Raw genomic sequence first — 72,089 nt, forward strand, 5'->3', positions numbered from 1 at the left:
CAAGGGCACATTTCTCTCCTGTTAACACACATCTTAAAACACTAGCATCCAGACTCACTCCCATTACAAGGTTCAACAAATATTTCATGACAATGTCAAAACTGTTTGAATCAGAACTGACAAGAATAATTTCACCATTTTGGCCCTAAATAATGTAGAACAGTTGCTAGAATTAACATCTATATTTTGTACATTTTCTGAACAAAATGTGAGTGGTGCTTGACGGTGCAAAACTCACCTCACCATGGAGCCCAAATGATGTGGGTGGTTGCTACATGCTGTTCTCAAAGCAGTTACTTCTGTGGTCTACATCAGTGGTTTTCAATCGGGGGCCCTCAGCAAACTTACAAGAGAGCCTCAAGATGACTTAAAATGAATTAAAATTAGACAAATCGAGCAGTAAATAAGTCAAAACAATTTGAAAATCCAGGATTCCCAATAAAACACACACAAAACTGGAACAATCAAATTATTAAAATATAATTAAATTAATGCATTTAGCAGACACTTTTATCCAAAGTGACTTACAGTGCATTCAGGCTATCAATTTTTACCTATCATGTGTTCCCGGGGAATCGAACCCCCAACCTTCGCTTGATAAGGCAATGCTCTACCAATTGAGCTACAGGAACACTATAATATATATAACGAGTGTAGTTATGCCAAGCTATGCTTTGGTTTGAAGGAAAACAGCACATCAGTGCAGCGCAGCTGAAACAGAAGAGCATATGCCGCCTGTGTACAGCTCAGATTCGCCAAAATGGGGCCACGGTGATGTAAGAAGAGACAGAGGAGAGGAATTGTTGAATAAAGTCATTATGTTTGTTTTATCTGTGTACAAAAAGGGTTCTCGTCGCTTCATAGCATTATGGTTGAACAACTGATGGCAGATGGACTATTCTGACAATGCTTTTCAATACTTTTCTGGACCTTGACAGTGTAACTTACTTGGCAGTCTATGGGGCAGTCTCAATCCTCCCGGTTTTCATCCAAAATGTCTTAAATTGTGTTCCGAAGATGAACAAAGCTTTTAAGGGTTTGGAACGACATGGAGGTTAGTGATTAATGACTAAATATTCATTTTGGGGTGGAGTATCCCTTTAATTATTTGTAAATATTTAAAATAATAATGATAATAATAACTTCAATCATTAATCCATGTCCAGTATACACAAACTACTGGAAAAGTGATGGGCACTTTGAATATTGTTTTAGACGCTATTGGCCTACTTAGTTGCTGGAACATCCCAGATAGTTTGGTTGATTGGCTTAATCAAACCTCTCAGTTCCATAAGATTCAGCTAATAATTACTGAACTATCTCTAAATATTAGTTTTCGGATAGAAAAAAAAAAATAGCCTACAAAGAATTTTCTGTTGTTATTGATTAGTTGTTATTGACTTCACTTATAAAAAAAGAAAAAAAAAAAAAAAAAAAAAAATGGGGAGTCGTGGCCTAATGGTTAGAGAGTCGGACTCCCAATCGAAAGGTTGTGAGTTCGAATCCCGGGCCGGCAGGAATTGTGGGTGGGGGGAGTGCATGTACAGTTCTCTCTCCACCTTCAATACCACGACTTAGGTGCCCTTGAGCAAGGCATCGAACCCCCAACTGCTCCCCGGGCGCCGCAGCATAAAATGGCTGCCCACTGCTCCGGGTGTGTGCTCACAGTGTGTGTGTGTGTGTGTTCACTGCTCTGTGTGTGTGCATTTCGGATGGGTTAAATGCAGAGCACAAATTCTGAGTATGGGTCACCATACTTGGCTGAATGTCACTTCACTTCACTTCACTTAGTTCTCAAAAACAACCAAATGAGCACAATGTGCTAACATTAGGGGAACTTTTTCTGTTTCCTGGAATAGGACAAGATGATTACAAATGTATATCCTATGTAATACTGCAAGGCTTTGAAAAAAAGGATTTCTACATGATTAAAAAGACTAGTTTACCCAATATATGTTTGCATTTCTATGCTTTGTTTGACTTGACAATAGCTTAGCAAAATGCTAATGTCAGACACAAACAAATTTTGTGATCAGATGCCAAAAGCAAACAACATACAGTGTAAGTATTCACTTACTGTGTGCTGTTAGGCTACAAAAATAATGATGATCCCAACCTTTATCTCCTTACCGAATATCTCAATTGGCCAGACAGTGATTCATCTTTTATGAATCTGTAAAATATTGCAGTCTGCTTTTTAAACTATTATCTTAAATGTGTGCTATGTATCAATAGTGCTCATAAATGGCTGTTCCAACTTGAAATGGAATGGAGCCTTAGACCTGAAAACAGTAGGCCTATTTGTTAGTGCTATTTGAGTTTCTGTTAATAAAGAGCATTCCAGATCAGTCACTGTTCCATGATGGTTAGGAATCACTACACAGGCAAATGCGCTATCGCGAGAGTTTCCGTAGCGCGCGTTTCTTTCCAGCATTTGTAAAAAGTCGAGGACCGAGAGAGACGAGGAGTGAAGCTTCGCTTTTGTGCCTGGTTCAACTCGTGTTTGAGCACACAAACACATCTTTTCAGGTTAATTACGCTGCTTTTTCTCCTGTGTGGGCGTAATCAAGCCGCGCGCTTCAGTGAAACATAGAATCTGAATAGAGCGTTCAGTGCCAGAGTCACATTAGATATATAATGAAGGGAGACGTGAAAAACGAACATCGCGTTGTTTTCATATGGATTGCTTTATCACATAATATTTTCGTTTAGGAGTAGACATGTCAGGCTTTCTATAGGTATCTCTCTCATATCTCTTCGCTGAGTATTCATGGAGTTACAGTTCATTTTAGTGACGTGTTTGTAAATGAAGATCAGCGCAGACAAAGGCTGCAGACAGCACACCTTGTTTGTTATCTTTATTTTATAAGTGCACAACGTTTTGTTCCAGGTGAGACAGAAGCATTGTAGACTGTGGTGAGGCAGCAGACGGCAGTCTATTTACCATGTCATTATGAAGGCATTGCCGCAGAGAAAAACTGTGTCAATGGCTTGGTTTTACAACAATAAATCATGGGTTGCATGTCAGAGTGCCTATGAGCCAGTGACAGTTTGCTGCTGTCATTTGCACAATGGTCAATACAAGAAGGCACCAAAAGAACAATGACTCAGTATATGCTAATGAGGCAGTACTGCAGTTCAAGTCTTCATTTACTCTCCCTCAAGTTATTCCAAACCAGAATGGCTTACAAAATGTTTTGTCGTTGTTGTTGTCGTTGTTTGCATTTATATATCCATTATAATAGGGACTGGAGGTTTCGGGCGTCAGCATAAAAGTACCATTAACAGTAGTCCACTCAACTTGTCTACAGTACTATATTCCAAGTGTTCTGGCATAAACATAGAACAAAAAAGTGTTTATTCACTGACAATTTTCCTCTATATGGCCTGCGCAAGTCGCACTGTGAATGAATGCTGTGAATTAATCAATCTGAAAAGTTTTTAGGATTGGATCAGATGGTTCACTGAAATTATTTGAAAGAATGATTGGTTCATGATTTGTACATATAGCTAACAATGACTAAATTAGAGTCGGTTCCTTACACATAGCCATCACATGACTTCAGAAGACACATTTTTTTTATGTGTTTTGGTTAAATGCCTGAAATAAAGTCTAACAAAAGCTCACATTATTCTACAACATGTAATGCAATAGTAATACCCAATTTTTAGTGTTTTTTAACAAGTGGCTAATTGTTGGGGACATTGAAAGTCATACTAAACTCATCTACTGGCTATAGTCCACTTTAACATAGTCGTTTTGTTTACACTCGAGCTCTTGCAAACTCAAAAAAAAATACTAACCTGTAGATATTCTATTAAAATTAAAAGAATATTTGGAAACCTGGTGGTGGTGGTGATGGTGAACTCTTGAGACTGTTGTGCAGGTTGTTTATAGCCTACATTTAGCTTTTTAGTTCTGGCAATTGTATTTGGGGTTCAAACCCCATTAAAGTTGTGTTCATTTGTGAAGATTGTCTTGATGTACAAAACATGTGAGAAGCATAAACTTCTATTGGTCACAGAGCTTATTTTCTGCAATGATCCAAAAGCCAAAAAAAAAATCCTATTGGGTTTTAATCAAGAAAACTAGGGGGATACTAACATATGGGTTGGCCTACAAAAATACACCATCTCTGCAGCTCTCTATTAATTGCAAATGTACTGAAAAAAAGTACACACAGCAACATTTCTCCTTTTGTGTTTCACAGAGGAAAGTAAGTCCTACTGTTTTAGGAGGATATGAGGGGTGAGTAAATGATGACAGAATTTCCATTTTGGGTGAACTATTCCTTTAAGGGTGAAGTGGGTTTGAGAGGGAAAGTGTGTTTGGTAAGGCTGAGGTTGAATTGAAAGAGAACGCAAGGATGAGAATGTTTGTTGTAAGATGGGGAGAAGGGAAATGGAAAGAGAGCGAGAGATCGAGGTTGGTCTGGGAGAGTATGTGTGTTGGAATGCTGAGGTTGGAGTCTGCGCTCATGTTTCCCTCTGGCTTTGAAAATGAGGGAGCCCTGAGCCCATTAGAAGACAGACTCAGAGTTAAGCCAGGGCCTCCCAACCTTGCCAACCACCCTTCTTCTTTCACCCCCTCTCTTTTGTCTTCCTACTGAGGCACTCACTTCAAAATAACCTCTTATTTATGCTCTCTCTCTCACTCATCACTCGTTCGCAGGCACTCTATCATTTTCATTTCTTTGTCACATTGTTGGCTTCTCTTGTTATTCTTGTCTCTTTTCCCCCTCTTGCCCCCCTCCCTTTACTCTTCTTCTTTCTCTCCACTGTAACCCCGCAATTTGTCCCTAAGTCCAAAGTCCTTTTATCAGCACAGGTTCTTTTTATCAAAAGACGCATCCCATAAGATTATTTCCTGTGATGCAATGTAATAGGTACCGGGTCCTTCCCTTCGGCCTACACGGGGCCCGGCGCCCTTTCAATGACTGATGGACGTCCTCCTATGGCTGCACCAAGCATACGCGGCGGCCTACCTCGATGATGTCGTCATTCACTCTGAGACTTGGGAGGACCATCTGGAGTGCCTGCGGAGGGTGCTGTTGGAACTACGCCGAACTGGCCTGACCGCCAACCCCCGGAAGTGTCACCTGGCCCTCGCTGAAGCTAAGTACCTGGGGTACCAGGTGGGTCGCGGCCTCATAAGACTGCAAGAGAAAAAGGTAGCAGCTATCTTCTCTGCGCCGCGTCCTACCTCCAAAACTCAGGTATGGGCCTTTTTGGGATTGGCGGGGTACTACCGCTGCTTCATCACTAACTTCTCCTCCTTAGCTTCTCCCCTGACAGACCTGACCAGGAAGGGGCAGCTGGAGAAGATCCCGTGGACCCCCGAGACGGAGGCGGCGTTCCACCAGATAAAGTCAGCCCTTACGACAGAGCCGGTGCTCCGAGCCCCCGACTGCAACAGTCCCTTCCTGCTGCAGACGGACGCATCCAACACCGGGTTGGGAGCCATTCTATCGCAGGGCCACAACGGTGAGGAACACCCGGTGATCTACTTAAGTCGAAAGCTGACCTTCGCAGAGCAACGGTACGCCACGGTGGAGAGGGAAGCGTTGGCAATCAAGTTGGCAGTCCTGGAGCTCAGGTATTACCTCCTCGGCCGCCACTCAACCTCATAACCGACCACGCCCCCCTGCAGTGGATGGCCCGGGCCAAGGAGACGAATGCCAGGGTGACACGGTGGTTCCTCGCGCTCCAGGACTTCAGCTTCACCGTGCAAGACCGAGCAGGGACAGCCAATGCAAATGCCGATGGACTCTCCCGGATATGGGCAGCTTTCGCAGGTCTGTCAGGGTCCCACAGGAATAGGACGTCTAGTCAGCGTCACTCTGGAAACCGAGCAGTCACACCTGCACCTGCTCGTCATGGGCTGAGCGGCCACACCTGCGCCCCATCAAGCTCTGGTTACATAAACCCAGCAAACGAACGCAGAGGTGAAAGATGTCACCACAAGACTTGGCCAACCCTTGTTCTATTGTTTCTGCAGAGAGCAATGTGTGTCCGCCAGCCCCACCGCACATGGGAGAGCATGGACCCACATCGCACAAGCGCAGCAATCGAAGAGGAAGCCGAGCACCGAGCACCAAACCACCTCACACCAACACCCTTTCACCGCCATACCCTTAATAAAATCAACCCTTCGGGGAACTTACCTGCATCCTCGAGTCTGAATGAAAAACTACATAGTGTCCTTTTTTTTTTTTTTTACAGGAAGGAGCACAGTTGAGCAGACAAACCTTTTCTAAAATTTTAGAGAAACTGAAGATTTAAAATGGGTTTGTAATTTGCCAGTTCACTGGGATCTGTTTGTGGTGTCTTAATAAGAGGCTTAATAACCGCCAGCTTGAATGGTTTTTGGACGTGACCTAAAGATAACGACAAGTTAATAATATTTCTAAGCCGTTCTTCTGCTACAGGTAACAACTTTTTCAGTAATTTAGTGGGTACAGGATCTAATAAACATGTTGTTGGTTTAGATGCAGTGATAAGTTTATTTAGCTCTTCCTGTTTTATAGCTGTAAAGCACTACAGTTTATCTTATCTTAGACACTTAGTGTTATAATAGACACTGTAGAATCTACATTTGTTATATTTCTGATTTTATCAGTGAAGAAATTCAAAAAGTCATTACTATTAAACTGTGAAGTAATATTTAAATCGGGTGGCGTCTGGTTATTTGTTCATTTAGCCACTGTGCTAAATAAAAACCTTGGGTTGTTTTGGTTATTTTCTATGTGTTTGTGGATATGCTCAGCCCTGGCAGCTTTTAGAGTCTGTCTATAGCTGGACATGCAATTCTATGCAATTCTAAAAACTTACAAATTAGTTGTTCTCCATTTGCACTTGAAGGAGTGGATGCCGAGTTGCCATATCCTTCATACTGATATTAATTATATTATTACATGATTTCTTGTTTGACTATTAATCAAGTTATGGCAAGAGTGAAATGTGTAACCTTATGTGCGCTTATGAGATATTAAAGAATCCTGTTTTACCCTGTATTTCTTTTCCTCAAGATTAATGTCCACATATTATGTGTGTATATCCAACCGTAATGATAAGACACGCGCTGTGCTAGAAAGCCTTGAATTTTAGATAAGTTCTCTGTGTATGTGTGTTAGTATCTGTCTGTACAGGAAGAAGCTCAGACAGTCCCAGGACAAACGATCAACTGCCAGTGTCCAGCGTATTGGATATACGTCTTTGGAGAGTTTATCTAGGTTTTGGAACCAATCAGAATTTTGTTGACTTATGTATTGACGCAATTAGTATCCTCTGTCAGGGTTTAACTGGGGTTGATTTTGAGTTGTACGGGGACGGCCTACGAACTCCGTCGAGAGTATTGAAGCAGACTTCTGCTGATGAAATTGCAAACTATTTTCTTCAAGTAAAATTATTATTATTAATTGAACTCATCTCTGGCTCCTGGTCTTCATTGCGACATATCTGGTCCTTGGGTTTTAACTGTAAATTCCCCTACAGTTAATGGTGGAGGATGCGCGGGCAATCGTTCTTTGGTGACATCCCTCATCAATCATCAAACCAAGGTAGGAAAGATTTTATATTTAATATTATTGGTTAGGGACCGTCTGTAAGTGGAGGGGGTCGAGAGAAGGAGGAACGATAGACTCACTCAGACGTGAGGGGGTAGACGCCATCTCCGGGGTGGAGTAGGTAAATTGGTGTCACGGTACACCTGTAAATGAAGTAACCTTGTGAGTAAAAGAGGTAAAAGTGCACATCGGTAGGTCTTAGGATAAGATATATTTAAAGATGTGTACAGTTACAGGGGGTGCAAGTGCACACCTATAGGTCTTAGAGAGATACGTGAATTTTTTCACCGAGGGACAAGGGACACGTAGGGCCGTAAAAAGGCAGTGTTGGGTCAAGCACAGAGAGCCGAGGGCAGTGCATTTACGGCCGGGTAAGCCAAAGTAGGGGTATGGAAAATCCCGAGAAGAATGTAAGATGCTAGACGGGGGTTCTAGTCGTAACTCACTCTTCCAACTCTCGATCACCCACCATTACAGACGGGGGCGCCCCGAGCTTAGAAATAGGCCAGGTCAGTGGTTAGGGAACAGAGTATCCAAAATTAGTGTTTAAAAATAAATAAATTGTGATAATTCATATGTGCACCTATAAAAAATATAGGGATATATGCAAAGGGCAAGTATTGATTGATCTGGGATGCATCAGGAACAACCCCGGAAGATCTTAAATTTAGTTTTCATGACCCTGATTGGATTGGACCAGTATATGGAAATTCTGGAATATACTTTGCAGTTTCATCACGCAGAAGTCAAGTGCTGTTGGTAAGATCGCCGCCTCAAGTGATACGATAGAACTATGACTGACCAATTAGGTAACTTGCTCAGCCCTGATAGAAATAATGAAACAGAAGAGAGCAAATGCTGTAAACAGTTTGGCTCTGAAGCTCTGACTTTAAAAATATTCTCTGAATTCATTGAAAGAATGGTCAGTCTGAGCTTTGATTCTGATTGTAATTTTAAAACAAAAACTTGATTGGCTTTAAACTTACAAAGAACCAGAGAGATACATTTTTTAAATTAAATTTTTTTTTTTTTTTAATGTGTGCTGATATGTTAAAAATTATCTCAGAAGTAATTGAGTGATGATTTAATCTGATTCTTTGTGCATAGGTTTAAATGACAAAGAATGATACCATAAGATCTGTTCTAGTTCCATAATTGTTGAACGAAAAACTGTATAGGCACACAAATTGGCAGTAGCATTTTGGAAAAACTTAGAAGCTTATGTTTTGCTTTAAAAGATAAGATTGCTTTGACTGCAATGAAGCAGTTGTTTTTATCTCATGCTGGCCCCCACCATGACTCTGGCTTAAGCAGTAAAAATACCAGAGACATGTTCTGAGTGGAAAAAATTGTAATTCCTATATTTACTAATGTTTAGCCAAAAGAGTAATTTTATTGTTGGATTACAAAATTGTAGCCACACAGCTAAAGAAAATTATTGTTTGCTTATGAGATGATAAAGTTGTAAACAAGTAACATAAACGGGGGTTTCAAAGTAACTTTGAAGACAGCATGCTAGCAAGACCCGAAGTAATATACCTGGGTCAGATAACCTCTGACAGATTTAAAACCAATGTTGAAATTCCGAAGCCATGGCCAGAATTAAGTGAATGAATAAATACAAGTTGATGTAAAAGTAATGACAATGACTGCAAAGAACTTTGAGAAACATTTGAGTTGCGAAAATAAAGTAAAAATACAAATATAAAGATGTTTATTTTTAAAATGCATATAATTTCTGACAAGTTTTAAATTGGGCTAGAGTAAAATGATAGTATGATGAAATTATGTTAAAAATGAATGAAAATGCATTGTTACGAGTCCTGAATCCCTCAGAGTTCTCTCTCTCATTCAAAAAATGCCATTATCTGAGCCTGTGTTTAAGTGATAAGCTATTTATAGTACAGCACAGTGTTTCAGTCAAATCATAGGCACTGAGATGCTAAAGGACATGATAAAAAGAGTTCAGATTTAATGCATTAAGAGGGCAATTGGTAGTTAAATGTTCAACTGACCAATGCATTTAAGAAATAAGAGATTGTAAAAATAATGAATAACAATTTAGGAGCAATTGTTGAAGAGACATGAGGTCTTTAAAATCATAATACAGACCCTGAGCTATAGATGTAATAATTTTGAATAGTTAAACAGTTTTATTGCTATTTGTTCTATGACCAGTGACTTATCTGTCTTATTTTTAGTCTCCACCATCATACAGGGCTTGATGGCTGCAGCTACAGAAGCAACAGAAAATTACAATGAATGGACGGGTGTGAAAAATAAATTCACTGAGTAATCTCAGCATGATAGTTTGGAGGTATCCAATTGATTTCAGCGATTAAATATTAGTTTGATTAACCATTTTCAATGTTTTAACACTAGTAGGTGCTGTCAATGGCTCTCATGGTTCTTGAGTGCACCTTTCCTAAGCTGCAGAAAATACTGGATTCTGGAAGAAGACTGTCGAGGATGTTGCAACGGGAAAGAGTGGTTACCAGTGTGCATGAGGTGATTTCTCAATGACGGGTAAGATCCTCTTCTGGCCAATAGGGGACAACCTAAGGCAGGGGGTCACCGCCACTGGGCACCTGCCCAGAAGGAAGGTGTTATATGTGAGATGGTAGTGGAGTTGAGTGGATGCTTGATAGGCCTAGAGCATCATTAAGAGGGGAACTGTAGGAAGTACAGCAATCTGCCTAAAAATGTGAGCTCCTCCAGACCTGATCACCAGCAACCGCATTCCTTGATTGCTTGTGGTGACAAGCGTCCACAACTTGATGCAACTATGCCAGGGGATCAGACCCTGAGGAAAAGAGGCTTATTTATAAAGAGTTAATGGCATTGGGCTGTCAAGAACCATCTGAGACCATGTGATGACAGCCATTATTTTGAGACAAAATTTCTTATGTGGCTAAAATGATATTGAACTAATATGTCTATATCATAGTCTTTACTCATGCAGGTCATTAGGCATGGCATAAGATGATTACAAGATATGGTGGTGGCTTAAAATGAAGACTGCTTTTGCTGAATCAAGAAATGGTTTAGATAACAAAGGTTAAGGGAATTAAGCATGTAAGGTAAAAATTATTTTAAAGAAATGTTCCTAGCATTATGTATTTTAAACAGTCTTAACTGAGATTTGAGATATAGAAACTTTGACATTTTTAACCTATTTGAATGATTAAGGTTTATATGTTGTAATGAATTTGATATTATAGTCTAAGTTTAAGTTTGGTGAAAACTGTCAAATAAATAAATAACTTATATTTTGCACAGTAAGAGAGAGAGAGAGTGCTTGAGTGGAGGCAGGGATGGTGCTCTGCTTCTCTTATCGGCCTGCTGAGTAAGAGGAACCAAAACAGAGCAATGATTTTAAAACCAAAACAACCCAGCTGATTTTTCTCTAAATAAAAAGCATTAATGAACAGGCAAACCTTGATACTAGATAAGAGACTTGGAACAAACTAGGTAAAACGTACAGAATTTTTATTTTTTTTAAGTTTAAATCCTTCAGATTTAACACCAAAAGCAAACCTTGAATATGAGATTTTAAATGTTTATGTTAAGTATGTGCACGCATGAGGATGACTACTGTATATTTTGGAGGACAATTCTGTTTCTGCTTTGTGTATATTGAGTCACTAACCTCTGGAATGAGTATTTTATCATTACAGATGTGTTAAGTGAAATTACTTTACAGAAGTCGATAATTCTGAGTGAAACTAATGAAAAGACAATGCCGAACATGGGACGAGCTGTAAGTGGATTGGTTATCCAGCTCTGTCTGCTACTGATAATAATGACTTGTTTTGTCTTTTATAATGCTGATTTAAATCACTCTCTGGATTAATATGTTTAAGAGTGTTTATATGATTGGATTTGTGAAATTTAAGAATGCCGTCCAAAATGGGTTTAAAATCCATGCCTAAATTTAAATGAGGGTCTAAATTTTAACAAGTTAACACTTGGTTGTTTCAATGGTAAAGGTAAATATTTTAGACTTGACGGCAGAAAAACAGTGACAGATTGGCTAAGTCACTAACCAAATTATCCAGAGAGCACCCTCACATAAAGAAGCCTGGTGGGAAAACAAAGGAGTGAATCCTGTTTATGTAATATAGTGCAAAAGCAGCCATAAGGCTTTGTGGGTCCTCAAGGTCTGAATGACGCAATAGTTTGGTTTATGTAGAGCAAAGATAAGTTGAACAAAAACGTGTGGATCTCCTGGGATAGCCCCTTAATGGAGGAATACCATAACAAGAGGTTTGAATTAATTGAAAGAGCACAGCAAAAAAATTATGTTTAAACAACACAATTGTAATAGGCTCTATGGAGCTGCTTATGAACACCTGTCAAGTCAAATCAAATTAATATTGTGAACACTGACAGGGCTTTTTGATAATGTATACTGTTTCAATACAGATTTACAGAAACTGAAGATGTCTCTTTAATAAATATTTGGCTGTTTAGAACTTAGTAATGGTATTGTTCATTTAGTAATAGTATTGGGAAATCTGTCTGCTCTTTTTCAGTTTATAATAATTTAGAGTAAATAAATATCACTGCCAAATGACAAACATGAACGAAGGGTTTTTAAGACATTGATCAGGTAGCTGACCTGTAAGCATTTCTCACTGACAAAACAGTGAGAACTAAATTGACTTTATACGAGGTATTGAAGATTTGCTTCTGAATGTGTCGTTAATATAGTCTGAGTACAGTAATATGGTATGATAATTGACAAGATTTGCATAAAAAAATAAAATAAAATAAGTAATAATAATAATAAGGCAATGAGTATGATTAACAGTAATGTCATGGTATAAAAATACATGCATGACAATTAGTGGACAGGTTAGTTGTATTTTTGAAGTTAGACACTTCGATACTTAAAATGTAATTTTGACCAAATGTTGTTAACAATGACAAGTTTAGGTTTATGGTTCATGTATGTTTAAACAGCATGTGAACTATGATGACTGCAAATGGATTCGTGGTGAAAGTAAAACTTAATAAAAGGGCTATTAAGTAATAAACTAGGAACTGCTATAGGTTTTCGAGGAAATGATTATGATTATTTTTATTTTTAAAGATGGCTCAATATTGATCTTACTTATTTTTGGTTTGTTTATTTTTGTGTTTTTAACACCAAGTTTGGAGTGAAAGGGTAAAATGGATATTCAATCCCTCTAAATGCACCATTGATTGGGAAAATGATAGATTTTCATAAAATAAGGGTATCTTTACTGGGATTTAGGTTATAAGCAATGTCTGTATTTGGTATCTGTGAGGTGACTGAGGGTCTGACATATGTCAGGAATGCTATAACAGTGGTTATTCATTTAGCCCGGCTTCCAGAGAATAATATATATACGTTTATTGTAATGAGTTTATTTTACGATATGACCAAATTAACTAAAATTCATCATAGTTGTATAAGACATGTTAAAAGAAAACAAATAAGCCAAATATCCTTCTAAAGGGTCAAAAAAAATTATTGTTAAAAGTTTATTGTTTATGCGGTTTTCTTTAATGATTTGTTAAATCTGGTTAATGAATATGCAAATTTAGTCTTAAGGCTGTTGGATAAATGTTTTGTTTTAGAGGGTAAGTGTGAAGTAGCTGTAGTAGGAAGAGAGGTATTTACAAAGGTATGTGGATGAAAGTATATATGGATGGAGGACACTTTTCCAGGTAGAGGGACACACAGAATGATTCACTGGAAAAGACATTACTTTTTATGTGAAGAAAGACTAGTGCTAGTGCAGATATTGTGGGATTAAGTAAGTAGATGAATGTATATGGGAAGTAAGAATGTATATGGGAAGTATTTTGTACAAAATGATGTGTTTATTACTAGAAATGTCAGACAGTACCGGAGATGTTAAGTATATGCACCTGCTTAAGTTGAACAACAGCCTACATTATTAGCATGCATCACAACTACACCTGACCTCATTTATTAGACCAGATGTGGGGTATTGGACCCCACATTGATCTAAAACGGGGGACTGAAGGAGTGGATGCCGAGTTGCCATACCCTTCATACTGATATTAATTATATTATTACATTATTTCTTGTTTGACTATTAATCAAGTTATGGCAAGAGTGAAATGTGTAACCTTATGTGCGCTTATGAGATATTAAAGAATCCTGTTCTACCCTGTATTTCTTTTCCTCAAGATTAATGTCCACATATTATGTGTGTATATCCAACCGTAATGATAAGACACTCGCCTGTGCTAGAAAGCCTTGAATTTTAGATAAGTTCTCTGTGTATGTGTGTTAGTATCTGTCTGTACAGGGAGAAGCTCAGACAGTCCCAGGACAAACGATCAACTGCCAGTGTCCAGCGTATCAGATATACGTCTTTGGAGAGTTTATCTAGGTTTTGGAACCAATCAGAATTTTGTTGACTTATGTATTGACGCAATTAGTATCCTCTGTCAGGGTTTAACTGTGGTTGATTTCGAGTTGTACGGGGACGGCCTACGAACTCCGTCGAGAGTATTGCAGCAGACTTCTGCTGATGAAATTGCAAACTATTTTCTTCAAGTAAAATTATTATTATTAATTGAACTCATCTCTGACTCCTGGTCTTCATTGCGACATATCTGGTCCTTGGGTTTTAACTGTAAATTCCCCTACTGTCACGATCGGTGTTACAGAGAACACAGGAGAGAGAACCAAGTGCGGGTATGATATTTATTCAAAGGGTAATCCAGAGGGGTAAACAGTCCAGGCAGGGTCAAATCCAGAATATCCAAACATACAAGGCAAGGCAAGGCAAGGCAAGATGACGGACATGAAATAACCTCAACATTAAACAAGGACTCCGTGACTAAGACTCAGACAGACCAGGTATAAATACACAAAAGGATGATGGGAAAACAGGAGACAGGTGGGGAACAATCAATTAACTAAACAAGGAGGAAGGTGACCAAATAAGGAGACAGGAAGTGATAAATGATAAACACTGTGGGAACTGAGGACACCTAGTGGAAACCCAGGGAACACAACCCAGACACTGTGACAGTACCCCCTTTCTAAGGAGCGGCTCCCAGACGCTCCAAGACAGACACAAAACAGAGACCAGGAGGGAGGCGGACAGGTGGAGGCTCAGGGGGAGGGACGGAGGGCCAGACTACCAGAAAGGAACAGGGACCGACATTAACACAAAAACAAAAGGAAAAAAAAACAACATGAAGCCCCCCAGGGCGGAGCAGAAGACCACCACACCCTTGTGGTCAAGGCCAGAGTCCCCCAGGGCGGAGCAGAAGACCACCACGTCCGTGTGGTCAGAGCGGAAGCCCCCCAGGGCGGAGCAGAAGACCACCACACCCTTGTGGTCAAGGCCAGAGTCCTCCAGGGTGGAGCAGATGACCACCACGCCCCTGTGGTCGATGCCGGAGTCCAACAGGGCGGAGCAGCAGACCACCCAGTGACTTGACTTGACTCTGAAAGTTCAACGGTGACTGACCCTGACTCCGGAAGGTCATCGGTGACTGGCCCTGACTCCGGAAGGTCATCGGTGACTGGCCCTGACTCCGGAGGACCAGCGATGACTGGCCCTGACTCCGGAGGACCAGCGATGACTGGCCCTGACTCCGGAGAGGTCACTGGCACCTGACTCGACTCTGGAGAGTTCACTGGCCCCTGACTCGCCTCTGGAGGGTCAACTGGAACCTGACTCGACTCTGGACTGCCTGTGGAGACTTGAGACGCCTCGGCTTTGGGCACCGCCTCTGGAACGGACTCGGGCACTGCCTCGGTCACGGCCTCGGGCACTGCCTCGGTCACGGCCTCGGGCACTGCCTCGGTCACTGCCTCGGTCACGGCCTCGGTCACGGCCTCGGTCACGGCCTCGGTCACTGCCTCGGGCACGGCCTCGGGCACTGCCTCGGGCACGGCCTCGGGAGCAGTCTCGGGCACCGCATCGGGAGCAGCCTCGGGCACCGCATCGGGAATGGCCTCCACCTCGGCATCGGGCACCGCCTCGGCCTCCGGAACAGCATCGGGCACCGCCTCGGCCTCCGGAACAGCATCGGGCACCGCCTCGGCCTCCGGAACAGCATCGGGCACCGCCTCGGCATCGGGCACCGCCTCGGCCTCCGGAACAGCATCGGGCCCCGCCTCGGCCTCCGGAACAGCATCGGGCCCCGCCTCCGGAACAGCATCGGGCACCGCCTCGGCATCGGGCACCGCCTCGGCCTCCGGAACAGCATCGGGCACCGCCTCGGCCTCCGGAACAGCATCGGGCACCGCCTCGGCATCAGGCACCGCCTCGGCCTCCGGCACAGCATCGGGCACCGCCTCGGCCTCCGGCACAGCATCGGGCACCGCCTCGGCCTCCGGAACAGCATCGGGCCCCGCCTCGGCCTCCGGAACAGCATCGGGCCCCGCCTCGGCCTCCGGAACAGCATCGGGCCCCGCCTCGGCATCAGGCACCGCCTCGGCCTCCGGAACAGCATCGGGCACCGCCTCGGCATCGTGCACTGGAACGTCCTCTGGGCTTTGAGGATCGGTAGACGCCTGTCTCGACTCAGGCGTTGAGTCAGCCATCTTGTGCTGTGGTTGCAAGCTGGCGGCCATCTTGTGCTGTGGCGCTGGGCTGGCGGCCATCTTGTGCTGTGGCGCTGGGCTGGCGGCCATCTTGTGCTGTGGCGCTGGGCTGGCGGCCATCTTGTGCTGTGGCGCTGGGCTGGCGGCCATCTTGTGCTGTGGCGCTGGGCTGGCGGCCATCTTGTGCTGTGGCGCTGGGCTGGCGGCCATCTTGTGCTGTGGCTCTGGGCTGGCGGCCATCTTGTGCTGTGGCGCTGGCTCAGCAGCCATGACATCAACCGTCTTGGGAATCTCTAGGATCTTGGACAGCGTAGCGAAATAGTCCAAGAATGAATCAGCGGCCCTCTTGGGCGTTGGCGCTGAGCTGGTGGCCATCTTGCACCGTGGCGCTGGACTCGTGATCGCCTTGGGTTGTGGTGCTGTGTTGGCGTCCATCCTGCCTCGTGGCGCTGGACTAGCGGCCATCATGGGCAGTGACGCCACTGTGGCGGACGTGCGCTTCCTCTCTCCTCTCCGTCCGCCATGGTGAGACGGTGGCTCTAATCCATCCCACACGAGCCCCGGGTCGAAGGGCGGCCCTGGTTGAGAGCGGTGCTGAGTATCCTCTCGACCCCTCCCTCCTCGGCGACCTCCTCTGGTTCCCCGGAAAACCACCAGGCGAGTTCCTTCAAATCCACTCCTCTCCCGCACTGTGGCTGGGGAGGAGACATAAGCCGACATACCGCTGGCTCTTGCAGTGACGGAGTCCTTCTGTCACGATCGGTGTTACAGAGAACACAGGAGAGAGAACCAAGTGCGGGTATGATATTTATTCAAAGGGTAATCCAGAGGGGTAAACAGTCCAGGCAGGGTCAAAACCAGAATATCCAAACATACAAGGCAAGGCAAGGCAAGGCAAGGCAAGGCAAGGCAAGGCAAGGCAAGGCAAGGCAAGGCAAGGCAAGGCAAGGCAAGGCAAGGCAAGGCAAGGCAAGGCAAGGCAAGATGACGGACATGAAATAACCTCAACATTAAACAAGGACTCCGTGACTAAGACTCAGACAGACCAGGTATAAATACACAAAAGGATGATGGGAAAACAGGAGACAGGTGGGGAACAATCAATTAACTAAACAAGGAGGAAGGTGACCAAATAAGGAGACAGGAAGTGATAAATGATAAACACTGTGGGAACTGAGGACACCTAGTGGAAACCCAGGGAACACAACCCAGACACTGTGACACCTACACACTTAAGCCTATGAGTTTCTTTCTTTTGAGAATGGGTATTACTGTGGTACCATGGCACAGTACATTTTTCTCTAACCTTTTTCAATTTGAGTCAGAGATTTCTGTCCCTCCTCTGTAAATCCATTCCACCAAAACAGATGCTTCAAAAAGTAAAAAGACATCATAAATGCAATGTATATGAATCAAGAGGTTTAATCAAAGTCTTATGAAGAGACACTTTGTGTGATAAACAGATTTAATTTAGACTTTTTTAACATTAATCAATGCACAGACATACAGCATAAATGGTAAATAGAAGCTCAAATGTGCTTGCTTGATACATGGCGTTAGTTCTCTCATGTCAAACAAGCACGTTTGACCTTTTACAAGAACTAATGACGCTTACTCTTGTGTGTCAAGTACAGCTGACCTTTTGTCTACAGTTTTTAGTGTGCTAAATGTACTATATGCATGTTGATCAATGTAAATTAAAGCCAAAATTTTCTTAAAACCGATTTGTCATACTGTAAAGTGATCACATCAGAACAGCTTGACTGATTTGGATTACTTTTGCTTATTACTTTTATTTATGGACATTTTGAAACGTCAAGGATTTGGTTGTGTGGATTTTCAGTGGAGAGACAGAGATCTCTCAGGTTTCATTGAAAATATCTTAATTTGTGTTTTGAAGATGAACAAAAGACTAATGGGTTTGGAACAAAATGAAGGTGAAATGATGTCAGAATTAAATTTTTTGGATGAATTACCCTTCAGGCTGTCCGACATGAAGTCATGGATTCTACCATGTGTAACATACAGAGTGGGCGTGAAATTGATTCCTCATCTAGTTATACACAGACTGATCTATATGAAAGATCCTTGAAATGTGAACATGGTTGTAAAATGAACTATTTTTCCTCTGAATCATGACATGTCGCTCTCTCTCCTTTCCCTCGGCCCTCTTTTTCCACAGGCCAGTCAGCAGCTCCCCCTCCTTATTGACTTCTCTCCACTACATGTTCTCATCGTCCGAGCATTCCCTCCACCACGCCGAAAAGCTGTCTCTAATTTCCCCACTGCGCTCTGGTCTGCACTGGGGGCTGTAAGGGGGGCCGGGGGAGCAGACCCCAAACGATGTGGCAGAATATGTGTGTGTGTGTGTGAGTGTGAGTGTGTGTGGGTGTCTCTGTGCAGACTAGCATAACCACATACCCTATGAGGACAGTCAAATGAATACGAAGGGATTCGTTCAAACACATTTCCCATAAATGATTTCTGTCCACTACAGTCTCTGGAATGAATTACCAGCACTGGCAGTAATTCATCAACAGTTACATCAGTTCGGAGAGGAATTTCACTGATACCAACCATGCAATTTCAATAACCATCGGCGAGGTTACGGAGGGATACACTTACAGACAGACATGGAAGGAATGGGAAGTAAGGCACACGGGATAGGGTTGAACGAATATGATGGTGATTTTGTTTGCTTGTATGTTTGTGTGCATCGGAAACATTGAGCACTACAAGAAAATGGAGTCTCAGGGAATATTGGCAAGGAGGAAGTACTTCCCTCAAACACACATACATTTACCCACACACACACATTTCGACAATCGCACACACACTCCCTCCACACACATACTGTACACTCCCTGGCCCCCTGCAGACTGTGTGGGGGGTGGTCAGTAGAGCTGATTTTGGCAGCGGACTGTAGGAATCATACAGCAGAGAAATACATTATCTAGGTTTTAAAAAAACTCACTAGACTTTGGAAAACAAATTAAACAACTAAATAGTGGATGGCAAAACCTCAATGAAACCCTGAAGTAAATATGAAAAGAAATAAGGCATCCAAGGTTAAACTTGTCAGTTTTAAGGTAAAGGTACTGAACTGAGGCACTGAGCTGTATTGATATAGGAGAGTTGTTGATTTATGAAAGTGATTCACATTAAAGAAACTGTTGAACTGAATATAGAGTTTGTTCAGATCAGAATCACATTTCGTTTGAACGTGTTTCCTCTTTCACGAAATGTTACGTCATAATACACACCCTGCCAAGTGCAATCGGTTACCCATAATGCCTCACAATGAGTTCATGCTGTTTGTATTTCTGAACACTGATGGTAAAATAGATAAGTGTCATCCTAGGGGGTATCGAGCTTCAGAAACAAATGCAAACCGCATCCTAGATTACAATAGCAACCCTTGACGTGCATGTTTGGGACCTTGAGCTACGTTTCAACAAATCAGCACACATCCTATTCAGGCCATTTCTTCATCTGTCTCTAACATAACATACTCACAAAAGACAGAAAGATCGAATGTCATATTTTAAACCAGTGTTGTTATTGTTAACTAAAACAAAATCTATTCAAATTCAAATTAATTAAAACAATATACCGTTAGATAAATAAGAAATAAATAAGCTTAAGTTGAAGTACTACAGTTTCTAAAACCAAAACTTTGTTGTTGCTTTGATTGTCTGTTTTATTTATTCATTAACTGATTTTCCATTTCTAAGCTTTGCCAGCTGTAACCTAATTGCTACTCTAGTTTAAAAAAAATCTATTTATTTGATTACCATTAGCATTTTTAATGATCACTTGGTCCTGTATGTTTTAGTGGCCATAGTCGACTGCACTTTCTTTCTCACAGCATGGTCCAGTGTACTTGACTGAAGATTTCAGGGGCCCTTCAGCTGAAACAATATAAATGTTTGTTTAGATTAGTGTTTTGTTTGTGTGTGTGTGTGTGTGTGTGTGTGTGTGTGTGTGTGTGTGTGTGTGTGTGTGTGTGTGTGTGTGTGTGTGTGTGTGTGTGTGTGTGTGTGTGTGCGTGGATATGTTAGCTGACAAGGTTCATTCCATGCCAGCTACTCAGTCATCCTTTGTAGGTCTGAGGTATGTACTTGCACAGTTATAATCTAGTGAATACAGGGATTTAGTGTATTTGAGCTACATCTTTCATGTGTCTGTCCAAGTATACATAACACAATATGTAATCAAATGCTTGTATGATTAAATACACATCAAATTACACTTTTGTCTCTTGGAACAAGCACAGAATGTCATTTTAATCTAATTCATTTTAAACTGAATGAATCCAAGATACAATCACATTATATAGATCTGTCATCGACTGCAAAAATCAAACAATGAGATTTTATAAAAGATAAATTATTGTTTCATTCTGACTTAAACTTTTAAAGTGCATGTAAATCAAAGGTTCCAAATTGGGGTTTTCGCTGTGATGCTATAGAAAAACCATTTTTGGTTCTCCATTTTAATGAACAGTTCCTGAAAGAACCAATTTTCTTAAGATTTTATTAACCTAAAGGACCTTTTCCACTGTAAAGAAGCTTTGTGCAATGGGAAGGTTCCATGGATGTTATGGGTTCTTCATGAAACCATGGATAAAGAGCCAGAGTTACTGTCTTTGTATAAAGAGCACATATGTAGATACTGATTGAGACAGATTAGACTCTCCTTCAGTGTCTAGTTTCTCCATTTTAATTATCTTTCTTAAAACATCTACGGTATCCTGAAGTATACACATCTTAGCTAGGCTGTTATAAGGCATTTTCTTATTTATAAGAGTCATGTATATGGGTTGAAGGCAGGTGTTAAGTCAGTCAGGCATACATTTGCCCTGGGCTTCACATTAGCGTCATGCTCCACTGGCTTTTTTAGCAACCTGGCTAGCAGTTCACATACACGGTGACTGCCAACCGCTCTAAAGCTATTTTAGATTATATCTCAATCTTAAAAAGTTTGTAATAATATAGCAAATAATAATTTCAAACAATTCAAGTTGATTGCCACCACTTCAATGAATTAACACTAAGACAAGCAGGCAAATGTATGTTTATAAGCCATCATGCTAGCAGAAGCTCAGTAATCCAAGACAATAATTCAATTTATTCTCCCCACTTTTTCATTTCTCTCTACAGAGTTCAGCAAACTCAAACCCTTGGATATCCATTTTAAGCGCTGAAAAAGACCAAGCCAAAGTCAACAGTCCAATCATCTCTCTTGATGCAGTTTGACTTATGTAAAATTAACATTTCGACGCCTGCACCAACAGCAGATAAAGTCCTGTCAATCCAGCCACCTTTCAGAAATACAAAAACAACATTTCTGTCAGACTGTGTGATGGATAACCGTCCCGTCTGCTGAGACCCCTAAACATCCATGTAAAACTTGTGTTTTCTTTTCAAGCTGCAATAGCACCGTAGCAGCTAAACAGATGGCTAATGCAGTTTGACAGTTTCCACAGCCTTTGTCCACAGTTCACAGGAATTCTTTACCTGTAAGCAACAAATTCCTAATTACACTCAACTTCCTGTTCACTTTAGCCAACCAAATAGTTCAAATGGAAGGGGTGTTTTTAACAGCTTTGAGATACAGTATTGCAGTGAGCGGGGGTGGAAAGAGAGAGAAAGCTAGGTCCTCCACCTCTTCTCACACCTCCACAAAAGCACTGGACTGACACAAGGTGGGAGAGCAGGTCGCTATGGCAACTGACGACTGGCCTCCAAGGAGAGTCACACACATCCCCCAGACTTCCTCAATTAGCTGTACACACACACACACACACACACACACACACATATGCTAGGGAGGGCTAGTGCATGCTCTGGATGGACATTTTGGTTGCTCATTAAATCAGGGTGAAAACAATTAATTTCTAGATTGTTTAAAACATAAATTAGCCTACTTCATTCAACATACAATTTATCAATGTTACACACTGTATCCACTTGGAAATGGTGACCACCATTTCTGTGGGTAGGTCATTGTTACAGTACCTCTGGCCCAGTGGTGGTTTACTGTGGTGGATCATTTTTGCCATGTAAGCAGCAGAGATTGAGGACTAAGCTATTATACTCCTAGCTAGACAACATGGTGTGTTCACTTCCATCCTGGCATTTCTTCATCTCTATGATGCTTTTAGATCTTCTATCAATAGTTTGATAGAAGATCTGAATCAACAGTTTGAAGGGGGTGTGAATCAGGTGTGGAATGAGTTTTGTGTTGCAAGTTTTCAGAATCCCTGTAATGAACTGGGCATCCTCGGTGTTTCTCTACCCATGGTCCGAGATGTTAGGCTCCAGCATCCCCACAACTAAATATATCAATTGATGGAAGTTTAAAAATGTGTTTTCGGTGGTAGGTATCTACGTAAAAACTGTTATGTTCATTAGTGATTAGCGTTAAGTTTGTTATGACTCAAAATTCAGTAGTGAATCGGTTTCGATTTTGAAAACACAGCAGACCTACTGTGATACTGAACCTTTATTTAAAAAATAAAATCTAATTAAATTAAATAATAAACTTTAAATGAATAATAAACAAAGTGTAATGTAAACAATGTTTTACAGTGGCTTTTAGTTTTTTTTAAAGAAATAAACTTAACTAAACTTTAATTTAAATAAATAAATAGTGTACTCTAAACATAGTTTTGATGTTTTCGAAGTATGTATTATTAATTGACTATGTAAATAGTAATAAAGAACAATCAAATAAACCTAACTGGCCTTTGATAAATAAGCAAACAAATAAACAAGCATACACACATAAATAATGTAAGTATATCTGTTGAAATTTTGTAATGTAAACTTAGTTTAGTTTCAAAGTATTTATTATTTATTTACTATGTAAATAATAATAAAGAACAATGACATAAACTGAACTGACTTTAAGTTTTAAAAATCTAATAAATAAATAAATAGTAATGTCACCTTTGATAAACAGACAAACAAACAAACAAATTAATTAACAAACACATACACACTGTAATGTAAACATATTTCCAATATTTTGCTCAGAGGTTGCTCTTTCATTGCTCAGGAGACTTCGTGGAGATCTTCAGTTCATGTCATTTAAGTTTCAGCTTTGTCGCAGGTGTTTCTCTTATAAGTACTTTTATTATTTTAAGGAGCCATTTTGCCCATACAGCTAAAAAATATAGGCCATAAATATACTTTTGTATTGCCTGGCCAAGATTTTAAATATATGTTGTAAATAGTAAAGCACAATAAAATATTAAATGGAATACATGGCGGGAAAATATAGTTTTAAATGCTTTGAAAATATGAGATATACATTTTCAGTGAACAGTTCTTAAAAATAACTATTTTTCATAGTGTGAAGAACATTTAAATAATCAGAAGAAGTTTTTATCCAGAATAAAGAACTTTCTGTGTAATAGCAAGATTCTGTGGATGTTAAAAGTTCTTCATTAAACCATAGATGAAAAACCTTTCTAAAACATATTTTAAAGACATAAATATACTGTTGATATATATACTATATGCTATCATTATTATTATTTATTTATTTATTTATTTATTTATTTTAATTTTCAATTTTGAGAATAATTTGAGATTGCTGGGTCTACGTTTCCACCCCCCAAAAAAGTTGAAATAAACCATCTCTACTGATATATAAACACCCACAACATTTTCACAGTCTGGCACCTTCTCGCTCATGCACACACACACACACACACACACACACACACACACACTTGTCCTCGCGCCTGGCAGCCCAAAGGTCCACCCCCTCTCTTCATTCAGCCTGGTCATGTGACCCGAGCTCTGTGAGTAGAACAGCACCGTGTGAGCTATCCATTCATTTCCTCCTGAGAAACAGACGGCGGCGGAGGAGAGACAGAGATAGAGAAGGGGGTCACATCAGAAAGTGCGACAGAGGAAAACAAGACAGAAAAAAGGGAGACAGAGGGAAGCTTTAAGGATAGTGGTTCTCGCTGTAAATTACTGAGGTTAATAAACAAGGTCAGTAATGTCTAATGTTATTTTACTTTTCAGTTTAACACTACTTAGAATGCTAGTTTGTGAAACTATGGGCCTGTCAGCTGTCATTTAAAAGCCAATTAAAATTGTAAATAAGAGCTCCTTAAGGTCTTTATTTTATGAATAAAAAATAAATGTTATAACTATTTGGAGTTTTAAGTGTTACCCAATTTGTACATTTAATATGTAAAATTTAAGAGCTCAAAATTAATAGCATAAGAGTTCTTATTAGTGTGACAAAAGTACTATATTGTTTGGTAGTTCTTTATAACTTTTATTGCTGTTGACTTATTTGTATTATTTATTGTACTAAAGCACAGTATTGCGGTCTTTGTTGCATGTTTTCTCTTCCTATTTGTTTCATGTCATATAAGTGCTGATTTCATATATAAATAGTTCTATGCACAGTTAAGAATGTTACATTAATGCTATATAATGGGATTGTTTTTCTTATGGTTACTTATGAAAGACGCCAGGATTGCATTTACTTCCTTTTTCTTGCTCTCTCTTTCTGTTTGTTTTATACTTTTGTAAGAACTGCTTCAAAATTCGTTGATACAGCAATACATGATAAACGTAAATGCAAGAATTGCACAGAAGAACAGTAGCTTTGTTGTAGACCAGTAAGGAACTAGAGCTTGGTTGCATCTGTTGGTCTGATTTGGCATGGATGATTTTCTCTCCATCTGCCAGTGGTTTCTCTCTCAAGTATGTGACATGGGATTCCAAGCCAAGTCAATCAGACCTTCAAAGTTCTGAAAAATAATTAGACATCATCCGAAGAAACCACAGTATCATTAGAGTTAAATATGATTTAAGTAGCTATAAATATACAGGATCCTCTGCACCGCAGAACAGAAACCGCACCTGAGAGTTCCTCCAGAGTGTTGATCAGTGTCTGGTGTCTGTCAAGTCTGCACCGGATGAGCTTTGTGCTGCAGTTGCATGGTGAGGAAGTTTGGGGGTCTCTGTGTTTCGTCAATAAAATAACATTCTTCTTGCTGTGGCGCTTGAATGACCCAGTGAGGCAGCTGTAGCTCTGCAAAGTTAACCGCTGGGTGGTTGTTGTTGTAGATGGTCTTTAGGAACACAAAGTGGGCGAGAAAGAGAGCTGTTTAAGGGTGAATGTGTGGGCTTTGTCAAACAAGATCTGAATCAACAGTTTGAAGGGGGTGTGAATCAGGTGTGGAATGAGTTTTGTGTTGCAAGTTTTTAGAATCCCTGTAATGAACTGGAAACCCATCCTGGTTGTTTCTCTACCCATGGCCCGAGATGTTAGGCTCCAGCATCCCCACAACTAAATATATCAATTGATGGAAGTTTAAAAATGTGTTTTCGGTGGTAGGTATCTACGTAAAAACTGTTATGTTCATTAGCGATTAGCGTTAAGTTTGTTATGACTCAAAATTCAGTAGTGAATCGGTTTCGATTTTGAAAACACAGCAGACCTACTGTGATACTGAACCTTTATTTAAAAAATAAAATCTAATTAAATTAAATAATAAACTTTAAATGAATAATAAACAAAGTGTAATGTAAACAATGTTTTGCAGTGGCTTTTAGTTTTTTTTTTTAAGAAATAAACTTAACTAAACTTTCATTTAAATAAATAAATAGTGTACTCTAAACATAGTTTTGATGTTTTCGAAGTATGTATTATTAATTGACTATGTAAATAGTAATAAAGAACAATCAAATAAACCTAACTGGCCTTTGATAAATAAGCAAACAAATAAACAAGCATACACACATAAATAATGTAAGTATATCTGTTGAAATTTTGTAATGTAAACTTAGTTTAGTTTCAAAGTATTTATTATTTATTTACTATGTAAATAATAATAAAGAACAATGAAATAAACTGAACTGGCTTTAAGTTTAAAAAAATAGAATAAAAAAATAAAAATAAAAATAAATAAATAGTAATGTCACCTTTGATAAACTGACAAAACAAACAAACAAATAAATTAACAAACACATACACACTGTAATGTAAACATATTTCCAAACCTATTCTGAAAGGTTCAACTATTTACTCCTAAAGATTACATATTAATACAATAAATGTAGGTATTATTATTAAAAGTTTGTTTGGCTAGTGCATACTATACAGTGGAAGGTCAGTGGAAGTACACTAAGACCCTGCAAGGTGTGCGAATATAACATTTCAAAACATATTCCAGTCTTGTATCACCAGCCACTATCTGTGTAAACATTTATAACTCAAACCAAATAAGGCAAGCTGTTAAACCAACATGTACATTTGTTAATTCACACATGCAGCTGCATTCACAGAGATAACAATCGAATTGGTATCGCATTGAGTACTCTGATACAAATACCAATACTACAGAAATACTCATATTGTTAAATGTTTACTTTTAGATGGTTATCCCTAATCATTACTGTACATATTAAAAGCTAGTCTAGTCTTGGAAGCCAAAATTGTTAATGGAAATTTAGAAGTACTCAAAGATAAGCTCAATCTCTTGCTTCGAAACTGACCTGACAGGGGGAACTGCATCTCTTCTTGGCATAGAAACCCAGATGCTTGCACGCAGCCATGCACTTCCACACACCTACACAAATGTGCATGCAGAACAGAAATCAGAGGAACTAAATCTCCTTTATGAGTCACCAACCTACAAAGAGTGAAGTGGCAGGGAGGTTTCTGTACAGTACGGGAAACAGCAGATCCCCCTAGTGAGTGCCTGGCCCATTAAACTGAGCTCTGCAGAAGGGCTACAACCAGAGCCTGTATAGCGGATGCACTTCCTGAGAACACTTTGACTGAACTTTGACCTCTGAACCCAGGGCCTCTCCTGGTGAGGTCAGGCCCTCCAAATGCAAGAGGAAGAGGGAGTGAGTTTCATGTGGAATCTGTTCCAGGTTAGGGATCTGTCAAAGCCAGACAGTCGTCTTCAGCCCCACTGCTGCTGTCAGGACGAATTACTTTGGAAGAGCTAAAAGCTGTACTTTTTCTCAACCTCTTTGTGTCTCTCTTACTTCTTTCGGTCTCTTCTTTGGTTTTCACCTGCAGTTGCACGCTCTTGTTCGCTTTCTCCACTTTTCCCCAGTCTTTAGTTGCAGCTGTGTGTTTTCCAGCCTCGCCGAGGGCAGAGAAGGAAAAACAATTCTTACCCAGCCCTGCATGAGCATGCACTGCTGGAAAACAAACACAGCTGCCTTGCTCATTACGAGCAGGGGCATCATAACACTCAGGGAAGATGGCTAATATCGTTCAAGGGGTAAAAACGCATGTCTTTTGAGTATGTGAAAAGAAAAATGAGTGCTTGGTAGTCATTATCTGTTTTGGAAGTTTTGGAAGGGCTGCGTAATCTCTAGTGATCACATCCTTCCCTGTCCTCCTTTCCTTCTACTTCCCTTCTCTCTTTGCTTCTTTTCTGTAAGTTTACTCTTTGTATGATGTACGGGCTCTGAGTGGCTAGTGGTCACGCTAGTTAGCATGCTTGGTTACTGGCATTCAATCTGTGCTTTAGGGGCTGATTCTTTTCTGGCACTGCTCTACAAGAGGCTCAGGCTTTCCCACAATGCTCGGGACAGCTGGGGAGGGCTATCGCTGCCCCCAGAGTCTGCACAGCCTAATGGGAATGCGGGCAGATCTCTTCCAGCTGTTAAACAGGCAAGACTTTCAAACACCTTGGTGGGTGGCTATTTGTACTGAGTATTGTATATTGAATATGACATATTGAATATTAATATTATATATGCAATGCTTTTCTGGTCAAGTAAAATGAATCAATATTGTAAATATTGTGATTTTGATGTGTTTCATTTGGCTATAAGTTTGCTAAAAGTGTGGCTTGACGGAAATTTTGCAGCCTTTCCTCGTCTCACAACTTAAATAGTGTGTTTAATTGGTTCAGTCTTTTTGCTTTTTTATGTCAATATTCAAAAAAGTACACACATGGAATTCTTTTTAGCAAAATATTTGATTTAAAATGTTTTTAAATGTTACATATTTTTTGTATTAAAACAGCCCCATTCTCCCTTTACTTCTCTGTTGATTTTCTGATTAAACAAAGCCTGATAAAATAAACTATAAACAATACCATAAAACAAAACTACAGAATCTAAAACTTATATTTTTATATAAATAAATAAAATGTATCTATTAAAAATACATTTCTTCAAATATGAAATATTAATTTTGAAAAAGTTAATTTTGAGTGAAAGTAGTTTGGAGAACATGCTTATAATTTCTTTAAGTAGTTGCTTTGAACATTGCATTTTAATGAGCAAATCTAATTTAGTTTCAGAGCAAATATATATAGTGCCATCTGAAATTTTGGATTAGGATCAAGCTCCTATGCTTAGGTTGAGTCATTTTACTTCAATGGCAATGTGCAGGTCCTTTTCCAGGCTATTAAAGTGAAACAACTGAACATAAATATAGGAGCCTGATATAAAACCTATTTTTAGATGAAAATTTCAGATGGCACTTAGAGGCTTTTGCATCTGAACTCTTCATATATATATATGAAGGTTATAATCATGCAATTACAACACAGACAATGTGTGTCTTCTCAAAACAATACAGAATGTCATCAATTCCCTTCTGTACATACTGTGCACTGCATCATTTTGAAAGCAATCAGAGGTGTGAAGGCACCAAAATGACTGCTGAGCACAATAATCTCTAGGTTTAACTACAGTTGTGCTTATGAATTCTGATTTAGATCAGACAAAATAAAAAATGTGGCTCTTAGAGGCTGTCCTTTAATGGAACCAGGAAGCGACTCCACAAAGCCTCTGTATGATAAGTTTGGCTCAAGTCACTGCAGTCAACTGACCTTCATTAATGATTTGATGGTCGCCTCATTTATTCATTTTCATTTATTTATTTGTGTGTTTTTTTTGTCAGAGCTCTCATTCTCAAGGAGCACATTTTTTCTTAAACTCTTTACTGTTGACGCTATGTGTTGCGCAATATTGCCTAATAACATGGCCTTCAAATATTGCGCAACCTGGTGTGTGCCAGACCTCTGATAATAAACAGTTTGACGACATGCAGTTCAACAGTTCAAGTCAAATTACACACATCTGTCTCACCCTGTCCAGTGGAACACTAGAGAGAGAGCTTCAGATGTTTCTGGCCTGCTGTCTTCATGGAAGAGAGCACAGAAAAGCAGTCCAAGCTGTGACCGAGAGGCCATTTGTCATCTTCTTGGCCTGATCCGGGAGCAGGAACGCCTAGTAATGTCTTGGTATTCACCATTGTAAAACTGATCTCAAATCTGCACTAGTACATGTCCTACAGCACGCTGTGCAGTGTCAGAAAGAAGCAGGTGAAGAAGTAAATACAGACAGGAAGAAGGGAGAGAGAGAAAATGTAGACTGCATTTCGAGGTTTAGTTTGCAAAGCAGGAAAAACAGTTTTTGACACTTTCACTCTTCAGAGCACATTGGTGCTTTCATCGATTTTATATTCTGTAAGACAGACAAAAACACTTGTTGGACACTTTGACAGACTTTCCACTCACAGACACAAAGACTTGACCCGCTGTCACCTGTATGGCAAGAGGCAAGTATGGTCTCACATGAGGTCAGTAAATATTAACCTATGTGCTCCTCACACTGACAGATTTAAACGGAGGGGTTCCAGGCTCCCCTTAAATCAATAACAGATGCATATGGATTTTCCTAGGAAAATGCAGGAGCCTGATTTCTAAACTAAATTTGAAGAAACTGCAGGAGACGTTATGTAGTGTTTGTTTTCTTTAAAGATTGTAAGGAGCAGATGAATCTTCACAAAAAGCATTGATTGTGAAGCTGAGAGAGAAGACCATTTCATCCATGAAGAGTATTAAAGGATTTCATCTAATTTTTTTTTTTTTTTTTTATTTTAAATAAAAAAGAAGATAAATAGATATAATTAAAATAGAATAAAAAAGTGCTAGAGTTAGAGGGTCAAATAAAGATGGAACAGATGTGTTTTTAGTCAACAGATCAACATGTTCTTGCAGATGGCTAAGGATTGAGTTGGGCAGGTCATTCCAACAGGAGGGAACAGTTAATGAAAAAGTCTTGCATCTTTGATATGGCACAATAATGCATCGTTCTCTTGCAACATTCCTTCCCTTTATATAATTGTCAATCAAGGAAATCAAATGTGATATTGCTTTTTGATTACACGTCAGAATACTTCTGCCCATCCAGAATGCAGAATGTTCTGTCCATAATTATCAGACAACGTTCAGATCTCTTGTACCACATTGTAAAAGTGCTCTTTTGCTTCATATAAACACAACTGCTGCCATGTGTTTGTCTCAGTTATTAAATAGTCAAAATGACCTCAGAGGTCTTCAGTATGACAGTTATTGTAATACTCATAGTGTTCCTTTGTAATTACTGTTAGTGTTATTTGTTGCCTGATTGTTCTTTACAGTTTGTGTGTGTGTGTGTGTGTGTGTGTGTGTGTGTGTGTGTGTGTGTGTGTGTGTGTGTGTGTGTGTGTGTGTGTGTGTGTGTGTGTGTGTGTGTGTGTGTGTGTGTGTGTGTGTGTGCAGAATGCATTATGATATTTACTACAAAACAAATTGAGAGACTATTAAGTGACTAGCAACACAGTAGTAGTGTTTCTGTATGAATCCATGTTTTTGAATGAATCAGTTGAGTGAATGTTTCAGTAACTCACTCATAAAGACTGTTACCTTTTTCATTCCTAAAAACAAATCAGTATATTTGAACAAATTGATTCTTGAGTGTATCTCCTCTGGGGTCCACAGTTAGCACAGTTTGAGAACCACTTATGATTTAGTAGATTTTCTCATTAATGAGACACTAATAGGAACAAAAAGAGAACACTCTAACAGGAACCAAGAATTAGAAAACATTATTTATGAGCCTATTTAGTGGAATGACACGTTTAGATGAAATTGTTCAGAGATCTGCTGAACAAGGAGAGTCGGTTCAGAAGACTGGAATGTTTACATTAGTGGCCACAACTGTTCCTGGCATTGTTTTACTGCAAAGGCCTAGCCAGTCAATTCTTTAAACATCGGTGTGCACCCACAGTTGATTCAAATAGTGTAACAGCACACCTCTCCCCAGCAATTCCTCACTCACACACACAGTCTTCTTCTCTCCCTCACTTTTTCTCTCTTGGAGGTTTGACAATGTCCTGGCTCTATCCGACAGAAGTTGTCCTGCCAAGGAAAATGAGCTCTGTTGAAAAGGAAAGTCTGAAGTCACTCAGGGCTTTTTTGGCAAAAGACAATTACGCAAAGCAGGAGCATCTAGAAGAAATCTGCATCTTGGGGATGGATCCAGAGCAGCGTCTTCGGTTCGGCTCAGTTTTTCAGCACATAGTTATTTAGATCAATTTAAAAAGGAGAGGTCTGATCTTGGAGCTGTACCCCAAAGCTTTGTGAGTAAAGATACAGATGTGTCTGTTATCTAAGCAGGGGAGGAAGGAGAAAAGGGAAGAGTGGAGATGAGGGAGATGTTTGTACAGGAGACATTGTGGGTGAGGTTTGAGCCTGGTTATCAGAAGCATGGCAGTGGGCAGGAAGCAGCTCTGACCTGAGGTCACATTCTGATGAAACTTGCCAACTTCTCAGAAAAAACGTTGAGTCACTGCTTTCTCTCTGAGTGAAAACTACCAAAGATGATTTAGTTTGTTATAGACCTCATCTTATCCGAATAGAGATTACATCTAACCTCGGTTGACTAAATATAGGTTCAAACAGATTTTGACATTAGCATGTTACTAAACCAATGATCTAATACTTTAATACTGACTAACATTTCAATAAACATTGACACAGTAATGTTACTAAGCTAATGATTCAATAGCAAACACTCAAATAAATGATAACATTGGATTATTGCATAGCATTATATTTCAAAAGATTCTGATGTTAGCGTGTTGCTAAGCTAATAGCCCAAACACTTCAACAGTCCACCTAAATACTGAAAAAAAATATGACAACTCTTGACAACTCTACATTTGACTTGCATTTGTTTTCAATAGATTTTGAAGTTAGCCTGTTGCTAAGCTAATGACCCAATACATTGATACTAATATGCCATTAGGTAAAACTACTTTTAAATACTGATTGAAATATATTTATACAGTAGTTGGTTAGTCTAAGCTGGATGTAGCTGGTGTTAACTAGTTAAGCTGGTCTCCCAACTTGACCAATCTGGTTTGAGCTATAGTCACTAAAACAAAAAGCAAACAATTTTTAATAAAACCTTCTTTACCATTTCTGTGTAATTCATCAGAAATTCACTTCATAATTCAGACAAAGTCATCAAAACAGGAAATACAATATACCACAATGACCAACCAACCCCAAACAACAAAAACCTTCTAATGGCTTCATCTGGGAACTCACAGACACTTTAAAGATGCTGCATGATGTGTTACTGTACATACAGACATGCAAAGCGGGATGTTGTCGGTCATCACCTGGGTGTGGTGTGTTGACTAATGCTTTAAAGTGGAGCTTCTCTGGTAAGAAGACTCATGGGGAAGTGAAGTGTTCTCAGATTGGTACCATTAAAGTGGGTTTGGGCGTTCTCTGTCTTGAAAACCCCAGGAACACATGGACAAAGACAGCATTTGGAAGCAGGGGTTTTAAGTGGGCACAGCCCTTCAGACCCCACCCATTTCCTCTGACATCCTGTCTGCCATGGATTACAGTCATGCACACACACACACACACACACACACACACACAAAGAGAGTAAGAGGTAATCTAAGCAGGTCAACAGAAGCCAAAACAGTCAGCAGTTTCCAGTCTCTCTAATGAATTTGCAAACGCTGCAGTAACAGGAAGAAATAAGGTGATTTCCAGATATAATCCACTTCGTCCGTTTATCAGTGCTGCAGAGTTGTGAGACAGGACTAACCCCATGAACTCCAATAACCAAGGAAGTATTCAAGCTTATGCAATACTTCCGAATGCTCTTTATGCAAGTTTGTGAGTACATAGCTGCCTGTGCTTCATTCCTGTAGCGTTAGTTTAAGTGTAATTCATGAAGTTGGAATTATAACCAGTGGCATGACAATTATTTTAATAATTATCAGTTGTGATTAAGATAAATTACACATTGTCCACAATAAAGAAAATGGAGGAAAAAAAAAGTCTTGTGATGGGCCATTTTCTCAAAAATATACACTTTGTATTATGTCCAGGCTAGTTTCATATTTTGAAACAGAAACGTTTAATTAAATGAACCGTTAAGTAAAACACTTTCAAAAAAAATATAATGAATTATTAAAATCATAACTCACCACATGATTTTACAACCTGAACTGGCCTTGCTTTGTCATAAAATTTGAAGAGTTTTGTAATACGACTGGGGAGCTTTTGCTAGCTAATATAATAATTTGCTAGCTAGTATATAGTTGAACCACACGACTCTCATTTGCTGGCCTTTCAAATATTAATAATCAGTTTTAAAACTTTTTATAAGAAATTTTAATAAGACATCTTGCCAAACTATTTTATGTACGTATTATATTAATTTTATTCTTTCATAGTTTTTTTGTTTGTTTGTTCTGAATTTTTTTTGTTTTTGTTTTTTTTTACAAAAAAAAATCATAATTAAAGAGGTCCATTTATGTTAATTAATGTATATAAAAAATGTAAATCAGTTAATAGGTCCTGACAAAATATGTAATGTCCTTAACCCATTCCCTTGCAATAAATTTATAATGGCATAACTGAATCAGTTCATTTGTAGTATTAGCAGAGGGTGATTGTGTAGTAGTGAATATAACAGCTTGTCCATTTGAATTCTAGCAATTTATGCAAGTGTTAATTTCACACCTCTCATTTCCTGCTGTCTGGAAAATGGAAGCTATCTGTTGACTTTCAGTACTTCACCATTTCACATTTATATTTACTATAGGAAGTTTAAAATTCTCATTAACAATTAAACTAACACTACCCGTGTTTAACCCTCTGGAGTCTAAGGGTATTTTTGGGGCCTGGAGAAGTTTTGTCATGCCCTGACATTTGTGCTTTTATCAGTTTCTTATAAATATCTAAATGGGTAACGTCTAATCTCACTGTAATCAGCACAAACTGGGCTATAATAATATGTGAAATGCATGCATGTACATGATTGTATTTTTGAGAAAAAAAATGTTATGCATGGTTAGTGAAAAACTAAAAATGTTAAATCACTTGAATAAGGCAAAAAAACACATAAAGAACAATGGTTCCCGGGATTTTTGAGAACGGGAGCTTGTAGCCTAGAATTTTTTTTTCTAAATGATGTGAAAATCATCTTGTTTACTCACTCACAGAAAACAATATATTGATTTAAATTTTCTAAGACACTTTTTGTTGGTAAAAGTCATATGCAAGTAGGCGTCAACTATCATGAATATCATTGTGATTTACACCTGAGAAGACAAAGGCCTGCATAATGAGCTGCATAATGAGCCATTCAGTCATCTGTGCCACTGAGAGGAAGGAGTTACAAGAAAGAATGTGAGAACAAAATAAATCTATATAATTTTATGTTTGTAGTTTATTTAGAATATATTTAATTATCCCACAACATACTTTAATATCCACTTGGGGGAGCAGTTAAACAGTTTATTAGAAACAATCAAAGCTGACTTTCAAACAAATTGTTTTGCATCATTACAATCCTCACACAATCCTTCAGAAATCCTTTTAACAATCTTATTTTCTACAAAAAACATTTATTGTTGTTATTATTATCATTATTATTATTATTATTAATGTTGAAAAGAGCTGAGAATATTTTTTTGTTTTTTTAGGGGGAATTAATTGAAATAACAGCATTGTTTTTACTGTTGTTACAGTTATCTATTTGTTACATTTATATTATTTACATCAAGCTTTTGAATGGTATATATTGTATATTGTTATTGAAACTTCATAATGTTTCACTTGATTATACATTTAGTCAGGAATTATAGTTTGGGAAAAGTCTTTGGAAAAAGTCTAACTAGTAAAATGTTTACACGTTATGTGAAAACTAGTACAAGTATATAAATAAATAAAAAGAGACTTACTCATGTTTATGATCTCTGCTGGATAAAGTGCTTCATTCTTTTTTTCTGAGGAAATCTCAAATCCTCAACCGCATCACATCTTTTTGGGGTGATTTATGTCTTATTCCTCTCATCGCGAAGCAAACAGTAAAATAAAAAAAACTTGAAGAACAGTCTCGCTGTTGTCTTAAAAGAATATAAAAACATGGGCAATGTCAATACAAAGTTATGTATCATAACATTCTTGAAGGGGTAACTAATGTATTGCCAGATGTCATAATTCGGGATTGTTGCTTTAAAAGAATCTAAAACAAGATTACATGGTACAGTTTAAATCAGTTGTTTTCGTGCTGCTGTTCACAATTGGATAAGTAAACAGAAAATGATAAATAATGACTTATAGATCGATTTTCTCACAAGTCAAGGCATCTGTTCCTATCTTGTGAAATACCTCAAGTAGTACTAACAGTAAACACTTCTCAGAGAATGATATATTAATGCTTATTAAACCGTCTGGCCTGCTCTCTAACATATGTTCATTGTTATCCTCACACAGTCTATCCACTGAACTGTCACTAAACACAGCTCCTATATGATCTGTGAGACTTTTACTCTGGCGTCTCATCACAGTTATACCAAAACATATTTGATTTCTCTGTTCCTCACTACGGCTGACAGTCTGCAGAACAACCCAGTGTGATTTAACACTTGAAGTTATTGAAGCCTGACAGTGTTTTTCTGCTATCCCTCGTAGGAACAGTGCTATCAGGATGTTGATGCTGGATGGGATGCCAGCCCTGCCAGTCAAAATCGATCCTGCAGAGTCACAGAGACGGGTAAGCGTTCAAAGCCATGCCACACAGGTGTAACCACAGGCTTTTAAAACTCAAGATATGTGATGACAGTCACACTTTATTTTAATTCTCACTCCAAATTACTTCTTTTTAATAATTAGTAAGGTAGTTGTTAAGTTTAGATATTGATTTAGGGATGTAGAATATAGTCATGCAGAATGTGTGCTTTATAAGATATAATATGTGCTTTATAAGAACTGCATACTACCAATATGTTATGCATGCTAATAAATAAAACTAGTTAATACTGAGAACTGGTCCCTATTCTAAAGTGTTACCGTGATAATTAACCAGTGTATCATAGTCACTCAGTCTGGTCTGGAACACTGTGAACACAATGCTGTTGTATTTCACCCTAGACCAATCAAATCTGAGGACTGAAATGAACTGTTAAACAAGTTATGTGGGGGGGGGGGGTGTTAGTCCTAAAAACATGCAAAAATATAAATACAAATATATAAATAAATAATAACACATAAAAAAGTAAGCCTACTACACATATGTTTTGTTGCAATTTCTATTGAGATATTGTCAGGACAATTACTTTTTCTATCACCATTAATTTCAGTTATTATTATCATTACAGTAAAAGTAATTTTATTTTAAATATATGAAAAAAGCACAAATTAAAGGTAGTGTACAACAATACTAAAATGATGTGTAAATTATTGTTGTATTACAATTTACTACCTTTGAGCAGAGAAAGAGAGAGAGGGAGAGTATCGCATGTTTTATTTTACTGTATGTGTCTGTACATACATTAAATATGCATGTTATTTTTATTATCATTATTATTATTACAATAATGAGAACTTGACAACGAGAATCTTTTGCAGCATCAAGATCCAGAGATTTAAGGTGTCCTGTGCTTTGAGTCTTTAGGATACGTGCCAGATTTCAGGCTTGACCAAATAAACATATACACATGCTCCCCAGTCCTAAAGCTCTCTCTTCATTTTCATGCACAGCTAAGCCCACACACAATATTTTGCACCCTGTTTTACCCGTTTGAACAGTTGTCGTGTCGTGTCGTTGATCGGGACGAGTGCAGGATGTGTGTAGGCCATGCAGCTCAGTTTTGAAGTGTGTTAAATCAACAGGCAGCGCAGTCGCTGAAACGTGCTTCTTGTTTGAGTGGGAACAACGCCAAGACCCTTTTCTTGGAAATGCATTGCTCCCCTCTATTAAAGCCATCCTCAGCAGAAGCTCTTCGGATTCTGAAAATTAGCCGAAAATGACTAATAGCCCCCCATACGGGGGGTTGGACGTGGACCGTGCAGGAAGGGGAGGGATAGGAAGGTGGGAAAGGTGAGGCACGAGTCGGGAGAGAGAGAAATGGGGTAGAGATGAAGTTTCAAAACATGTTCCATTTCGGCTGAAAAGCCTCCAAGTCAACCACAGCAAAAAACAGAAGGGACATTTTTGGGCTAGAAATAATGCTGCCAGCAGACCACTTTTTGTCCATGGTTTCACTAGGTCTGAGTGAGTGCTTCTGACATCTCTGCCTGGAATGTTTTGTCGATTTATTGATATTAATTTAGGATAACAGCTGAGTTCGTAAATGTCAGAAAGACTGCTTTTTCTTCACTTTTTCTCGGCACCTTTTGTGGTGTGTTTTCCTCCAATATAATAAACAAGCTCTCTTAATACTCTAGGTGTCTTCAGCCCCCTGCAGTAAGCAATCATAGGTTATTTCACTCAAAACCTCTCCTCACCAGACGTTAAAAGCCTATAGTATAATCCTTCCTTCTATTCAGTGATCGAGCTGGTTATATGTGGCATTTGCTGAATTTATTTGATCAAATCTACATTAAAAACAATATTAAATGAAACGATTAACGTTTTTTCAGCAGCCATTACTCCAGTCTTCAGTGTCACATGATTCTTCAGAAATCATTCTGATCTGCTAATTCGGTGCTCAAGAAACATTTCATATTTATTAACATTTCAGAGAATTTAATCAAATAAAAAGGCTTCCTTATTTTAGCTGTACAAAAACAACCTGTTATGCTGCTTGATACTGCAAACAGGTGTATCATATTATTTTAAATTATTATCATAAACACTGGTTTCTAGCACAAATCGCTTTACCATTTACTGCACTTTGTTATTCGTCTTGTTATTTACCTATTGCAGCTAATGAATCTGAAGTCTCACACACTCGCAGAAAATAGCATAACTAGTCGTTTCAAAATAAGGTGGATAAAATATGACTGAAATATGCATTTTAATAAATTAATAGATAGAACAAAATACCCAAAAATTAAAGTTCTGTTCTAAACCTGTATGACTTTCTTTATTCTGTTGAACACAAACAAAGATATTTTATTGAATGTTGGCAACCAAACTGTTGCTGGGAGCCATCGACTTCCATATGGAAAATAAATATTATGGAAGTCAACGGCTACCAGCAGCTTCAAAATAATAGTTAACTGATTTTATTTTGTCTCTTTCCTCTCAGTCTCCTGTGATCCATGACTACACAGAGATGGGCGTGCTAGTGTTGAACCGCAGATTTCGGAGACCATCCGACGATAGATTCCTGTCTGACCCCTTCCAGATGCAAACAGAACCCGTAGACCTGTCCACCAACAGAGCCAGAACCTCCCCATCACTTTCAGCTTCATCATCTTTATCCTCATCTCCCTCGTCGTCCTCATCATCAATACGATTTTGTCCACGGTCTCCTCCTTCCAGCAAGTCTGTTTCATCCTCATCACCATCATCGTTATCTATGCCTTCATCCTCCTCCACTTCTGTCATAACCCCCGTTCCTCGTTTGAAGATGTCTCCAGTGCTGGCCTCTCCCCCGGCCAGGAGTCTCAGGGGGCAGTCGTTCTTGCACATACCCCAGCTGATGCCTCCTTGCTCCAGCCCGGTCCACCTCCACCCACGCCGGGTGCCGGTGGTGGTGCAGCCCATGCCGCTGGTGTACCATGGAGTAGGATCGCTGGGAAACAGCAGGCTCATGATGCCACTGCTGGAGGAAAACAGGATACACAGGAAAGGTGAGTCAGAGGCTTGTTAGCCAATGAAATTGTTGCACTGATAATTGCACTGATCTTATTTAAAATAATTTATATATAAAGCTTATTTAATTTTTTTTTTGTTTAACTTAATGTACTAAAATAACAAAAATAAAACAAATAAAAACACTATAGACATTTTAAAAAGCATAAAAATGACAAATACATACAGAAGGAAAAGTACAATACACAAGAAGAGTAACTGATTAAAATAGCGGTTGTTGTTTTTTTACGACATTGACCTACGTTCATTTTACACATTACATTATTATTTTTTTCATTATATACAAAGACTACATACATGCAGCCAAAGTTTCTTTTTTTTAAAAATGGGGAAAAAATATTATTAATCAATTTGCATAAGCACGAAGTGTCCCTACGTACTTTTCCTCTGTTTTTAATGTCACTATTTATGACGTCGACCGTCTGCCTTCTTAGATCTCCACATGTAATTTCAGTATTTTCTCATCTTTTACTGATATATTCACTGTTTCAACATAGCATGATACAAGAGCTTGTGCTTCTTATTATATTTGTTTATTTTTTTGGTTTATATAAATCACTGTCACATGGTCTGTTGACAGTATCAAGGTCACTTTTGCTGCAAAATTCCTCCTCCTGCAAAGTCTTTCACGCTCTTCCTCTCTCCACTTTCCTCCCTCTTTGTCCGTAGGTGCAAAGTACTGTGCTTCAAAGCCTCTCTTCTGAGTTTGCGTGTTCTTGGCAGGATCAGTGACAGAACCCAGAGCCTGGCTGTGTGTTAGACAGGCTCAGCTCTTATGAGTGCAGCTCCATTGTGTTCGTCTCAGAACAGGCAGCCCCTACATCCATGCAGGAAGTTGATGTTATGGCAAAAACTACGCTCAGCTAAATGAGGGCACCTGGGTTTATATGTGACAAAGTGTATGGCGGAAACACAATAGCAACTGTGATAAGAGGCATTTTTGAAGATACTCAAACCCTTTTTTTCTATCCAGGAAAGACTGCCTATGGGCAACAGTGCTGTTTTAATGGACTCTGTGGCTAGGAAGGCTTTCTATTTATTCTTTTACTCTTTTTCATCCTGTTTTTCTCTGGGGCTGGGGAGGTATAGATAGAGGCTGGAGACGTCTTTTGTCATATAACTCTCACTTTTGTCCTGTGTTAGTGTGTGTGTGTGTGTGTGTGTGTTATGTCTTAGAGCTCTTTCTGCTATCAACTGACCAATCAGAGAAGGGCATTTTTCTACATCAGAAGCACACAGTGTGTGCAAACAAGCAGGTTGACACATAATTAGGCCTGTGCAGTTTACACTTTGATGATCCAATTTCAGTTCATTAAAAAACACTCAAGATTCACACACAGAGTCCAGCCCCCTGAGGATCTTGAGGGTCCATGCCCTTATGCTCTGCAGTCTCTCGTGAAGTATCCATGGCAACAAGACAGGACATGGAATGGCACGGATACAACGGAGACCTTTGAAATTGCTATTACAACCAAACCAAACCAATACAATCACGTCCAGCTCTCTTGTTGCAAGAAGAGTGAACTACAACCCGAATTCCGGAAAAGTTGGGACGTTTTTTAAATTTTAATAAAATGAAAACTAAAGGAATTTCAAATCACATGAGCCAATATTTTATTCACAATAGAACATAGATAACGTAGCAAATGTTTAAACTGAGAAATTTTACACTTTTATCCACTTAATTAGCTCATTTAAAATTTAATGCCTGCTACAGGTCTCAAAAAAGTTGGCACGGGGGCAACAAATGGCTAAAAAAGCAAGCAGTTTTGAAAAGATTCAGCTGGGAGAACATCTAGTTAATTGATATCAGGTCTGTAACATGATTAGCTATAAAAGCTTTGTCTTAGAGAAGCAGAGTCTCTCAGAAGTAAAGATGGGCAGAGGCTCTCCAATCTGTGAAAGACTGCGTAAAAAAATTGTGGAAAACTTTAAAAACAATGTTCCTCAATGTCAAATTGCAAAGGCTTTGCAAATCTCATCATCTACAGTGCATAACATCATCAAAAGATTCAGAGAAACTGGAGAAATCTCTGTGCGTAAGGGACAAGGCCGGAGACCTTTATTGGATGCCCGTGGTCTTCGGGCTCTCAGACGACACTGCATCACTCATCGGCATGATTGTGTCAATGACATTACTAAATGGGCCCAGCAATACTTTCAGAAACCACTGTCGGTAAACACAATCCGCCGTGCCATCAGCAGATGCCAACTAAAGCTCTATCATGCAAAAAGGAAGTCATATGTGAACATGGTCCAGAAGCGCCGTCGTGTCCTGTGGGCCAAGGTTCATTTAAAATGGACTATTTCAAAGTGGAATAGTGTTTTATGGTCAGACGAGTCCAAATTTGACATTCTTGTTGGAAATCACGGACGCCGTGTCCTCCGGGCTAAAGAGGAGGGAGACCTTCCCGCATGTTATCAGCGTTCAGTTCAAAAGCCAGCATCTCTGATGGTATGGGGGTGCATAAGTGCATACGGTATGGGCAGCTTGCATGTTTTGGAAGGCTCTGTGAATGCTGAAAGGTATATAAAGGTTTTAGAGCAACATATGCTTCCCACGTCTATTTCAGGGAAGGCCTTGTTTATTTCAGCAGGACAATGCAAAACCACATACTGCAGCTATAACAACAGCATGGCTTCGTCGTAGAAGAGTCCGGGTGCTAACCTGGCCTGCCTGCAGTCCAGATCTTTCACCTATAGAGAACATTTGGCGCATCATTAAACAAAAAATACGTCAAAGACGACCACGAACTCTTCAGCAGCTGGAAATCTATATAAGGCAAGAATGGGACCAAATTCCAACAACAAAACTCCAGCAACTCATAGCCTCAATGCCCAGACGTCTTCAAACTGTTTTGAAAAGAAAAGGAGATGCTACACCATGGTAAACATGCCCCGTCCCAACTATTTTGAGACCTGTAGCAGAAATCAAAATTGAAATGAGCTCATTTTGTGCATAAAATTGTAAACTTTCTCAGTTTGAACATTTGCTATGTTATCTATGTTCTATTGTGAATAAAATATTGGCTCATGTGATTTGAAAGTCTTTTAGTTTTCATTTTATTAAAATTTAAAAAACGTCCCAACTTTTCCGGAATTCGGGTTGTATATTCTGTCATTCGTTTGAGCTGGGAATAGATGAGTTCACAAAAAAATGTATTAGCATTAGTTCTTGAGATTCTTATAACTGAACATCAAAACGTCTGAGGTTTAGTTTATCAGTTTAATGAACTGTAAATCAGTTTTATTTCAGTATTATTATATCTTAGTTTTTAATTTGGGGGAATGTATTTTTGCTTTTGGAAGGACATGAGGATGTGTGAATGAATGGGGAAATTATTTCTTTAAGGAAACTCTCTGCTGTCTACCAAAGCCATTATTAAAACATTAATCATAGTGTCATTAGATTAGAATCTTAATAGTTTGGTTTAATGTGTCAGTGCTATGGCCATAGAATAAAAATGATGAGGCAGTGTCCACTGAATCTTTACCATCAAACACAAGCATTTCAAAGGTGTCTTTAACTACTATGTACTTATGTAAAAAAAAAAAAAAAAATAAAAAAAGTAATGTACAATTATGTACTTATTGTGTTTATGTTGTATTATAAAACACTTATAGACAAATATGTGTATAGACATAATTACATTAATTAGTTACATGTGTAACTACATGCAGATATTTCTTTAAATATTAGTGCAATTTAAACGTGTATGTACATAATAAGCACTTTGTGTCTATTATTAATTTAATTGTGAATACATAGTAGTTAAAGACACTTAATATAAGGTGAGTCCAATTATGTTTATTTATATATTTTGCAGATTGTAGGTTAATTCTGGAGGTTTATGAAATGATTTGGTCATATGTGAGTATTGTACATTCAACTGCACCAACCTTCTGTTTTTTTCCAGTCATGCACCGAATCGCAGATGGACTGTCACCTCGGCGATCTTTGAGTGACAGCGAGGATGATGACCTGCCCAAAGTGACCTTGGAGAGTGTAAATGAAACAGGATCCACTGCCCTGACTATTGCCCGCGCTGTGCAAGAGTAAAGACACCTTTATTAATACGCAATATTTACAATCCAGTCCTATCTATCATTATGATACATGATGGTAATTTTCAGAGCTCACTCTGTGCATGATGTCCAGAATGACAAAAAACATAGAAATAAGATTTTAGATTGTGAAAGGGACCCAAGCACTCACAACAGGAAATATACACCAGCAAACTCAACATAAATATTAAGAAATTAAAAAAAATAATAAAATAAATGCACAAGAACAGAACACAATAAAAACAGTGATGGAAGCCAACTTCAAGGACTCTCCATCACATGGATGTTTAAAAGTAAACAGATATTTTAGAAATTAAAAAATTGGATATGGCATTATTATAGAAAGCAAATAGGGACAAAGGCAAATGGCTGGCCATGCTTATATGACTCTGGAAAGGACAAAGGTACCAGTATGAATTTATAGAGAAAAAAATTTGCAGTAGTGAATATTGGTGTGAAAGAGAAAGTGTGTCAGGGAGTGTTGCTTATTTGACCTGCTGGTTCTTAAATCAATAAGGGTTCGATCCAGTGAGTCATGCAGTGTTTGTATACGTACCGTTTCTATACGGGTATAGTCTAGGGGCAAAATTTGAAATCTGACAAAGCCACCCTGGAGACATGGGGGAAAAAAGCTATTCATAAATAATTCCAGTAATATTTTTCCTCAATCATTGTTTTATTTGTATTATTATAATTATCTATACTTCCTTAAAAGCTTTTGCACCTTTTATTCTGAGTGTGTATATATTTTTACACGTTTGGCAGATGCCTACCCGATTTAAAGCCTATTCAGAGTAAACATTTTGCGAGTATTTTCGTTCCCTTGCAATGGAACGGATGGCCTTGTTTAAGCAGTTGAGCGGCAGGAAGTGATTTCAGTCTCAGAGGGAGTGTGTGCTTCAGGTTGGATGTGTTGTGGACACAGGTGCAGGAGTCGATGCAGGTTTACAGATCCCCTGACCCGTGATCAGCTAGTGAATAATGAATGGACTTTATTATTATATTAAACTGATAAACTGGTCTCCAGACAGTGATGCTGCCCTGCACGTCAGCACCCCTGGAAAGCCCCTCTGGTGTTCACCAATGGGAAACATACAAACAAAAGACGGAACACAGATGACTGTGCTGGGTTTAGTCTGACGGCAGCTGCTGTTTCCCTCCCTGGCTCTCTCTTGTTGACAACATTGTAACATTGATTCTTAGTGTAGAACTAGATGGAGTTCCTCTGACCTTGGACTAAAAATTCCAAGCCGCATATGAGCGCATAATGGAATGTGGAATATAGTGACAGCATTTTGGAGAATGCAGATGTATTGTTTAAAGTAGGAGAAAATATCTAGGATGTTTTCTTTCTTTCTTTTCCTCTTTGGGCCCCAAAAGTGATGGAGTGTGCCAAAAGCTACAGGTACCCCTCGTTGAACCCCTCTCACACTCACACTCTTTACTCCTGCTTCCCAAAAGAAACAGGAAGTGGCTCTGTGGGGGTCAAAATGCCTCTTCTGCCACTCGGAAAACATTTCCAGTGAAAAGTAGGCTCACCATCTAATTTATCCAGACAAGAAAATAAAATCAAATTAAATTGTCTTATACCAAAAATATACACAGCAAATGTTGGCTGTTTATTTACCGGAATAAACAACTGATACTCTCTTCTGATCTTTAATTGACAAATTATGTTAATAATAATGTCAAATTATTTCTGCACAATTTTATTTTACATTTCCGAGCCAATAGCGCCACCAAACGGAAGTGAAAAAATTATGGATTTTCGACCAATTCTGTCGAGCAAATTGTTTAAGCCAATGTTGCTATGTTGGGCTGGTTGGCATATTCAGACTTATTGTTAACCATCCATTTTTTCTATTTTATTATTATTATTATTAGTAGTAGTAGTATTATTATTAGTAGTATTTTAGAATAAGGTGGAAAAGGAGAAATAATTTAACATCAAGAAAATATTGTCCGATGGCATCCATTGATTTCAGGGTTCACCGAACTCGGTCCTGGAAGGCTGATGTCCTGCAGAGTTTAGTTTCAACCTTAATCAAACACATCTGAACCATCTCATCAAGCTCTTACTGGGCATACGAGAAACTTTTAGCCAGGTGTGTTGAGGAAAGTTGGAGCTAAAACCCCTTGTCCAAATATCTGCAGTGCACCTGATATCTTGACTACTTCTATGACATATGTCCTGTATTTGATCCAAGTGTTCAAGTGAGCATGAAGACCACAAGTGTGTGTTGAACTTTTCATTACCTGATGGGACACACTTATAGAGTTGTAAAAATGCAAGTGTTTACATAGCTTTATTTTTATTTTCAATACTTCGCATTTTAAAATCAGTTTCTAAATGTCTTTTTTATATTATTACTATTATTATGCAGAAAAAAACAAAAACAAATACAAAGACAGAATACAAACAAAAAACAATAAGGGTTACATACATTAGCCTTATCCAAATCATATTGTGCTAAAAATCACACCATGAAAGGGTTGTGAATACACGCCATAGAATTTTTGGAATTTATATACACATCGAAGCCTTTCCTAAAAACAAAAGGGAAGGTGTTTTTAAACTTTGGCAAGAAATAGCATTTATAATAAATTAGAAGTGATAAATGTCTAGATACAAAGAGTAATAAAAAAATACAAGTAAATAAAATCATTTTCAGGTTATACAGATTATACAGTTTTGATATAAATATTTCTTTTAACTAGAAATCAAGTGTCCAAGGGTTTTTGGACAAGAGAAACTCTACAGGACACCGGCCCTCCAGGACCGAGTTTGGTGACCCTGGATAATTATTCTATTAATATTAGCATAGCTCCCTCAAGTGGTGATTTAAAGTAGAGAAGTTAATATGTGTGTGTGTGTGTGTGTGTGTGTGTGTGTGTGTGTGTGTGTGTGTGTGTGTGTGTGCGTGTTTGTGTCTATATATATATATATATATATATATATATATATATATATATATATATATATATATTTGCTAATAATCAATAGTTGAACATATGAATTTATTTAGAAATAAATTATTTTCTCTGTCATTCTGAATCAAATTAGCCTGCATTAAACTTAGGCCATTAGTATTTTCACAAAAAATAAAATACAAAATAAAATAAAATACTGTAGTGTATCAGTCTGGGATGACATGAAGAATCAGAAAGAAAAAAAAAAACCTGAGACAGACTAAATCCAGAAGACCTGTGACAACGTCTCCAAGAAGCCTGAAGAAACCTACCTGCAATTAACAATACAATAGTAAACGTTGTATTATTGTTAATAATACATACATTTAATAATAAATATTATTAAAATAGAATTAATTTATTTTGATTTGTGCCTGTCATTCTGAAACAATCTACATTAGACCTGACATTTTATATACAGTGTAGTGTGTGTGTGTGTGTGTGTGTGTGTGTGTGTGTGTGTGTGTGTGTGTGTGTGTGTGTGTGTGTGTGTGTGTGTGTGTGTGTAGACCTACTTATATATTTTGGAGACAATTTTGTGAGCTAAACATGTGAGCTAAATGCTGTTCAGGGACGTCCTCATTTATAAAACTGGTATAATTGTTTTTATTTTATATATATATACAGAATGTTTTCTGGCAGGGGTAGGGTTAGGGTGTTAGGATTACTTTAGAAAATATAGAACTGTCTGTATGAATAGGTAGAAGTCTATGTAATGTCCTCATTTAGATTTAGCTAAGTAAACGTGTGTGTGTGTGTGTGTGTGTGTGTGTGTGTGTGTGTGTGTGTGTGTGTGTGTGTGTGTGTGTGTGTGTGTGTGTGTGCGTGTGTGTGCGTGTGCGTGCATGCGTGCGTGCGTGTGTCTACCATTATCATACTAATCCAAACTGTTTTCAAATGATATCTTTAATTAAATGATGCTGTCATTGCAGTTCCCTGTTGCCGTTCAGCATTGAGAGCCTGCGGAGGCCCCGGCCTTCAGAGTCCCCAGACTCAAAGAGGAGGCGCATTCACAGGTGTGAGTTTGAGGGCTGCAATAAGGTTTACACCAAGAGCTCTCATCTTAAAGCCCACAGACGCACACACACAGGTTAGTGAGCCTACTTTCACACCAGGTCATGTTTAGAAAAAACCTGTTCTGTTCCTGTCAGGTTCTTTCTTTCTTTACATACATATTTCTCTCTCAGGTGAAAAGCCATACAAGTGTACGTGGGATAACTGCTCATGGAAGTTCGCTCGCTCTGACGAGCTGACACGACATTACCGCAAACACACCGGTGTCAAACCGTTCAAATGCAGCGACTGCGACCGCAGCTTCTCCCGCTCGGACCACCTCGCCCTCCACCGCCGCAGACATGCCCCACAAACATGCATAGTGTGAAAAAGACATTTGGTGGACAATATAAGCAGACAGAGCTGGTCTCTATCTGCCAGTGTCACATGCAGAAGACCTGGAATTACTCCTCGCACAACAATGAGGTGAAAGACATGGGATTTTTACAGGAATGAGAGCTGGAAGATGAGGTCCATGTATTATGCGATTCACGTGCATTTATATACATTTCCCTCATATGGTTTATCTTCTGCACTTTTATGTGAGGTTTATTCAGAAAGGTGGGAGCCTCGATTTGGCACAGAGTCTTAGCTACTAGCCCAACTATTAAACGCCTGTTAAAGGTGCTGAATGCGATTTATATACATAAATACAATAGAATCTGTAAGCAACTATTTTCCATGATAGATAGATATAGTGTAGTAACAAAATCCTATAGCAGAGAGTGAAGTCAGAGCACCTCTGTGTGTGTTAATTAAGCTCTTCTGTTCGTTTTTTCGGCAGTCGGGACGGCCGGGGCGTGTTTGTTATTGTATGTGAGCCCTCCCTTTAAAATTGTTGGATCTCCCCCATTCATATACTGATAATACAGAGCTTTCTGCTTCCACATACCATGTTTCTGTATTAGCAAAATACTTACCTCATCACTTGCCATTGTTTACAAAAGCCAAAGGTGTCTCAATTTGCCGTTTGCCGTTTCTCATGGGGGGCGTGGTCGAACAGAGGGCGGGGGTGTGGCCGAAGCGACATCTAGTAGTTGAAAAATCGTGTTCAGCGCCTTTAAATGTAGGCCTATTTGATTCTCCAAACCTTCAGGTTTCCTTCAAGTTTACACTTGGAATTCTTATGGAATGGCATTTTTTCACAATATCACAATAGTTCAATTTATTTAGAATTCATTTTGTAGCCTAATACTTTTTGTTTGTATGTTTAAAAACCATTGCAGCATTGAGGAGCAAAATCTGTTCAGTACAAGCTTTGGTTATGCATTTAGCAAATAAAAGTCACTTTGAGATAAAAAAAAAAAACTAAGTACACACTTGATTCAGATTAAAAGACATGCATATATATATATATATATATATATATATATATATATATATATATATATAGCTGAATGTGAGGAGATGGCCATAACATTGATGTAGTGTTCTGTCCTCTCAGGAGTCAGTCGTATGAGGGAAACATTCTCTCACACCGTTTTAAATTTTCCTTGCATCATTTGTGCACAAATCTAGTGTAGCAGATGTCTGTATATTTTATAGTCTTTGCCATGTGGTATATTATTTTTGTTTGTTTGTATTGTGTGTCATATATTTGTTCTGTATTCCGAGATTTGCACCCTTTTGACCATAAATATGTGATGCCAAAATTTATAGTATTTTACAGGGAGCACGGTGACTAAAAATCATGAGTGTAAATGATCGTCAAATAGGCATTCCTTTTTATTTTAATTTTTTTTCTCTTCTACAATGTTCTATCTGTAAATGATGTTATGGTAAACATTTCAGTTTTATATGGATTTAACTGTGAATTTATACATAAATACAGTATATGTTAGAAAAAGGCATGAATAAAAGCACAGATTTGTATGTACAGAAAAGACACATGTGACTTTAATGACCATACAAAGGCCCAACCTCATATGCTTTAAGAGATAAAGGTATACTCTTACTGAATCTTACTTTTATTACTAAATATTTAATTATATTATAATATATTTTTTGTGAACTTATTTTTGAATGCACACTAAATTTGGCTTAGATAGGCATCTTACACCACTGGATGTGTATTTATTGTTTTTCTTTTTTTCCTTTTTTTTTTGCAATCTTTAGACCAATGAACATACAAGTGAAATAACATATCATTTACATCAAAACAAATACAACAACAAGCAAAAATAATAAAGGTATGGAAAAGCGATAAGAAAATCACAAGTCCATAAACAAGTACAAATGATTCAAAGAATAGATTTTAGACTTTAAAATAGTTTAAAGTTATTTTATTTCGTTTAAAGTAATTTTTTTATTATTTATTTTTTTACCTGCTATTTACATTTATGGATAAATAATTTTCCATATATTGAGTGAAATTCACAATATACCAAATTTTGAAGTCAACAGTATAGTCTACTCATTAAAAAAAAATAATAATAATTTTCTTTGCATTACAATTCAATCTTAGTACTCTTTTAACAACAACAACAAAAAGCCATATCACACCAAAATAGTTTTGTATACAATCATAAAATAAATGGGCAATCCTCTCATTTTATGATTGGCTTTTCTTAGGCCCTGTACCTTTCCTTAGGATTTCCTAAGACACCACTGGAGCAACTGTATGAGTAATATTTTGAACTTTAATATTTTACAAAACTGTAAAATCTTTATTTCTATTATTGTAAAATACGTTGATATTTAATGAAAACTTACTGAAGTGTATTCATGCATTCGTCCAGGTAGGATTCGGCACGTTTAATAAATAATGTACTTCTTCCATTCACCACAAGGGGGCAGCAGAACGCAGTTGTTAACAGACTTCAGTTATCTGTTCCAAACTGGACTTCATCAAGCAGTCACTCAATTTAATCTTTGACCCACAAAATGCCATCAGTCTAGTGATCATGAAATACCTTTTAGTTTCATTTTTAACTAGATATTAAAACGTTACAGATTCTGTTTGTGTGTGCCCCACTGCCTCTCAAATATTATAAATGTATTAACGAAACCTTCTTTTGAGATAAAAGTATTCAAGAACGACAATAATTTGATATATATATATGTTTAGTTTGGTTTAGGTATGTTCCAAAATATAATATAAATGTTCAGTGTTGCTTAATGGCACAAGTGCATTATGCACATTAACATTAGAACATTCATGTAAAATTTTTAAAAGATTGCTTAAAAAATTTATTTACTTCATAAAAAAAAAAACATTTTACAAAATGGCAGTCTGTTTCTGTAATAAAATATCATAGACATACCTGTATGTGGTAATATTTTTTAAGAAGAGTGCCTTTGTGTTTTTTTCCTGTGGTATGTTAGAGATGACCTTTAAATGTTGATTTAAGGCCAGTTTCACAGAATTTTTTCTGGTCATGATCTGAATGGAATTCCATTTGTCCGATGACTTTCCTGCTATGTAGCATTGATTGTACTGTATGGTTTAAATTATTTCATATTATTTTAGCGCTTTTTGAAAAGAAAATCGATACATATACATAATGCGTAATAACACCTAATTAAAAAAGCCTACTTCATAAGTGCAGCTTCATCAAGCTATAAGGCCTATAATTTCCAGTGTCTCACTCAGTCATCTCCCTCTGATCTGAGAGGATGAGAAACACCTTGTGAAAATATTGTTTATCTGACAGTAAAAACAGCAGCAAAGCTTGTTGTTCCCCTTTCCTCTGCCTCATAATCAAAACAAAAGAATCTCTGTCATAACACAACCGCTTGAGCACTCTTCAAAACAGAACGAGCGAGAGAGATTGAGCATGTATGTGTATGGAAAAAAAGTCATAGGCGGGATGTTCGTATTTTAGTTGGCACGGGCTTTGCCTTCTTGTCTTGCTTTCCCCTTTCTTTTTTCTGCTTTATCTCTTTATAAATTAGTTATATATATATAATTTTGACTCTTGACAAATGATTCAAAACTGAAATTCTGACTCTGACTTTGTTTATGCCTCTGAAAAATTGTAAACTACCAGTGATCAAAAGGTGCTCTTAGGTAAGTCACATTACAAATACCAACCGATGCCAACGCCATATGACGTGCAGAAGCAAACGCACAAGGTTCAGCGAAGCATTTGCAGGTTTGAGCAAGAATCAGGTGTCCGTGCAAATCTCTGGTGCAATGCTACAGCTTTCACAACAGACCCCAGGGCATTAGGAGGATGCCAAGTGAACAAAATGTGATTGCAGTACTTGCACTGCTGGCTGTCAGACTCCACAAAGTCTCTGTCATATTTTGGTCACAATTATACTGGTGCCATTGCAGCAAAATTACACCCAGAGCTTCAAAGCCTAAACTGATAATTGTGAAGGTGTGCTTTTTATAACCACCCTATGAGTCATTCTTTGTAATGCACAATGCTGGTGCATGAACCAACTTGAAGGTTTTATCAAGAGAGAGACAGAGAGAGAGAAAGAGAGAGTAAATGTTTGGCGATGTTTGCATGGTGCCTCAAAGAATGTCTTTGAAGTCAAAGTTATATCATATTCTGAGGTTTTCTGCCCTATCAAAGACCTTTAAATCCCTATTATACAAAATAGTCTGATGTTGAACACTGAAAGCCTGCGTGCTAGTTTACAGTAAGCTTAAATAGTGGCGAAATGACACATAAGAACACAATGCAATTTTTAACTGCAGTGTCACAAGCTTTTCCTGTCTCCGGCATTCGGGAAACCAGCCCTGTAACTGACGCCTGTAACCGTAAACTTTGGAGTAAAACCATTTATAACCCATGACAGAATTCTCTTAAAGATTATGACAATGTTCCAAAGCCACTGTTTTCTGGATAACCGCTGAGCAGCTAAACAAAAGCAGTCGCACAATTGTTTACTTCCCATTTACTCCTATTACAGGCAGTGCTGAGACTGCATTTATAATACAGCTAATTGACCTTGGGGGAAGGGAGTTCTGGTAAATATTTGGCAATTCCTCTTTGTGTCAGGAACATAAAGTCATATTTGTCAGAGGAAGCTGCTTTTATTATGGCTTTGTAATCGTGTTCACATTTGCCATGCATGGTGAGATTTTGGAGCAGCTCACATGAAAGCTGTCGGTGTAATGAGCCACAGCAAATGCTAGTGACAAGACGAGGAAATGAGAAGGGTGGTTGTATCTGGAGACTTTGGCTGATTCACGGCAGGTTTTTTCCATGTCTCTCTCATCTTTTTCTGTTTTTTTTTTTTCCCTTCCTTTCCATATGAATGTTCCCATGGAAGTGAGGGAATCTCTGTCCAGGACAGAAGGTTTCTGTCTACAGAGAGATGTCACATATCCCATCCTTTTTTCCTGTGTGTTCATGCATCATCCTTGTTGACTCATCCACCTCCACAAAATACACTGCTTTTTCCAGATTAGCAGGTTATTCCATGCAGTTATTCAGCTAAAAACATATACCATGCTAGAAAAAGGTTATTGAACTCACCAACCATAAATATTTCACGATGGCCATGAAACAGTGAGTTTTTTGTTTGTTTGTTTTTTTAATAAGAATTTATTTTTAAATAATAAAATTATCAATAAATCAATAATTAATATTTAGATTTTAATATAAAATCATTTTATATTTATAGTTGTATTTAGGGGTATTTTTTACACTTCTTTTGATATTTCTTAAAAATAGCTCAGGTAGTTGCAATCCCTGCAAAATCACATAGGATATTTTCTTTTCAGGAAAAATCCACCTCTTTTAGAAAACACAAAAATATGTTAATATAATTTCTTATATTTTTGTTTTAGTGGATTAAAGTTATGAATGCTCCACAAACAAGAGGTCCTTGATTTAGAAAAAAGTAGTCTACACAAACATTCAAAAGATATAAAATTAAAATTTCTGATTTTTAAATTGATTTAATTGATTAAAAGTGACAGTAAATATATGAACACAAATAATGTTACAAAAGATTGCTACAGTAGCCTAGTTCAGGTAAATGCTATTTAGTTACCTGTTCAAGAGTCCTAAAAAATGTGTCACAAAAATATGAAGCAGTACAACAGTTTTCAACACTGATAATAATAATAAGAAATGTTTATTGTGCAGCAAATCAGCATATTAGACTGATTTCTGAAGAATCATTGACACTGAAGACTGGAGTAATGATGCTGAAAATTCAGCTTTGCATCACAGAAATACATTTCATTTTAACATGTATATTTACATAGAAAGCAGTTATTTTAAATTGTAATAATATTTCACAATATTTGTATTGTATTTTTGTTCAATTAAATGCCACCTTGAAAGAAGTTAATTCTTTCAAAAGCTTTAAATAAAATCTCACCATATCTTACTGTAAATGATTGTTCCAATTCCCTGTGCTGACAAAAAAAAAAAAAAAAGATAATAAAAAACACCACACAGTCGTGTTCATTTTGAACCCCACTAACTATCCAGCCAATCTCAAAATACATGATGAACAACATGTAGCTAGCTATCATTTCCCGTGAGGCATAATGCCCATGCACGAGGACAGATATGGAGTTTGAGATGTCAGATATGCCTGTTCAGCTGTGATGGACCATAAGGACATTCTAGAATGTCTGGGAATAGTGACGTTAAGCCTGATCTGCCCAGCGATTCTGACTGAAGTGACTGAGGAACATCTGCAGTCTTTCTTCTGTGATATGAGCTAAGAAGCTTCATCCCACTCAGGTCAGTCAGTCAGTGGATGTGTGTGTGTGTTTGTGTGTGTGAGGGCAGGAGGCAAGGGTTCAGGGTTCAGGGGTCGGTAGCACAATTCCGTTCGGTGTTTTTTATGCTATTGTGTCTAAGGTCTCTAATGTACCATTGGAAAAGGGAGTTGAGAACATGGAGAGAATGTGAAGAGTGAAAATGTGACAGCTGTGTGCAAAGGGGAGCGAAAGAGATTTGGAGAAATTTGCAGGCGTCTGATCCATGAAGTAGACCAGCAGACTTCATGTGTGTTTTTGTGTGTGGGAGAGTGCTGGTCCACGTGTGTATCATGTGTGTGCATGTGCATTAAGAATGAGAGCTTCCAAGAGCATGGGAAAACAAGAGCAGTCAGTTCATATTAGTGAGCCCCCTGGAAAAGAGTGAGGGGGAAGAGCAATTCTCTCTGAAAGTTTTGGAATGGCTGTCCGCCCGCGCACAGATTTCCTTGCCACCTTTGAGACATATATGCATACCATAAACTAACAGAAAATAAATGTCTTGGGACTTTCAAAGTCAAACAGAACCTTCTTATATCTCTACCACCCACACAAGCACAGCTCCGCAGATCGCTGGAGTTCCGGTTGGGTTACATGAACTTCTAACTTGGGTTAAATTATTTATGTGTGTGTGTGTGTGTGTGTGTGTGTGTGTGTGTGTGTGTGTGTGTGTGTGTGTGTGTGTGTGTGTGTAGTTATGGACAGGGTTTAAAAGACCTTAAGCGCATCATTCATGGCTCATGAATTTCTGTCAACTTCATTGGTTTAGTGTTACAATATATTTAACCTTCCCATTTACATTCATGTACACGCAGCATCAGAAATCAAGCAAAAATGCAGCCGATGTTATTTTATTTAACATCTGATGTCTATTTTCATTTCATTTCATTTTTGAATTCTTTACCAAGTTAGCTAGTTATTGATTTAGTAGAGTTTTGTGCCGCTGCAGTTTACTGCAATTTTTTTTTATTTTAGATGTAGTACCAATAATTAAATATATAATAATTTATAATTGATTTAATGTATATCAACAGTTAAATATAATAAATATTTATTTTATAAATAATATAAGTAATATTTGTTTAATTCCAACAAAATTGCACTCCTACAGGTAAAGAAAAATTACAAATAAAAACAAAATGCACTGGTCAGGATATATTATATAATTCCAAATATCTAATATTAATTTTACTTATATATATTAAATTAAACAATATTACATAATACAACAATAATTATTCGTAATATATAATATACATAATATACAAAATAATATTTAATCTCATGTAATATTCAATTAAATTATATTTAATACAGAAACTAATGGCTCACAATTGCTTTACTCATCAACATTTTAGTTTGTTATATTATACTGCACACACTCACAGACAAAATTCCAGATTCTTTTAAATACAAGCTACATCTGGAGTTTGAACGGCTGCAGGGAAGAATCTGAGGGAGCTTCTCTGCTGCCCTGTGACAGATTGACCGATCATTTCACTTACATATGCATATATCTGCCCACAATACACATCTAACCATTTTTATTTAAAAAAATATTTTTGGCAGAGACACCTGCTTCATCTGTTTTCTATCAACAAAGGGGGGGGGCAGAACTTGTTTGTGGCAATACACAAATGCTTAAACCTTTAAAATGAGTCAACACCTTTCACCTCGGCTGTGTGTGTGTGTGTGTGTGTGTGTGTGTGTGTGTGTGTGTGTGTGTGTGTGTGTGTGTGTGTGTGTGTGCACATGCATGTTTTATGGCAGGTGTGTGCTCACTAGCCGACAGTGGTAATGCTCGCCTTACATAGAGCTTATACACACAGAGTGAATGAAAACATTATGAGAAACCATTAGCTTCAATTATCTGTTGTCAAGGAAGCTTGGGCTGCTGCCAATCATCATAAGGATTACCCATTAATAGAACTCATCCATTTTTTAAGCAAGCATGGACTGCTTGAACTTATGCTTGACTTTTATGAGTCTGATCAAGCATGACACATCTTGAGAAGTTACTCCTATTTGCTTGTCATTTGCTTGTCCATTGTGCATGATTGTGCACTTTAAACTGTCATTTTCTTGCTGGTATTTTGCCAAAGACACCTTCTTACTTAATACCTATGCAATGCATTGACAGATTGCCCTCTACAGTGTCTATACCCAAAATAGTTTTTGTAATTGCTGTTTATATGCTTTGAGCTCTGCAATACATTCAGACAAACTGAAGAATGAATGCAAAGTCATCAGTAATTTTTTATGCATGTGTATTGCATACAGACCTGGCCATCATGTAAGCAATGCATGCAATTGCCTGTAAGTTTCTTTTGACATAATGGTACATTAGGCAAGCTGTTTAAAAGGGAAAAAATTGCTTTATCCAACAAAGAGTTATTGAAAGCCCTCAGTTATGAAATATAATGGGGATTTGACATGAACTAGCCTTTCACCTCAAACTAATCCAATTTCTGAATCACTAGCATTAATCATTTATGTGTGCTGCATGGGAGTGGGCTGTTTGCAGAAGGAGGAGCTCTCCTATTTTCTGACTCTCTGCTCTACATTTGATAAGAAGCCATTGAGAAATCTGTCAGGTTTATGGCATATGTGTGTGTATATGTGTGAGACAATGTATTATAAAACAATAAATGCTCATAGTCAACCCTTTTTTTTTTGTAGCTGTGCAGTGTATAGGCTTTTTTTTTCTTAAGAACACTCAAGAGGGTCTTCACTTGCATAAACATTAACAGATAAAATGGTGACTTATTAGAGTGTACTTTGAGCAAAAATCTATAGAAATCAGTGCAGAGTGATGGATGAATAATTATTAATGGAGTTTTGTATGAAAAAAAATGATGTCACCCACTAACCTCAACAAATTGCAAAATATATTGATGGTACTGACATAAAACGTGTGGTTTAGAGTTAACAAGAACCAGCCAAACAGCATGTTATAGACTATACTTTTATAAACAGTGTAACAGCTAAAAGACAACAGGAAATTTAGAGAATAATCAAACCACTGGTTTGACACACAAAATATGGGGGTATTTTAATTATTATTTTATATTACTATCTTTAATTATTTGATTGATCCGTAGTGGGGGGACATGTTAATTTCGACATTTTCAGACTAATTCTCTACTAGAAAACTTACAACTGCAGTCATGCACACCAAACTAACATCATTAACAAACACTAAATTTTAGCTAACATGGTGATTTCCGTACCATGTCGGGCTAGTCTACAGTAAGTTGTTTGAGTAGCTAATAAGAGTCTTCATTCATAGCTTACTCTGTACAACTATGTTACTTCCTATATCCTCTTTGAAAACAAAATGACTGAAATTTCCAGACATGAAAACGCATCGTATTTCATTTACTGTTAGCAGCGTCTCAGTCATCCCGCGTTTGAGGAGAATAATTGTAGACGGGTGTTATTTGCGCACGTGCCAGCAGGCGGCTCACGTCAGTCAACACGAGTGTCGACAGAACTAGGAACAATGCAGCGCTAAATAAGTAGCGTTATTTCAAAATTAAAAAAATGTATATTGATAGTACTCCCACTTTTTATTATATGTAAATGTGATCTGATTTTTTTATACAGTTACTAGATTGTTGTACTCGGATCACGTAATGCCATTATCCTACATGTATTACTCCCCAACCATGTATATAAAGCTATTTGACTTTTTAGTGGTGCACAATGAGAGTGGTTACTTTGTACCATACCTCCCTTATAAAACTGCTCTTACAAGACATAAGCCTCCAAAACCTAAAGCTGAACTATGACAACTAGCCTCAGGGTTTCCTCATAGTATGCGTTGCTTTACATTAATTATTTATTTGTGGCGATCTAAATGTTAACTTTGAGTGACATTTCCCTCAAGTTTTTTCTCTGACTCAGCCTCAAACAAGGCACTTAATTTGTCAATCAAACCATCTATAAATAGTCTGATTTGGACCATCCCTATGACTTTAATCAGAATCAGAAATCAGAATCAGAAAGAGCTTTATTGCCAAAAGTGTTGGGGTAGTTACTCAAAAAATGTAATTAGTTACTAGTTACTTCTGTAAATTGTAATGAGATTACTTTACTAGTTACTGCATTTGAAAAGTGACTTCACTGCTTATTACTTTACTTTTTTTAGGGCCCTATAAAATCCATTTTATTTTTTCCAAATTCCATTTTCTGTTTTAATTTTTCTGGATTCCATTTTGTTCTGTTTTATTTTTTCTCAACTCCTTTTTAATGGTTAAATTTAATTGTATTAATAAAAAAGCATGTCTAATTAATTTAAATCGTAACACTTATACATTTTCACAGCAATTTATTATTAAGTTTTTTTTATTATTATTACATGTTTGGGGCCCTATGAAATGTTTTTTTTTTCTTCTTCATGTTTTATTTTTTTAGCAAGTGTAATTATTTAAATGCATAGAAACAACTTCATTTATTCAATTTTTCTTAAAATAGCCTTATGAAATGTTTTTTTTTTTCCCCTCAGAAATTCTGTTATGTATTTACATTTTTCTAGTTATCAAATGAAGGCATAAAACATTCATTTAGATTTTCTTTTAAATATTGAAAATTAAGCAAACTTTATTTGTTGGTCAACAAAGGGGATTTACTTTTAAAAATAAAACATGGAAGAAATGTTAAGCAGGAGATGCTTTAAAGCTCGCGAAATAGAGGTTTCCCCAATAACAGCTGTAAACAAAGCAGCGCTGAGCTCACAAACGCTGCTTTATCAGGCATATAACATGCAAGTCTTCCTTCAGAAATACAGTGATATAAAAACACCTGTGCCTCGTTTTGATATTTAAACATATAAATGTAAAGAATTATTATTATTATTAAACGTGCTCATGTTTATTCAACAAAGCCTTTTGGAAAATCCTTTAGTTTTAAAATCGTGGCGAGTTTCCAAATATAAATAAATGTATGGGAAGCACATCCCACATCACAACCACCTGAGCCCAACTTCAGGCTACTCATCACCTTAACTTTAACTGCGTTTGTAGAAGGCACCACAGCCAGACCGATATACACAACACAGACCGGAAGTTAACTTAAGATGACATTTTAGAACTTGACAAACGGAGAGCGACTCCTAAGTAGCACTTAAAGCACAGCTACGTGCGATTGCTTTACGTGCAATGTTGGGAAACGCACGTCAAACAATAACGAACGATCATAAAATAACTCATAGAAAACACCCTTAAGCGCTAAGATCAATCGTTATCGGGAAACCCGGCCCAGAACTTTACACACAGGCAAACACAGCATGTGTAATGCAAGAAAGCATGATCCTATATTATTAGTGTAATGCGTTACTTTACTTCGTTACCCAAAAAAGTAATATAGTTACTGTAATCCGTTACTTTGTAACTTGTTACCCCTAACACTGATTGCCAAGTATGTTTTCGTTGTGCATACAAGGAATTTGTTTTAGTGACATAAGCTTCCAGTACACAGAGACAACAACAACAAATATTGCAAAATAAATCAAACAATAAATTAATTGTATAAACAGTTATAGATGATAATGGAATAGAATAGACTGAGATGCAGGGATGTACTACTAATGCAGTAATTTTTAAGTGGGGAACATTTAACTGTTCATGAGGTAGACTGCCTGGGGGAAGAAACTGTTCTTGTGACTGGCTGTCCTGGTATTTGCAGCTCTGAAGCACCGGACAGATTGCAAAAGTTCAAAAAGGGGATAACTTGGGTGCGAGGGATCCAAAGTGATTTACTGAGCTCTTTTCCTCACTCTGGATGCATACAGTTCTTGAAGGGTAGTCAGGGGAGCAACAATAATCCTTTCAGCAGTCCGTACCATTCTCTGTAGTCTTCTCATGTCTGATTTTGCAGCGGAACCAAACGAGAGAGTTATTGAACTGCACAGGACAGACTCAATGACAGCTGAGTAGAACTTTTTCAGCAGCTCCTGTGGCAAGTTAAACTTCCTCAGCTGGTGAACCTTTGTTAGGCCTTTTTAACAGTGGAGTCAATGTGATTGTTCCACTTCAGGTCCTGAGAGATGGTGGTTCCTGGGAATCTGAATGACTCCACAGCCGCCACAGTTCTGTCTATGGTGGTGAGTGGGAGGAGGGCAGGGGGTTTCTCCTGAAGTCAAGTCAAGTCAAGTCACCTTTATTTATATAGTGCTTTAAACAAAATACATTGCGTCAAAGCAACTGAACAACATTCATTTGGAAAACAGTGTGTCAATAATGCAAAATGACAGTTAAAGGCAGTTCATCATTGAATTCAGTGATGTCATCTCTGTTCAGTTTAAATAGTGTCTGTGCATTTATTTGCAATCAAGTCAATGATATCGTTGTAGATGAAGTGACCCCAACTAAGCAAGCCAGAGGCGACGGCGGCAAGGAACCAAAACTCCATCGGTGACAGAATGGAGAAAAAAACCTTGGGAGGCTCAATTGGGGGGCCAGTTCTCCTCTGACCTGACGAAGCCAGCAGTTCAATTCCAGGCTGCAGCAAAGTCAGATTGTGCAGAAGGATCCTCTGTTTCTTGTGGTCTTGTCCTGGTGGTCGTCTGAGACAAGTTCTTTACAGGGGACCTGTATCTGGGGCTCTAGTTGTCCTGGTCTCCGCTGTATTTCAGGGATATAGAGATCCTTTCTAGGTGCTGATCCACCATCTGGTCTGGATGACATACTGGATCCGGGTGACTGCAGTGACCCTCTGATCTGGATACAGACTGGATCTGGTGGCTTCGGTGACCTCGGAATAAGAGAGAAACAGACTAATATTAGCGTAGATGCCATTCTTCTAATGATGTGGCAAGTACATCGGGTGTTATGGGAAGTGTTCCCATATGCAGCCTAAAAATCCTTTAACGGATTTGGATATTAAAAGCATATTAGAATGTTATGTGTAAGCCAGGTTAAAGAGATGGGTCTTTAATCTAGATTTAAACTGCAAGAGTGTGTCTGCCTCCCAAACAATGTTAGGTAGGTTATTCCAGAGTTTAGGCACCAAATAGGAAAAGGATCTGCCACCTGCAGTTGATTTTGATATTCTAGGTATTATCAAAGTTTTGAGAACGTAGCGGACGTAGAGGATTATAATGTAAAAGGAGCTCGTTCAAATACTGAGGTGCTAAACCATTCAGGGCTTTATAAGTAATAAGCAATATTTTAAAATCTATACGATGTTTGATAGGGAGCCAGTGCAGTGTTGACAGGACCTGGCTAATATGGTCATACTTCCTGGTTCTAGTAAGAACTCTTGCTGCTGCATTTTGGACTAGCTGTAGTTTGTGTACTAAGCGTGCAGAACAACCATCCAATAAAGCATTACAATAATCGAACCTTGAGGCCATAAATGCATGAATTAACATTTCTGCATTTGACATTGAGAGCATAGGCCGTGATTTAGATATATTTTTGAGATGGAAAAATGCAGTTTTACAAATGCTAGAAACGTGGCTTTCTAAGGAAAGATTGCGATCAAATAGCACACATAGGTTCCTAACTGATGACGAAGAATTGACAGAGCAGCCATCAAGTCTTAGACAGTGTTCTAGGTTATTACATGCAGAGTTTTTAGGTCCTATAATTAACACCTCTGGTTTTTTTTTTTTCAGAATTTAGCAGTAAGAAATTACTCGTCATCCAGTTTTTTATATCGACTATGCATTCCATTAGTTTTTCAAATTGGTGTGTTGAGCTGAGTATCATCAGCATAACAGTGAAATCTGACATCATGTTTCCTGATGATATCTCCCAAGGGTAACATATAAAGCATGAAGAGTAGCGGCCCTAGTACTGAGCCTTGAGGTACTCCATACTGCACTTGTGATCGATATGATACATCTTCATTCACTGCTACAAACTGATGGCGGACATATAAGTACGATTTAAACCATGCTAATGCACTTCCATTAATGCCAACAAAGTGTTCAAGTCTATGCAAAAGAATGTTGTGGTCAATTGTGTCAAACGCAGCACTAAGATCCAATAAAACTAATAGAGATATACAACCACGATCAGATGATAAGAGCAGGTAATTTGTAACTCTAAGGAGAGCAGTCTCAGTACTATGATACGGTCTAAATCCTGACTGGAAATCCTCACATATACCATTTTTCTCTAAGAAGGAATATAATTGTGAGGATACCACCTTTAGTATCTTGGACAGACAAGGGAGATTCGAGATTGGTCTATAATTAACTAGTTATTTGGGGTCAAGTTGTGGTTTGAGAGGCTTAATAACAGCTAGTTTGAAGGTTTTGGGGACATATCCTAATGACAATGAGGAATTAATAATAGTCAGAAGAGGATCCATGACTTCTGGAAGCACCTCTTTTAGGAGCTTAGATTGTATAGGGTCTAACATACATGTTGTTGGTTTAGATGATTTAACAAGTTTTTACAATTCTTCCTCTCCTATGGTAGAGAATGAGTGGAACTGTTCCTCAGGGGGTCTATAGTTCACTGTCTGATGTGATACTGTAGCTGATGGCTGAATGGTTACAATTTTATCTGTAATAGTATCGATTTTAGAAGTAGTTCATAAAGTCATTACTGCTGTGATTTTGGGAAATGTCAACACTTGTTGAGGCTTTATTTTTCGTTAATTTAGCCACTGTATTGAATAAATACCTGGGGTTATGTTTGTTTTCTTCTAAAAGAGAAGAAAAGTAATCAGATCTAGCCGTTTTTAATTCTTTTCTGTAGGATAGGTTACTTTCCCGCCAAGCAATACAAAATACCTCTAGTTTTGTCTTCCTCCAGCTGCGCTCCATTTTTTTTCGGGCTGCTCTCTGTAGGGTGCGAGTATGCTCATTATACCATGGTGTCATACTGGTTTCCTTAACCTTCCTTAAGCGTAAAGGAGCAACTGTATTTAAAATGTTAGAAAAGAGAGAGTCAATAGTTTTTGTTACATAATCAAGGTGTTCTGAGGTTTTGGATATGCTAAGGAATTCGGATACATCAGGAACTTAAAAAGGATAACTTAAAAAGCAGTCTTTTGTGGTAGAAGTAATGGTTCTTCCATACTTGTAACAAGAAGTAGAATTTACAATTTTGGCTATATGAAGTTTGCACAAAACTAAATAATGATCTGAGATATCATCACTTGGCTGCATAATTTCAACACTATCAACATCAATTCCATGTGACAGTATTAAATCTAGAGTATGATTTAGACAATGAGTAGGTCCTGAAACGTGTTGTCTAACCCCAATAGAGTTCAGAATGTCTATAAATGCTGATCCCAATGCATCTTTTTCATTATCAACATGGATATTAAAATCACCAACTATTAAACTTTATCTGCAGCCAGAACTAACTCGGATGTAAAATCACCAAACTCTTTAATAAAGTATGTATGGTGCCCTGGTGGCCTGTATACAGTAGCCAGTACAAACATAACAGGGGATTTATCATTAACATTTGTTTCTTTGGATAATGTTATATGAAGCACCATTACTTCAAACGAGTTATACTTGAAGCCTGCCCTCTGAGAAATCCTGAAAACGTTTTTATAAATTGAAGCAACACCTCCCACTTTGCCTTTTAGATGTGGCTTGTGTTTATAACAGTAATCTTTGGGGGGTGGACTCATTTAAAATAATGTAATCATCAGGTTTTAGCCAGGTTTCTGTCAAACAGAGCACATCTAGATAGAAAGGAATCTAATATTCAATATTGATTTGGACGTTTTTTGTATTTTCTAGTTCAGGGAACAGACACAGTCTCTATAGTGTGATATCTAGGTGAAAGAGTCTCTATGTGCTGAGAATTAACTGACCTCTGTGACGTGAGGCAGCTAGCAGGATGGTCGGTTTAGCCAGTCTGTCTGCTTCCTGACCTGGGCCCCAGTTAGTCAAGTATAAACAAGTCCACTATGATCTCCACAGTTTTGAGCATGTTCAGCTCCAGGTTGTTAAGATTGCACCAGACAGCCAGCTGCTCAACCTCTTTTCTGTAAGCAGACTCTTCACCGTCCTGGATGTGACTGATGACTGTAGTGTCATCTGCTAACTTCAGGAGCTTGACAGAGGGGTCTTTAGAGGTGCAGTCGTTGGTGTACAGGGAGAAGAGCAGTGGGGAGAGAACACATCCCTGAGGGGCACCAGTGTTGGTGGAGCAGCTGTATGACATGAACTTTCCCACTCTCACTAGCTGTTGCCTATCTGTCAGAAAGCTGGTGATCCACTGACAGATAGAGCTAGGAACAGAGAGCTGGGTCAGTTTGGTCTTGAGGGCTGTTGGGATGATGGTGTTGAAAGCCGAACTAAAGTCCATAAACAGGATCCTCACATAAGTCCCTGTTTTGTCCAGATGTTGCAGGATGAAGTGCAGTCCCATGTTTACTGCATCATCCATGGACCTGTTTGATCTGTAAGCAAACTGCAGGGGGTCCAGTAAGGGTCCAGTGATGTCATTCTGATAGACCAGAAGTTTTTCAAACAACTTCATGACGACAGTCGTTAGAGCCACAGGTCTGTAGTCGTTAAGTCCTGTTATTTTGGGTTTCTTTGGAACGGGGATGATGGTGGAGCATTTGAAGCAGGAAGGGATTTCACACAACTGATGTGTGAAGCAGGAAGGGACTTTTCACATTACACAACAGATATGAAAAGTTTGGGTTTTCAGACAAGCTGGTGCAACATCATCTGGGCCTGGTCCCTTTCTTCTTTTGTTCTTCCTGAAGACCTGACACACATCATCCTCACTGATTTGAAGAGCAAGAGGTGGGGAGAGGGGGATTGCAGGAGGTGTTAACGGTTGTGTAAGCAGATGGTCAGAACAGGTGTGAGGGGTTTCAAATCTACGATAAAACGTATTCAGGTCATTAGCAAGTTTTTGATTCACCTCAGTGCAGGGGGATGGTGTCTGTTTGTGATGGCTCTCAGACCTTTCCACACTGAAGTTAAGTCTTTGGAAGTGAACTGATCTTTCAACTTTTTAGCGTAGGTCCTTTTAGCTGCTCAAATCTACTTATTCAGTGTGTTCCTGGCCTGGCCATGAGATGGACCAGGCAGTCAATGTCAATGTCACCTTTATTTATATAGCGCTTTAAACAAAATACATTGCGTCAAAGCAACTGAACAACATTCATTAGGAAAACAGTGTCAATAATGCAAAAATGATAGTTAAAGGTTCTCAAAGGTTCTCAATTCTCAAAAGGTAAAGAACTTTGCAACCGTTTACACTGCTTCACAATTGAATTGTTTGGAACCCATGGAAGCATTTGTCTGACTGTTATTGAAGCAGAAAAGTTTTTTTTTTTTTTTTTTTTTGATACTTTGGAGTTGACAAAGTTTTGGATCTTTTGAGAATTGACCCTTTCAAGTTCACTATTGGAGTGCATTATCGTTTGTTACTGGATTTGCTACTGGAGCGGACCAAGATTTTTGTTCATGCACATATAAGCTTAAATGAAGCCAGATGAGAATGAAATGAGTTGAAGATAAATGTGCTGTTTAATTTTTTGAAAAGGAAAATAATTTTCTGGAATAATTGTTTTGTTTTGTTGTTCTCAAAAGCTAAAATATGGCTGATGACAAACTTAAAGAGCTTTGCGCAACGCGCAGAGGAAAACTTGGCGTGTGTACACGTAAAATGAATGAATTAAAGGAATTATTAAAAGGTGGAGATATTGAAGCCGTTGACACAGGCATTGAACATCTCCATGTGGCATTGGATGAATTTAAAGATGTGCATCAGTCTGTGCAAGTGCTGTATGAGGAAGAGGAAAAGAAAAGTGACAATGATGATTGGTACCAACCAAAGATGCAAACCTTTGAAACATTTTTGAATGAGGTAGAAATGTGGAAGAGTGCTCAAAGCTATGAACCCCAAACTGTGGTGTCTCCTCTGGACAGTATATCCATTGTGGCAGCACGTGACAGTAAAGTAGAACATTCACGTTCTGGTGCCAGTGTTGACTCAAAATCTTCGTCAGTGTCTTCCGCACGTTTAAAAGCTGAAGCGGAAAAGGCAGCTCTATTGCAACGGACTGAAGGACTGAAGAAAAAACACGCCTTGGAAATGGAAAGAATTAAAGTGCAAAATGCAATGGAAAGAGTTGAACTTGAAACAGAGTTGGCTGCAGCTAATGCAAAGGTGCGAGTGTTACGGAGCATTGATGCTGAATCTATGAACTCTAAACTCATATCGACAGAAGTTTCAGAATCGCCAGGAGATGGCATGAATGCGTATCTGGAGAGCAAGTATGACAGAATCAAGGCACATGTTCACCCTGAACCCTCACCAGTGGAATATGCCAGAATCTCTACTGTTCCCAAAACACCATTGCAAAAGGTTTTAACACAGGATACAAGACCCCGGAGGTCACAAAGGCCTGTTCAGACCTTACAGTTGAATCCGACCAGTCAAGCATCTGCAGGTACTTCCTTTCCACATGCCCCTTTAAGCTCAGATACCAGCAACCTAGGTACTGTTGCTGATCTTATTGCACAGCAACAGAAAATGACTTTACTTCCAACTAGGCATCTACCCATGTTTAACGGTGAACCTCTGAACTTCAGACCATTTATGCAGGCATTTGAACACTGTATTGAGAACAACACCAGCAATAGCCAAGACAGACTGTATTACCTTGAACAATACACCTCTGGCCAACCTAAGGAGCTGGTCAGAAGTTGCCTTCATATGGATGCAGATAGAGGGTATGCAGAGGCAAAACGGCTATTGGAACTTCATTTTGGAGATGAATTTAAAATTACTAATGCTTATATGGATCAAGCCTTAAATTGGAATAATATCCCATCAGACAATGGAGAAGCTCTGTACAGTTATGCTCTTTTCCTCCGTGGATGCTGTAATGTAATGCGTACCTTAAGGTACAGGGATGAAGCCAGTCAATAGGGAACATATCCCCAGAAGAGAAGATATTCGAAAATGGCCTTATCTTCAAGATGTTGATATTCCCAACATTAATGCTGGGATTGACCTTCTGATTGGGATTAATGCACCCAAATTGATGGAACCTTGGAGAATTATCAATAGCCAGGGTAATGGACCCTTTGCTGTTAAAACACTTCTAGGTTGGGTGGTGAATGGACTTCTCCATACTGAGGATGCATGCATCAACAAGCAAGGTCAGAAATATGTTCATGCACATCGGATTTCTGTTGATAACCTGAGTGAACTTTTGATTCAGCAATACAATCATGATTTCCCAGAAAAGAGTTTTGAGGAAAAGAAACAAATGTCGGTAGAAGACCACAAATTCATGCAGATAATGGACAGCTCTGTTGAAATAGTGGATGGACATTATCAATTGCCTTTGCCATTCAAGAAGGATAATCCTATGATGCCAAACAACCGTCACATGGCAGAGCAACGAGCATTGTCTTTAAAGAGAAAGTTTCAAAGGAATAGTGACTTTCATAATGAGTATAAGGCATTTATGGAAAAGGTCCTATCATGCAGACATGCTGAACTTGTACCCCAAGACCAGCCACAGGAAAATGGAAAAGTGTGGTATATTCCACACCATGGTGTTTTTCACCCAAAGAAGGGGAGCTTGCGTGTGGTATTTGACTGCTCTGCAGCTTATCAGGGTGCCTCACTGAACACTGAACTCATTCAAGGTCCCAATCTTACAAACAGCTTAATTGGGGTCTTAGTCCGCTTTCGTCTTGACAACATTGCTATCATGGCTGATGTGGAGAAAATGTACTATCAAGTAAAGGTCCCATCTCATCATGCGAACTTCTTGCGCTTCCTTTGGTGGCCAAATGGGGACGTCAGTCAGCCACTAAAAGAGTACAGGATGATTGTACATCTTTTTGGCGCAACATCATCAGCTAGCTGTGCAAGTTATGCTTTAAGGAGGACAGCTGAGGATAGCAAGGGGTGCTTCTCAGCTGATGCAACTAGCACAGTCAAGAACAACTTCTATGTGGATGATTTGTTGAAGGCAGTGGACACAGAGGGCCATGCCATTGGACTTTGTAAAGAGCTGAAATTGCTCTGTGCAACTGGAGGCTTTAAGTTGACCAAATGGATTAGTAACAACAGAGCTGTATTGGCCTCCATTCCAGAGCCTGAGAGGGCCAAGGACATAAAGAATCTTGACCTTGACATAGAAGATTTGCCAGTTGAAAGAGCTCTCGGTGTGCAATGGTGTGTTAAGGAAGACACTTTCACATTCCAGGTGACCATAAAGGAGCGTCCATGCACCAGACGTGGGATTCTGTCCATGGTCAGTTCTATATATGACCCACTTGGATTCCTTGCACCTCTCACCTTTCCGGCAAAACACATCTTGCAAGAGTTATGCAAGCAGAACATTGGATGGGATGAAGAATTGCCAGAGGTCCACGCTCAAGCTTGGAACCAATGGTGGCAAGATCTTCCAAGAGTGAGGAAGTTCAAGGTCAACCGATGCCTTGTACCAAACAACTTTGGAGATGTCAAAACAGCACAGATGCATCACTTCTGTGATGCGAGTGACCTTGGGTATGGAACAGTTACCTATCTCAGGCTGTCTAGCAGCAACAAGGTTCATGTCACCTTTATAATGGGAAAGGCCCGAGTTGCTCCTTTAAAACTGATGACCACACCACGAATGGAGCTCACTGCTGCAGTTTTGGCCGTACGAATGGACAAGATGCTATCTGAGGAGTTGCATATGGAATTGGAAAAGTCTCTGTTTTGGACAGATAGCATGACTGTTCTAAGGTACATCCGGAATGAAAGCAGAAGATTCCTAACCTTTGTGGCAAACCGTGTTAATGTCATCAGAAGTGAGTCCGATGTCTCCCAATGGAAGTATATAGGCACAAAACTCAATCCCGCTGATTACGCCTCCCGGGGACTACATGTCAACACATTCTTGAAAAGAACAACATGGATCAGTGGCCCAGACTTTCTGAAGGAACCATCTCATTGCTGGCCAGAGCTTCCTTCTGAACCCATTCTCTCTCAAGATGACCCTGAATTAAGAAAAGGAGTTGTCACTGTCAACGTTGCTGTGAAGGAAAACTGTGACGCCACTACTTACCTCATGAATTATTTCTCAACTTGGATGAGGCTCAAGAAAGCTGTGGCATGGTTCCTGAGGTTCAAGTCTGTTCTGTTGAAATTATGTAAAAATGACAAGAAAGATCTAAACAGACATATCATGACCACAAGAAAAGGAAAACATGAAAAGACAGGTCCAAATGTTCTGTCAATCAGTGATCTAGAGGATGCTGAGGTCGCAATCTTGCAGTTTTGCCAAAGGCAGGGATTCCCACAAGAAATAGCCTGTTTGCAGAAAGGCATGCAAAATGTAAACAGAAACAGCTCCATCTACAGGTTGGATCCTCTTCTGGCCAATGGCATTTTAAGGGTTGGTGGACGTCTGAGTAAAATGGCAATGCCCACCGAGCAGAAACATCCTGCAATCCTCCCTAAGGACCATCACGTTTCCAAACTCTTACTTCAGCACATCCATCAAGAAGTTGGACACAGTGGAAGAAATTTCATGCTCTCCAAACTCAGACAAAGATATTGGATTCCTTGCGCCAACACTCTGGCCAGAAAGGTAGTTTATGAATGCACCAGATGCAGAAGAGTCAAATTGAGTGCAGGTGAACAGAAAATGGCAGACTTGCCAGTTGACAGGTTGACCCCTGGCCTTCCGCCCTTCACGCATGTAGGGGTTGATTATTTTGGGCCATTAGAGGTAAAACGAGGCCGCAGCATTGTAAAACGGTACGGCGTGATTTTCACATGTCTTACCAGCCATGCTATACACTTGGAGGTTGCACATTCACTTGATACTGACTCTTGCATTCATGCATTCAGACGTTTCATTGCCAGAAGAGGACCAGTGTCTGAGTTGCGATCAGATAATGGAACAAACTTTGTTGCAACTGAAAAGGAACTAAAAGAGTCCTTGAAATCTTGGAACATGCAACAAATTGAAAAAAGTCTGCTCCAAAAGGGAGTGAAATGGACATTTAACCCTCCCCATGGTGCCCATTATGGAGGGATATGGGAGAGGTTGATTCGCACGATCAAAACGACGTTACAGTCAGTCACCAGCCAGCAGTATCTGGATGATGAAGGCCTTCAGACAGTAATGTGTGAGGTTGAGGCCATTCTCAATAGCCGTCCACTCACGACTGTTTCTGACAACCCAAATGACTTGGAGCCGTTAACGCCTAATCATTTACTGCAGCTTAAGGTGCAGCCTGTTCTACCACCGGGTTTGTTCGTGAAAGAAAGATCTTTACACCAGACATCGTTGGAGACAGATCCAGTACATTGCCGACTTATTTTGGAAACGCTGGGTCCGAGAGTACCTCCCTCTTCTGCAAACACGGCAAAAATGGTCTCGTGTCAGACGCAACTTCTGTCCAGGAGACGTCGTACTAGTAGCCGACAGCACAGCGCCAAGAGGATCGTGGATGCTAGCTAGAGTCACTGAAGCCCTCCCTGACTCCAAAGGCTTGGTCCGCAGTGTACGGCTTCAAACCAAAACAAGCCAGCTTGAAAGACCTATCAGTAAGATCTGCTTGCTAGTAGAAGGCCAGTAATCTAAAGCTGAGTGAGACCTGAATGAACTTGCGCACGTGCACACACTGTCATACAGATACATACACTGAATCGCTGCACTCATTTATTCTTGTAAATAATGCATAATGAGTTTAAGGGAATAATATATAGCTCCTTGGAAAATTACATTTAGTTAGTTATAGCTTGCTTCCTGCAATAGCTATAAGGGGCCGGCTATGTAGGAGCCGTTTTGAGTTTAATCTAAGTTGTTGTGCTATTGGAGCACTGGTATATTTTGTTTGATTTAGGGTCCTTTATTTTGTAGGGACTTTTAGTTTGACGGTCGGTGAGAATGTTTGAAGATAAAGATGGCCGCCTCTCACCTTTCTAAAAACAAAAAAGAACAAGGAAGCTGTTGGAACGTATTAAGCATACAGTTCTTTACATCGCTACTGAATCGCTATTGAATCTTTATTGAACAGTATTTGGACATTATTTTTGATTTAAGTTGTGCCTTTTTTTTTTTAACCACCATTTTTCAACCACTTACCAATTGTTTGTTGGATTACTGGAGTCCATGCTTTGTCTGCTACTACCAACCTACTTACCTGCCTGCTGCCTGCTTTGCTTTGCTTACCTGCCTTGCTCTGCATACCTGCCCTGTTTACCTATCTGCTGGAATACCATCTCATCCACCTCAAAAAAGGTACCATTTAAGTTTAACTGTGTTGGATAGCTTGTTAAAGAAGCTAAGCAATACGTCCCAGCTAAGAGTGGTCCGCCACTACAGCAGTTCATCATTGGATTCAGTTATGTCATCTCTGTTCAGTGATCAGAGAGCCCCAAAGCTGCTCGTGGGACAGAGTGATATGCATTCTTAATTATTGTGTAACAGTGATCCAGTATATTACTGTCTCTGGTGGGACATGAAAAATGCTGTCTGTATTTTTGGCAGTTCACTGGAAAGATTTGCTTTATTAAAGTCCCCAAGAATGATTAAAAAAGAGTCCGGTTGTTGTTGTTCTGTCTCTTTAATCTGATCAGTGAGTTTTTACGTAAAGCAGTGCTTACGTGCGCTTGCGGAGGGATGTAAACACTCACAAGAATGAACAAGTGAAACTTGGCACTTGAAAACCTTCCAGTCCAGTCCTCCACAGACAAACAATTTAAGTGTACTTAATAAACAAAGAGTTAGAATTAACAAAGCTGTCACTTCATGTCAATGTGTTTCTGCAATGACACAATAAAACAACTGAGGCTATGCAGCGTTCCCATGCTAACTGCTTTAGCCACAGCTGTTTTAGTACATCAGCTCATGAGATTGCATAGTGTCATGGAGAAAGTCACAGTACTTCATGGTTAACCATCTGCCCTTTTGTTTTCCTCACGCTGAGGTGTGATAGTACAGAGAGACTGAATCACGGACGCAGACCCTGCAGGCCACTGAATCACCCTCTGTTTAAAACATAGATGCTCATCAGCATCCAAGCTGTCTTCTGGAAGCTTAAGTTTGTCTTCAGCTATGGCAAACAAATGTCAAGAGCAGCCATGAGCAACACACAACCCCCTCAGGGGCAGCACTGTTGATGTTTAAGAGTGGGAAGTACCCATTTGAAACCACTGTCCATTAAGGTATTAAGAACATGATTATAACCATAAGCTCAAGCTCCCATGTGTTCATTCAATGCTTATTTCCACAGTGTGTTGGGAACAGGTCCTCCTTTCTGTGTGGGTGGTCTGCAAAGCTTCACTGGAAAAATCGCAGCAGAAGCCGCATGT

At 38.7% G+C, this 72,089-nt stretch overlaps 1 protein-coding gene across 2 annotated transcripts; it reads left to right on the forward strand.

Moving 5' to 3' along the window:
• The first annotated feature begins 23,994 nt into the window (after nucleotides 1-23,994).
• Nucleotides 23,995-47,847, forward strand: LOC132142528 (Krueppel-like factor 12). Of its 2 annotated transcripts, XM_059552463.1 has the most exons (7): nucleotides 23,996-24,140; nucleotides 27,659-27,801; nucleotides 35,918-35,999; nucleotides 38,479-39,025; nucleotides 42,965-43,103; nucleotides 47,015-47,172; nucleotides 47,270-47,847. In XM_059552463.1, the coding sequence occupies exons 2-7, from the start codon at nucleotides 27,710-27,712 to the stop codon at nucleotides 47,461-47,463; spliced, it is 1,212 nt and encodes a 403-aa protein (XP_059408446.1). In that variant the 5' UTR covers nucleotides 23,996-24,140; nucleotides 27,659-27,709; the 3' UTR covers nucleotides 47,464-47,847. The 2 variants fall into 2 exon arrangements, with proteins under 2 accessions (XP_059408447.1, XP_059408446.1); XM_059552464.1 differs by lacking the exon at nucleotides 27,659-27,801 and having other exon boundaries at nucleotides 23,995-24,140.
• The last annotated feature ends 24,242 nt before the right edge of the window (nucleotides 47,848-72,089 follow it).

This window comes from Carassius carassius, chromosome 6 (genome assembly GCF_963082965.1).
Source record: "Carassius carassius chromosome 6, fCarCar2.1, whole genome shotgun sequence".
In the NCBI taxonomy this organism is placed as follows: Eukaryota; Metazoa; Chordata; class Actinopteri; order Cypriniformes; family Cyprinidae; genus Carassius; species Carassius carassius.

Coding starts and splice junctions, on each gene's coding strand:
- LOC132142528 (XM_059552463.1), top strand. CDS start 27,710: ATGCTCGGGACAGCTGGGGAGGGCTATCGCTGCCCCCAGAGTCTGCAC. Junction 39,026..42,964: donor AAACAGGATACACAGGAAAG/GTGAGTCAGAGG, acceptor GTTTTTTTCCAG/TCATGCACCGAATCGCAGAT. Junction 47,173..47,269: donor CCACAGACGCACACACACAG/GTTAGTGAGCCT, acceptor TTTCTCTCTCAG/GTGAAAAGCCATACAAGTGT.